Below are 72,089 nucleotides of genomic sequence, written 5' to 3' on the forward strand. Positions count from 1 at the left end.
CACTAGACTAACATAAAAAATATGTATCAGTCTTAAGATCTTAAACATCACTAGCTTGCACTCTCCTATAATTCCAATTGAAAATTCAGACGCCTTTAAAAGATATTACATATAATGGTACACTTTCTCCAAACTCATGTTATTGCTGTTAAACATCTTGTTATTTCTGCACTTCTAAACATCCCAAATGTTTACAAGAAAGAGTATAATTCATACATGTTTTTTCTTCCTCAAATGCATGGCAATCACCCAAAACTCAAAGCAACCTCACATTACTAGACCACACCCAGCACAAACACCAATCGAAGAGAATATATCCCACAATTTTTACAAAAATTTACCAATAAAAAATAAGTGGTGCACATTCTCTTCTTTCTCTTCACATATAACACAATAGCTTATCAAAGATGAAATAATATTACACCTTGCTAGTTTTTCTCTTGTATTCAATTTTTTCAAAACTACAAACTAAACAAATAATTACACTCTCAGAGGTACAAAGACTCTTTCATAATTTTTTAGTGTAGTTATACATATTCAATTCACTTATATGCTTGCTATTCATATACAAAATTTGTAAGAATGACTTAACTGAAATGTTCTCCTAGTATACTTTCATATCATTTTGTGAATAGTCCTTTTGTACACACCCACCCTAACCAACAAAAAAAGGTTCTAAAAGTTCTCCTTTTACCAAGTTTTCAAAGTTCTTTTCCATTTCAAATTTCACATCTATGATAAATCATTTCAAAAGCTACAATCATTTATAGTATCTTTTTTGTTGGTAGATAACATAAACAATCTAAGATATCTTTTCTTAAGAGCTCTCTCCTTTAACCAAACACTATACCAAAACTTCGTTCTCGTCCCATCATCCCTCTTCTAATTACAATCCCTGTTGAAAGGTATCCACTAACTTCAAATCACGCTAACCAACCTTCATAAAATCTCCCTATATTGCTCCACCTTTCATATGTAAATGTTGGGTTGCACACCAAATGACACAACTTGATTATATGAAAAATCACCTTCTGAAGAGGGCACTCCTTCTTTTGAAATCTCCACTGCTATTTAAATAATAGAACATAATTTTTTCATGACAACATCACCCATTCTAAGCCCACCTAACTCCTTAGGTTTTTGAATTCTTTTTCATCTAACCATAGACATTCTCTACTACCATCCCCTTTACCCTAAAAAGATCACGTTTGAAGAGAAATAATATTTTTTGCCATAACCTATAGAATTTTAAACATACTCAAATAATGCAATGACAAACTATTCAACAAAAATAAAATCAATATTAATTTTTCAACTTTAGACAAGAGTTTATCTTTCGACCCTTTGGCCTCTCATCTTCTGGCAGAGATCCCCCTTCACGGTATACAATTTCTACTCCACCACTTCCGGTGGTGGCAACATGAGCGGATTACCATCGACACAGAGCTTCTGGAGCTTGTTGAGGCAGCAATAGAGGGAGACAAGGAGGTGATCCTGTTGTAGCTGATGTCAAATTCAATGAGAGAGAAGAGGAGGCCAACAGAACAAGGAAGAGAGCGAAAGAAGTTCTGGCTGATGTTGAGGGTTTCGAGGCTGACGAGGTTTTCAAGGTCATTGGGGAGGGAGGGGAGGCAGTTGAGGCGGGCGTCGAGGACCTTGAGAGAGATGAGGTGTGAAGTGGAGCGTGGAAGGAAGAGGAGTTTGTTGGAGTTCCCTAGTAGCTTCTTCAACTTTCTCAGTTCCAAGCCAATGTTTTCTGGAAGTTGTATCAGTTTGTTGAAGTTGGCATTCAGTTCTTCCAATGATCTACAATCGTCAATGGTTTTGGGAAGGTATTCGATGAGGTTCCAGCGACATTAAGCTTACAAAGGCAGTTGATGGGGTTCGATAGACTTCTAAGCTGGTTCGTGTGCACGTCCAACACCACTACATTCACCACATCAGCGCCAGTAACTGTCACATAAGATTTCTTTCGTCAAGTGTGATCAGGGAATACGATGGAGAGGTCGTAATAGCTCACTTTTAGAACAGACAGAGACCGACATGAGTGTATTTTTTGACGGAAATCGTCTTATCCTAATTTAAAATGGACAGAGACCAAGTTAAATATTCACTCTAAATATGTAGAATAATTTGGCATGAAGATTAACATCCGATTTTTTACAGAAAAATTCTAACGATAATATGAATATAGCATTATAAAATTATTCATTTATCAAAATTTAGAATGTATTATTTTTCATAGGGTTAAAATTTTAGATTTTTAAATTTAGTTTGAAATTTCTTGAATCTCTTCCTCTCCATCTTATTTTATTTCTTTTTTTACATTTATTTTATTTCTTTTTTTACATTAGACTAATTACTGTATCTTTTATTTGTTTTATTTTTTTTAATATATCATTGTTTCAAAAACTTATTAGTAAAATGTCACATTTTTTAAATCATTTATTTGAGTGCTACAGTTTTATCACAATGACACTTCATACTGGAAGGCGCCCCACTTCCTAGCGCCTTACACGTGAAAAACACCATTGCAGACGTGTCTTTACAAGAAAAAAATGTCTACGCATATATCCCTTTATTCCCTTCTTCCCTAATGCTTTCAAGTAGAAAATACGGCAAACAAAAAAGCATCTCTCTCCACGTACCAACATAGAATCAAATTGTTCCCCTGATTTATGAAATCGAACACGCTCATTTCCTAGGATCAGTTGTTCTCATGGCTTATTATGAACAATCCATAGAGCAACTATTTTTCTTTTTCATATTATGCACAATCTATTTATTTTCTCCCTTCCATGTTTTTTTTATAGCTTATGCACATTTCATTTTTTTTCTTAGAGTACCTGACTTTTTGTACTCCATTAATAATCACGAACAACAACATCAAACAATAATAACAACGAGAGTTAACCAAGATAATTAATAATAAAGGTAAGATTGGAAGATCATTGCTATTCTGCTTTTTAGTTTGGAAGAAATAATAAGAAAAATAACATCGATTTGACTAAAAAAAAAGTTATATATGGTTTTCTATGGAAAAAATGAATTGTGAATATAATAGGCTAATTGAAGAACTAACAACCATATTAAATATATCCTAAAATCAACTTAATTACTAATATACAATATGTATGCAATATATAATATATATTAAAAATAAAGTTAAGTACTAATTTGATATTTAAAAAATTTAATTGCCGACAAAAAATTTTTTTTAAAAGATATTATCGATAAAATAATATTTAAATATTTTTGAAAATAAGACAAAAAATAACTAATAATAATAAATATTATATTTTTTATAAATGACGTAAACCTTTCATATTTAGCAAATAATAATCTATCCATTAAATTCAAATTTTTGTGGTAATATTTAAATGTGTTAAAAAAAATTTAAAATAATAAAATTTAATCTCTAATTTTTTTTATTTTAAAAAAATTGATCATTCATAATAAAAAAATTTAAAAACAAGTCATTTGACATAAAATTACAAATTTTAAGGATGAAAAAATTTTATTTTTTAATAATATTTACAAAATTACATTAAAATATAATATTTGAAGTCTTTTTTTTAAATATATATTTAATATTTAGTTTTTTTGTCATATTTTTTAATTTTTGAGAAGTTTATTTGTCTTTAACATTTTTTGTGGTTATTACTGCTAGCAATATAAATTTTTAGATATTATTTTAATAATTTATTCTTTTAAATAAATTAAACGATATATGTATTTATATATAAATATACTGCTAATTGATGTTTGACGTACACTTAATATTGAAAAAATCATACTAATAAAAAAACCAATCATGTAGATAAACCATAAGAGCAGGGGTGGCAAACGGGCCTAAACCCGCCGGGCCGGCCCGCGTAACCCGCCAAAAAAGGCGGGTTGGGCTGAAAAATCGGGACCGCCAAATAGCAAAAGTACGCCTAACCCGCACCGCTTAAACCGCGGGTTTTGGCGGGGCGGGGCGGGCTTCCCCGCCAGGCTAAGGTTTTTATTAGTGAGGGGGTATTTTTGCAATTTTTTTGCCAATACCTAACTTCCCCCAACCTAACTTACAAGAGTATGAAGATAAAAATTGAGTGTTTTGAATTATGTTTATATTATTTTGGAGACAATATTTATAATTATATTTTGGATTATATTTATTTTGCTTTGGAGAGAATATTTATTATTAGATATTTATAATTACAAAGACTTTAATGTTTGTGAATATAAAAAATATAATTTTTTATACCATTAGAAATTATAAATTTATTAATATGGTTGTGAAATTATATATATATTACTTAGTAGTTAATAGTAAAAAAAAAAAAAAGAGGAGCTTTGGCGGGTTTAACCCGCCAGCCCGCCAGCCCGCAGTTAGGTGGGGCGGGCTAGGATTCTAGGACCGCCTCACTAGGCGGGGCGGGGCGGGCCAGCCCGCCAAAGGGCGGGCTTCTGGCGGGGCGGAGCGGGGCGGGGCGGGCATTCCCGCTTGCCACCCCTACATAAGAGCAATTTGATTCCAACAAAGGAGTGAAATCCGATTAAGGTGGTGGAATGGGAGGCATTTTCTCGTTTGATATTTTCTTACCTAAAAGCGTCTTCGTATTTCAAGTTTTTAATATGAAAAGTGCTACACGTATAAATGTTTTTTCTAGCATTTTTAAGAGGAAGACACCAGCATACCAAAAAAACTCTTTTATTTAGTTTGAAAAGTTGTTTTGCAAATTATATTTAGGGTTAAATATGATTTTGGTTCTTAAAGTACGGATTGAAAATTTTGTCGTTTCCACTTTTTTTTTTACTTACAAAATCGACTATAAAATTTAACTTAATTTTAAAATCGTCATTTTTATCAAATTTTTAATTTTTATTCTAAAAATATCCTTAATTAAAAAAATAAAAAAAGAAAAAAATGAGTTAAATAGGAGAAGGAATCATAAGGGGGGAGGAAAAAGAAAGGGGAAGGAATTACGAGGGAAAAGAGAGGGGAGGGGGGGAGAGTCGCCGTCGTACTGGGTTCGTCGCCACCGTTGAGCCGCGTCGTCGTACTGGACTCATCGTCACCGTCGCTGACCGCGAAGAGAGATAGAGGGATGCGTGAGCCGAAGGGAAGAGAGAGAGAAGGATGCGCGAGCTGAAGGGATTCGCATCCTCTATTGTCGCTGCTGCCGCCATTGTCATCGGTCCTCGTCCCTCACCGTTCGCTGTTGTTTCTCTCTATTCGCCGCTCGTCACTACTCCCCACGTCCTCGCCGCTGTTCCGCTGGTCCTCCCCACTCGCCGTGCTGAATTGTGGCTTGTTCTGTAATTTCTGTTGACGTTGCTTGTAACTGCTATGGTTGAACTAGTAAACCTTCTTCTTCTGTGTGAACTGGATTTCTTGTTTGTCTTACATAATCTAAATTTGTTGTGAAATATTTGAATTTTTCGATTAGTGATTCTGAATTTGTTGTGGAATATCTTAATGTCATGCTCTGTTGATTGGGTGAATCTCTACTTCTGATTTGGCTTGAACCTGGAATATTGATGCTGCTGAATTTGTTGATTATTGTTCAAGGTTGCACAAATTTTGGTACAAGTTGCTTGAATTTATTTAAGTATTTTGGTCCGTTTTTTATAATTTGAATTCATGTTTTGTAAACGAGTTTGAATTTGATCCCAACTCGAATCCAAGGAATTACCATGGAAACAAGTTTATGAAAGTCACTGAGCAGGGATAAAGAAGATGAAGAAGTAGAGCAAAAGAGGAGATGACGAAATTGTGATAGGGTAAGGGTATAATTGTCCGAAGGACGATTTTAAAATCAAGTTGAACCTTAGGGACGATTTTGTATGCAAAAAAAGGTTGGGGACGAAAAAATTTTCAATCCCTACCTTAGGGACCAAAATCGTACTTAACCCTTATATTTAATATTTTAAACAATGGCTAAAGTACCAAAATTGACCATTAAAGATTATTACGCCGACAATTTTGGCCATAGAAGAATTAATAAAACTAACTTGTGACCATAACAAATGGATTCCTATAGACAAATATTCAAATGCTAAAAGTTTATCAAAGATTTTCAATCTGTCCTTCTAAACTAATCTAATCACTCCCAATTCCCTTTTCGAACTCTCTCTTCCCTCGTCCACTCCACCGTGGTTTTTTCTTTTCACTCTCACTTATTACTTCTCAAACACGAATTAAGTTCAACTCTACACTCTCCAATTTCTCAATTTCCAATTTCAATGGCCTCCTTCAAACCCTTTAATTTTCCAAAATCCAATCCTAGTTCCGCCATAGATACCACCACCACCACCAATAGATGACGCCAATAATTTCAGCATCACCAATTCTAGTAACTCATCGCTGTACTCTCAGAAAGCTGATAACAATGACAACAACAATAACAATAATAATAATTCTTTCATCGGTAAACTAGTTTTGCTCTCCTTTGCCATTGTAGCCACCACATTCAAGCTAAAATTCTTGTGTAGCCAGGATAGAAGGATCTAGCCCCGCCCTGATGACAACTAGCTCACCTACATCAGTAGGGACACTAAGATTATTATTGTAGACCGCCATGTCAAATTCTATGTCCCACTTCTAAGTTCTACCCCGTTTTTAACGCTAATGTCTGCTTAAGTATCATTGCTTGTGCTGCTCTTCACTTAGACTCGTACACTTCAGGCTCGTCTTGTTTTTTCTCCCAACACCACCACCACCAATGCACCTCTTCTCCCCATCCTTCAATTATGACCAAATTTAGTGCCAGTGTCTCAACTTTGTTCGAATTTTAGAATCTTTTTTTCCTCGTGTCCTACGCAAATGGCTCATCTATTTTTCGCAACATTAAATTTGTAAGTTTACTCTATATTTTTGTTTTTTTGGTGGTGGATACAGTGGCAGTGATCGTGACTAAGATGTGGAAGAATCGAGTTTCACTGATTCTTATGTCAGTGAAAAATATTATAACGCGCCGAGATTTATGACGCTGAACTTAGCTTGCTAAGAATTGCGTGCGATGAGGGAGGAAATTACAGGAGAGGAGAGGATTTGGATATTGGAGGGGGTTTGGGAGTTTAGATGAGTAATTTAGAAATTTTTTTTATAATTTTTTAGGAGTTAAATAGTTTTATCTACTAAATTTCATCTTTTATGATTACATATTAATTTTAATTATTTTATAATTAAATTTGTCAGTGTTATAATATTTTATAATTAATTTTGATGATTTGTCATTAAACTATTATAAAATTATGAGTTTAGCTAACATGTTTTTTAAACTCACATTATAAGTTTATTATTAGTAGAAAATTTTAAATATTTTTATTTAATGAATACAAAATAAATACATTAAAAATTTAAATTTTTTACATTTATAATAAAAAATTTTAATTTATAAATTTAACATATATTTTTAAGAGACAAAATAGATAAATCCTAAAATTATTTATCAAATAATTTGGATGCATATCTATAAATAGTGTTAGAAACAAGAGACTAAACTAGAAAAAGTATTTGTGTATTATTGAGTATAATTAAGTTGTCTATTCAAATTGTGTAGAATGATATAATATAAAAAAGTATTTATAGGTACTAAGAGAATCGTAATAATAAAGACGTAATCTCCTATAATAAATATTCAAATATACTAAATAATACTAATTGATCCTAATTGATCCTAATTATATTCTAAAAAAATAGAATTAAAGGGAACCTTAAACTATATATCTTACCCTGCCCATGATCGGTTTATCACTCATTATTATCATTAAATTATGGGTTAAATATAATTTTGGTCTCTAAAGTATAGGTTAAAATTTTTTTTTTGTCTCTAACCTTTTTTTTGCATACAAAATTGTTTTCAAAGTTTAACTTGGTTTTAAAATCGTCCTTACTTTAAGAACCAAAATCGTACGGAGGTAACGACAGAAGCGGAAACAAAAGTAAATCGTGGACAACTTTTTTTTTTCTCTTTTTCCTTTTATCTCCTTTTTTCTTTTTCTCTTCAAATGAGCAGAAACATTCTCTTTGTCTTATATTTTTGTATTTTTGTATTTTATATTTTTTTGTTATGAATAATTTAATCTAAAATTTTAATATTTAAATAAAAAATGATTTTAAAATTTAATTTTAAATCTTATAAATAATTTATATAAAAAAATTAAAAACAAAAAAAATTTAATTTATATTTTGAAGACTAAAATCGTAGTTAATTCTAAAATTATTTACATACAATGATACAAATCATCAATAGCCAATAGAATATTAATAACGTACAGATCATCAAAAACGAATAGAATAATAATGGTGGCTATTGCCATAACGTATTACCAAAGTTCACCGCATTATTTAGGGGTGGTGGTCTGGATGACACTTCAAAAATTCAATACGAGTACAATTTTGCTATAAATTAAAATTAAATTGGAGAGAAAGATCGAGGTACGCGTACAGCTTTATGAAAAACTAATGCATCATAAATGACTGTATGACTAATAATCCGTGACTGAAAAATTTTATAGCACGTATTTGTTGTTTCACGTGACATTCTATTACATTGACAATTTATTTTAGCAAAAGCGTTTCAGATACAATTACAAATTAATCCAAAACAATTTAAAATTATTTTATTTTATATTTATTAATTATTATTTATCTTATTTTATATTTTGTAATTACTATTAAAATAATTAAATAATATTAAATATAATAAATATATAATGATAAATATTATATATAATAATTTTTTTTATCAAAAAATGTATAGATGATTTCGTTAGATAGAATTAAGGTCCATATTGAATTACAACCAAAAAGACAAAAGCAGTAAGTTCCAACTAAAAACAATGTAACAAGCATTTAAAGGGGAAAGAAAATGAGCTGATGGATTTTCAATAGCTTTTCGTACTGCTTCTACTACTAAAAGGGATTTTTTTAGAATCAGTAAAGACTGAAGACTAAATTATTTTTTGCTCTCCAATTATTTTCATGTCGTGTTGTTGTTTGGGTATCTTGGCCAATTTCACTAGCTTTTTTTTAACACATTTTAGGTAGTTTTATGCATTTTCTTAGGTAATAAGTAAGTTTTTGGATAAATATGCACTTACATCTTGATTCAAGCAAACATTGTAAATTTTACATGATTTCATGAGAATAATGCATAAATTGAATGCCAATTTAGATGATGCAGAATCTCATAATCTAGAACAAAGCTTTGATGCACCTTGTTTGTTTGATTTTAGGCCAAATGAAGCATAGAAGAGCCACGTTAGTACCACTAACGTGGAAAGGGAGCAAGCTTGCAACGTTAGTGGTAAAGTTAACATCACTAACGTCTTCGAAGGCCATTTTAACACACGTTATTTACCACGTTAGTTGCACTAACGTAGGAACTAATGTGGAAGAAAGAAGAAGCTCCAACGTTAGTGGTAAAGTTAATACCACTAACGTTGCAAAGGCCACAAACAACCACGTTAAGAGCCACGTTAACGCCATTAACGTGAGCGAACATGGAGCAAAAAGAATCGCCAACGTTAGTGACACTAACTTTGTCACTAACGTTGGATCAGGCCAAGTTTACCCACGTTAGTGGCCACGTTATTGCCACTAATGTAGGAGATAACGTAGAGCAAGGAGTATAAGAAACCAACGTTAGTGACACTAACTTTGTCACTAACGTTGGAGATGGCCAGTACGACCACGTTAGTGGCCACGTTAATGCCATTAACGTGAGCACTAACGTGGAAGGGATGGAGTTTTGTAACGTTAGTGACAAAGTTAGTGCCACTAACGTCTTCGTGTCATGGCATGCCTACGTTGATGGCCACGTTAGTGTTGCCACGTTAGTAACACTAACGTGGACCATTAACGTGGGAGAAAAGCAAGGGTGTAGCGTTATTGGCGAAGTTAGCACATATAATGCTATCAAAGGTTAGGAAAGGCTACGTTAGTGGTCACGTTAGTGCCACTAACGTTAGAGTTAACGTAGCTAAAAGGGGTTGGGACGTTAGTGACAAAGTTAGTGTCATTAACGTCTTCGAGTCAGAATTTATACTTAACGTTAACACCACTAACGCCTTGACTAAACGTGAACCATGCCTGACTCAACTTCTTTCTGCAAGCAAAGCGCCCACTGAAGACTGTAACTACTTCAACTAAAGATCAAAGGCCCAGATCAAAGACTTGCAGAGCTAATAGAAGCTCAGAGGAGTAGTATATATAGGAGTAGTTTTGAACTAAGAGGGGGATTGGGATCTGGAGGATCCAAAATTGTAAACACTCTGTATATTCACTTTCTCTGCAATTTAGTTTACTTTACAATGCACTTTTCATTTTTGCTTTTCATTCCGAGAGCTATGAACAACTAAACCCCTTTTCATAAGGTTAGGGAGCTCTGTTGTAATTTGATGGATCAATACTAGTTTTCATTCTTCTTCTTCTTTCTTTTCTCTTGATTTTACTAGAAAGCTTTTGATCTTCATCCAATTGGGTAGTTGTCTTGGAAAAGAGGCTATCCATACTTGGATCTCCTCGGAACCTTGGAAGAGGAATGAGGAGATCATGATAGAAATGCTTTCTCATGCTGGACCGAATTGAGGTTTGGGTGGATATAGTGACATATAATCCTACCAACACTTTGATTCGGAAATGCATGTGGTATAATCAGGGACCACACTTCATCTCTTCCCATAAGCAATTAAATCAAGAAATTGGGTAATTGTTCAGGCTTAGAGAGATTGGATTGCCAAGGAATTGGGATCCAATCACTTATGATTACCAAGGAGATCAATGAATACATTGATTGAGGAAGAGATGAAAATGAACTTGATTCGAAGAATGCAATATCTCCTAAGTCCAATGAAACCCCCATTCCTGATCTTACCCATTCTCTTTAATTTCTGCTATTTACTTTGATGCTCATCTCCGCAATTTCCCATTTAAGATTCTGCAATTTACTTTTCTACAATTTATATTCCGCCATTTATTTTCAACACTTACATTCCTTGTCATTTATCTTTTCCTCCATTTAGTTTTCTGCAATACTCAACTCAACTTTGCTCAGCTCAACTAGAACACACCTTTAATTAAAGTTGCTCGACCAATCAATCCCTGTGGGATTTGATCTCACTCTATTGTGAGTTTTTATTTGACGACAATTCGGTATGCTTGCCGAGGAAAATTTGTTGCGATACAAGTTTTCGTGCATCAAGTGTGATCTGCCAAAATTTTTCATTACTGATAATTTTACTTTTTTGAAGAGATTCTGTTATCAGTTTCATCCACCATCGTTAAAGATCTTCAATTAAAAAAATGGCAAATTATTATCTCTTTATAACATTTTTTGAATTTTAGTGATGAGATTATAGCGGGATATTACATTATTAATTCAAAAATGGATAATATGACAAGGGTATTTCCATCTTAGAATTTTTTTTGAATAAATAAAAAAAATTTAAAAGAAAAGAAAATGACACTATTTATTAGAATAAAAATTTTTTTGGGCCAATATGCAGTTCGCCTAACAGAGAGGCAATCTGCTTTTTACTTTGCCTAACGATGAGACGATCTCCCTCTTTCTATCCAATTTGCCTATTGTTTAGCCGATTTGTGTGCCTTTCAGACCCAGGTTGCCTAATGTTGCTCAATCTGCATGACTCCTAAGCTCAGTTCGTCTATTGATTCGGCGATCTAGTGCACCCTCAATGATAAAATTCCAAGCTTTTTGTCTATAAATACTAGTAAGTGTGTGGTAAATTTACTCGCACCAAATTTTTGAATTTTTTATTTGAATTAAATAAATATATAAATTATGAAAATACATAAAATATGAAATAATTACTTAAATGCATAACCTTACACATCTTGGATGCTGAGAAGTAAGATAAAAAAAATATGCATATCTCGAGGTTTGAGACATCGTTCTATGACCGAACGACGCCGTGACATATCCTGGGTGCACCCAGAATATGTTTTACATGGAAGATCGAATACTGAGCACGCGAGATACATTTAAATTCAGAAGGAGGTCTTAGTACTCGAGATACGCGCAACATGCCAATTTGGGTCTCAGCTTCCGAAATATGCTCAGATGCATATATAAGGTCACAACAACCGAGATTTACGTTGATTTGAATAGTTTTTAAAAATTTTGTGACTTTCTAGACGCTTAAGTTCAAGTTCCTTAAGTACATATGACCCTTAGAGAATATGTTCGTGATGAAAACATCAACAAACTAAATGCTACTTGGCACGTAGCTGGAGTTTTAGATTTTGAGGTTAGTAGTTCTTTCTTGTTTTATTTTCAGTAAATAATTAGTTTAGATGTTTAGGCTTTAGTAACTTAGTTAATGTGGTAGGTATTTTGAATAAGAAGTTCTATATTAATTTAGTCAAATATAGTATGTTTTGATATTTTGTATAATGTAGGAGAGTTGGGGGACTTCATGTTTGACAATTCCTTGATCTCTGTATTTGTCGAGCAGTAGAGGCCTGAGACATACACCTTCCACCTTCCATGGGGTGAGGTTAGCATTATGCTGTAGGATGTTGCCTACCACATTGGTCTGCACACTGATGGAGAGTTTATTGTGAGTTGTACCAGAGACTTCCGATAATACCATGGACATCCCACGTGGGAATGGATTAAGGATTTACTTGGTGCCAGGCTGCCACCACAGCCAGAGGGAGGGAAAAAGGTTTTTGGGCTGAGAATGATCTGACTGAGGGATAAGATTTTACATATTCTAGCTGGAGAAGCTCCGGATACACTCGGTAAGTACGCAAGGTACTACTTAATGATGCTTATCGGAAGGTTTCTTTTCATGAACAAGTCTTCTACATTTGTTCCTTTGAGGTGGCTACCGTTGTTGGAGGATTTCCATCGTTGCAGCCAATTGTCATGGGGTCTGCACTGCTAGCACATACGTACCACCCACTATGCACCGCGGCAGGGTGTGATGTGACCGACATTGTGAGTTGCATGCCACTTGTTCTCTCATAGATCTGTCATAGGTTCCTGTATTTTTGTCTGGTAGGATCTGACGTCTGAAGGATGCAGAAGTCTTAGAAAATGAGGGGGGTTGAATCTATGACCTTTTTTTGCTTTAATGAATTAAGCTTTTAATATCAAAGTTACTGTTAAAATCTGCTTGAACTGTGTAGCGAAAATTTTATGAGACAATTTCATTTTGTCTCATAAATATCAGAAAACAAAATTTAGAGAAAGAGAAGAAAGATGACACATGCATGTATCCTGGTTTAGTTTCCTTGTGCAATGCAACCTACATCCAGTCTCCACCACAACAGTGGTAGAATTTTCACTATAGTTAAAGTATTACATACACCAATTTCTTAGGATTCCCTCAATCCTTTCTCTCTCAAGTTCTTATCTAACTTGACTTGGTTATGCTAATACCTAACTCTTCATTCTAAGTTCTAACCTAACTTAGAAAGGGGCACCTCACAGGTATAAGACGCAAGACATAAGAAACAACCTAAAGAAATCTGAAATCACTCTAGGTTTTTCTCTCAAGTGTTTCACTCAGCCTTTTGTCACTCATTGGCTTTTTCTTGAATTCTTTCTTTTAGCCTTTTACCTCTAAAAAAATTATAGAAAGATATACATTGAAAATGAAATACAGACTGTAAAATATGAAGGAGATTAATGCAATAACAGCCTCTATTGCTTTAAGTTGAAACAGATTCAGTTAACTCTAATTAAGTTCTTCATCTTGGTGAAATACTTCTTTAACTTAGAAAACACTGTCCGAAATCGATGAACTCTTCACAGAGAAACTCTCCAAAACAAACTTAATATTTGGTTCTCTCTCTTGGTCTTTAGAAAGATGAAGATTTTTCTCTTTGTACCTCTTTCAAAGTTGTTGTATTGATCTCTTCTGAGTCAACTCTTCGAGCTGTGTGCTTACTAAGCTTGTCATTTCACTTTCTTCAATTAACTCCCAAATTAGGGATTTTAAAGCTGGTATTTTTGCTTGACCGAAGACCTCAAATTAGCAAAGAGAAATGTTTCAATGGTAAACCCAAATTTGAACCCTGGAGCAAGTTCTGGGTCCACAAGAAACAACTTTAGCCTTTGATTCATAGCAGTGATTATCAAAAAATACTTTCTCCATTTATCCCAAATTGGAGTTGCAGAAATTTGAAGAAGGAATAAAGAAAGTAAATTGCATGCAAATGGAAATAAATCACCTTTATCCTCTGACTTAGCTTAGTTTGCTTTGATTTGGGTGATTAGACACTACCTTTTGAGTTTTACCTTTCTCCTTCTTTCTTCTCTGGTGAAATGAACAAGAAGAATGAAGCGCTCTCTCTCTCTTTTTCGCTGTATTTGATCGAAGCAGGTAAAGTGAACGATGGCTTCAACTTAGATGAGGAACTTGGGCTTGGATAGGCTTCTTTCTGTTCTGCCCAAATGACTTATTCATCGCATTTTATTTGGGTTTTGCTTGTAAATTTTGCACACTATAGCAACTTCTGTTCTTTGTTCTATTTGTTTGGGTTGCTGCTATTTTATTTCTTTAGCCTGCAACACTAATCAAACACAATCAAAACTAATTAGGTGTTTAATCCAATAAAATAATAATCATCAATTTAAAATTAGTTATATACTTAACTCAACAACATTGTTAGGTTCTCACTTGCAGCTAAGTATGTACTTATTGTAATTAATTTTTAATTTAACAAGTAGTAGGCATTGGATACGTCTTAATTATTGTAAGGGATAAGTATGATTTTGACTCCCAATGTAGGGGCTAAAAATTTATTTCATCCCTCGTCTTTTTTTCGCTCCAAAATGGTCCCCAAGGTTTCAGTTTATTTTAAAATCGTCCTTTTTACTAATTTTATTTTTTTATTACCAAATTACCCTTTATTAAAAATTATAAAATAAAATAAATATAAAATAAATAAATAAATAAAAGAAAAAAGAAAGGGATACAGGAAGGGGGTGGGGAGAGAAAGAAAATGGGGGGAGGGGTGCAGAAAAGGGGGGCGCAGAAAAGGGGAAGGGGGGAGGAGGGGGGAGAGAAGGGGGACCGCCGCCGCATCACCGCCCCGCTGCCCTGCCGCCCTGCACCACCGCACCACCACCATTTCTTCTTCTTCTTCTTCTTTTCTTCTTCTTTTTCTTCCCGCCGCCCTCCGCCCTACACCACCACCATTTCTTCTTCTTCTTCTTCTTCTTCGCCACCCCGTCGCTCTGCCGCCCTACACCACTGCACCACCACCATTTCTTCTTCTTCTTCTTCTTCTTCTTCTTCTTCTTCTTCCCCCCTGCCGCCCTACACCACCGCACCACCACCATTTCTTCTTCTTCTTCTTCTTCTTCTTCTTCTTCTTCTTCTTCTTCTTCCCCCCTTCCTCGCCGCCCCGCCATTCTGCCACCCTGCACCACCACACCACCACCATTTCTGTGAACTGGATTTTTTGTGAAATTTCTGGATTTTTGTGAAATTTATTGTGGAATATTGTTGTTGCTGAAATTTGAATTTGGAATATTATTGTTGCTGAATTTGTTGATTATTCATGTTGCTTGATTTTGATTTTTCTGATGTTAATGATGATGATGACCATGATAATAATGGTGGTGGTGGTGATTGGTTCTTGTTTAGCTTGAGCTTTTGGTTGATTTTGGTTGATTTTGGGGAAAATTCTGATGATGATGATAACCATGATGATACTGGTGGTGGTGGTGGTGGTTCTGGTTGGGCTTCTGTTCTGGTGGTGGTGGTGGTGGTGGTGGTTGATTTTTGGGTGAAGGAAGAAGGGTATTTTCATCCAAAGGACGATTTTAAAACAAACTGAAACTTTGGGGACCATTTTGGAGCGAAAAAAAGGCGAGGGACGAAAAAAATTTTAACCCCTTACGTTGGGGACCAAAATCATACTTATCCCTTATTGTAACTAATTAATTTCTGTTTGAAATATTTTTATTCAGCATAGGTTGGCAGGACTAGGGGAACAAAATCGAAATCGCAATAATGGTAGGATCCAGACTCTATGTCGTCGCATCGATACTCTCACATTTGACTAGGTACGATATTTTTTGGTTTTTACATTAAATCATGCATTGATATGCCATTCCTAATTATTGTTCTTTAACACGATGTGCACAGTTTTGATGGATACTATATGAGGATCTCCAGCTACGTCAGATTATGGCCGACTGGCTTATGAGTGACGCAAAGATATATATATGGAGGGCTGTTGTCCTCTCATATACTTTCACTTTGTAGAGTTTCATCATATTGACAGAGTAAAGAGACAGTTCGGGGGACAGTAGCACAGGTCAGCAGATTCGGTGAACATCGACGAGTATTTTTTCAAGACGACGAGAGGAGATGACTCTGGTGGCCTAACGTGCACTGTTAGTGGTACGATTTATTCAGGGGCCGTTACCAGCTACAACACTTAGTTACCATCAATGGCCACCTGACTTTCGTTCGACACAGGAGTACCTCACTTGGTGGCAGTAGTCATGTAGAGTTAGATTTCTAACCATATCGACAACCTTCATCACAATGTTGAAGTCATAAATCCTTCCTAAAACAAAGAGGCCAATCCAACATCTCACGGGATAATGTACCCAAAGTATCCAAGTACCAATTGCAACCCTCATTGTTTGGACTATACGCTGCATTTATACGATATCTCTTATCCTCGGCTGATTTGAACCGTGAATTGAAGTTTAAAACCATGTGCTAGATGCAGTATGCATGATATGCCGAGGGAGGATGCCATCCACTGTGAGGTGCATTTAGACCAGCGCAAATAGCTTACGATCTATTTGATATGATAAGAATTTCAGGCTGCAGAGTAACATGCTGTCTCATATTCGAAAGAAAAAACGACCATGACTCGGTTGTCTCAGATTCGACTAATGCAAAAGCTATGGATAGAATTTTGTTATTACCACCTTGAGCCATAGCAATTAACAGCACACCCCAGTACTTTTCGTACAAGTGTATCTCGTCCACAAATACAAAAAGCTTGCAATGCTTAAACGCCTCAATGCATGGAGGGAATGCCTAAAAGACCTTATGGAATTGGTTCTACTCTCCGTCAACTATGTCTCTGTTGTAATAAGAAACAGTAATGCAGTCGTGAATCATGCCTGGGAGGCATTCCTGCAAAGCTTGTAAGAGGCCGGGTATCTTGTTGTACGACTCTTCCCAGTCACCATAAATCTGAGCAATCGCTTTCTGCTTCGTCATCCACACCTTTCGGTACGATGGCTTGAAATGGTAACTTTGATGCGCTGCACTTTGCAATACCAAGATAGACATTGATGGATCAGTCTTTATTATAGGTAACACGACTTTGAAAATCAAACTACTATCCAATTGAGCATGGTCCGGAGACATGATTGGTGCCAAACAAGTGTATACTCTACCGAGCCTACGCACCTCTCTACAAATTACTCGTGGATGTCAATATTCAGTACAACACATAATTAACGTAATAGACTTTAATTCATCCAAAATAAATCGTAAAATATACCAATAGTTCAAGTTTTGACATAGTGTCACACAAAGACTCTATCGACAACCGTTGGTGAATTGCTTACAATGACAGTGGTATTTAAGCCTATCTAACTCCAAAACTCTATACTCCTCATTCCTTTGAATATTATAATTTTTCATCGCCATCAGAACTACATCACGGTTCCTGAACTTATGGTCAACTCAGAATTCTACCCTACCATCCGTTGTAATCATCCCCTTCATCGGCATTGAAAGTCCAACTGCATTGCGTCCAAATTCAAAGTGTGATAATGACTAGGAACTTCTAATAATCGAAGAATGGGCAAAGGGGGAGGCAAGAGAAACCGAGAACCACTACTAGTGAGAGTCTCCAACACATACTCATCAGAGGAAGAAGTATCACTAGATGACTTGAATTCGGAAACATAAGTTGAATCGCCCTAACAGTCTTCCTCGTCGGCACTATCACGAGGTTGGGCGCAGTGGATCGTGTTGCATCCAGCGGAAAAACTTCAGCACTCGAAGGAGACGTCCTACCACAAACAACCGTGTCACACACCACAGCATACCACTCCATCACATGTTGTGGCATTAGCCGTGCATGTACGTCAAATATTACCCTCACATGCCGATCTCCGTCAATCCAAAATAACCTGTTGGTAAATCCACTGCTTGGAAGTGCGTGCATAAAATCTATATGCAACCCGCCCAACCTCTTTGGTACCTATTCCCCTGTATTGTTCAGTATGACCTGTCTTTAGCGGATGTAGGGTATCAACCCGGTTAGTGCGCAACATCACAGTTGAATCAGACTCGAAAATCATTCCTTCATCACCGTGTTTTACTATCCCATTAGGATAAACCACAAAAAAACCGATTATTCTTCATGAGAATAAAACGAAAAGAAGAGCAAAAAAATAGAGTAATTCTCCAAAATATCTTGGGTGCCTCCTAAACCATAATACACATATCTTGAGTGTTGAGAGCCAAATTACACGTTTGACTATATCTCAGATGTTGAGGTCCAAATTAGGCATGTTACACGTATCTCGGGTGTTGAGACTCCTTTCTGAATTTAAACGTATCTCAGTTGTTCAGTATCCAATCTCCCATTGAAAACATATCCTAGATGCACCCAAGATATGTCATGATGTCGTCTGGTCACAGAAGGATGTCTCAAACGTCGAAATATACACATTTTTTTTATCTTACCTCTCAACATCCAAAATATGTAAGATAACACATTTAAGTAATTACTTCATATTTTATGTATTTTCGTAATTATATATTTATTTAATTTAAATAAAAATCTCCAAATCTTACTTTCTTTACCTTTTTTTTTCACTCCTTTTTCTCATTCTTTTTATTTCTAAAATGTATAAAACGTGGTTGTTATTAATTTATTATGATAGAGAAATAATATTAGATCAAAATAAATTGTTATATTAATTCTATTTAAAATTTAAACGGTTTTTGTCTACATACCCCCCTTGAAGTGAGATGTTTAATAACATTAAAAAATTTTATTTTGCATGTCATGGATTAACAATACACAATATGAATAAAAAAATTTATTATAAATATTCAGTAAAAATAGATGACACTTTTTATTACAAAAATATTATTTTGTGTTTTTATCGTATTTTTAAAAAATAAGAATCTACTTCTAATTTTGTTTATTAGGGACAATTTTGCCGAATTAAAAGGCGAACTACATTTGAGGCAAAAAAAATCTTAGTAAATAATACTCTTTCATTTTTTTTTTAAAACAATTATTTTTTATTTATTTAAGAAAAAAAAATACTAACATTAACATCTTGCATTCTTACCTTTACAAGAGTTTCAAAACTTTCTCAAATTAGACCGACACACCAAAGTTTGTGATTCTGAGGACATATGGTTTCTTGCCAATTTGCCATTGAAAAGAAAAGAATGTTTAGTTTCATTTCTCACCAAAATCCAACTTCACTTTCGCCCTCTAAATTCAGCAGTTAGGTATAAGGGGAAACAAATGTAACAATGCCATTGAAAGCAAACCTCCAAGTCGCATTCAACAGATATCTCTCGTCTCCTTCCTCTTTGATCTTTGCCGAACACATACCATATTATGTGTCCACATGTATTATAAAATATTACAGAACTTGGTCAACAAGAATTTTTTAAAAGATCAAAATTAAGATTCTTTATGGTGATGGAATTATCAATTATCAGCATCCTTCTTATTGTATAAAATATGAATGAATAACTTATTTCTTTCTTTCAATTTTTTGTGTGAATTAAATTGATCGTTTAAATTTTTAGGGAATCGAAGTAATCCTAGCCTATTTCATTTTGATACCATTTTTTCATCTTTTGCCACTATCAACATGGATCACACTACTTGAAGTTGGAGAACATTTCCCGAACTAAGGTGATGCAAATTAATTAATTCAAAAAATTTTTTTTAATAAAAATTTGAGAAACCAATTTAATTTGTAAAATCTGAAAAATTAATTGCAGCATTTATTAATAATAAATTTAAAATTTGTTATCAATAACAATTACATTCATTAACCAAATTTAATATTTTATTGAATTACATTATTATAAGTGAGAATGAGTCAGAATCCAATAATTTAAATAACACGAGACTCACACTTTAGTATTTAATTTAAACCACATTAATTGACAAATATTTTAAAATAATATGCAGAAAGTCATATAGGTAACAAAATGTTATATAAATTAAACATCCAAATTTAACAGTTATTCATGATAATTATATAAAAATAAAAAATATGTTTCAGTGTAATTATAAAAAAAATCAATTATTTACTTAACATTTTTCAATGTACAAAAATAACTGAAGATACTTTCTATGATATTAGTTATTAGGAGATGACAATGTGTTGGAGAATGAAGGCATGAGTCATGAGACAATTCCCACTCTTCACTCTCAAACTTCTCCAGATCTGCATTCCTGAACTTCTGAAAATTTTTTCTCTCCATCTTCAATTTCCACCAAATATGTAATTCCATCGATTTTTATGAGATTACTCTAAAAAAACGAAAAATATAATATATTAAGATAAAATAAAATTAATATTTTTCAATCATGTTATTATATATAATAACATATTACAAATTAAATATAAATGTTAAATAATTATCAAATTTAAAACAAAGAATGCATTTACCTTTAAAAATAAAATAAGTATTATAGATGTTGTACAATTTTCATTTGAAATACATTTTAAATTTATAGTATTAGAATATTTATCATAAAAATTGTTGTTATTAAAATATGAGATAATATTTAAATTAGTCTCTAAAATTATATTAACGTTTTAATTTGAAATTCAAAAGTTTGATTTACTTAATTTTATCCTCCAACTTAATATTTGTGACTTATATAAGTTTTTTATCTTGTTTTTGTCACATAACTATTAATGGGTGCTGAGATGGACTATTTAGATAACGATTTAATTTTTTTTTAATCTCAATTTACACTCTACAATGCATTTAATACTCTAATCATAATTTTACTTGAGAGATTTAAAGACTTTTTGGAGAATTCATTGAAGTAAAAAGTTTCAATTATTATATTAGATAACCATTAGAGAGTTTTATGAAGTAGCCATGAGTACATTTCAACATATCGATAATAATTTTGTGATAGAAATAGAATTAGAGACTAATACGAATCATAAATGTTAAATTAAGAGATTAAATTAAATGAATTAAAAAATATAAAAACTAAATTAAGCCACAAATATAATTTTAAAAATTAATTTAAATTTAAATATTAATTTCCTAAAATATGGCTTCATTTAGAACGACTAATAAAAAAAAATTCAATCCCGCCTTGTCCGTGTAGTAATTTATTGGTGGTAAATTTTTAAATGAAGTTCAGTACCGCGACGAATTAGTTTTTAACCTGTTGGATTAGGGGATACTGTGGAAAACAAAAAAATATATAAAAATTCACATCAAATTAATTAATATATAGAGTTTTATTCCTATTTTAAATTTTTTTTAAGATGTCTTTGTTTTTGAAATTAAGAATGAGATTGAAAGAATAGAATTAAATATTGTGTTTAGGAATTAAAAACTGATGCTAAAATTTTAGTTTTAAAATATAATTTAATTTTTTCCGTACTAAAAAAATGAAAACACATAAAACTAAAACTTTTTAGAATAAAGGTTAAAATTTTATATTTTTTTTTTGTAAAAATATTCAGACATAAATATAGAGATTTAATTTATTTTTTAAATATTTTAAATTTTAAATTTATTTCTTTAATTTTAATATTTATTGTAAATTAAATATAATATTAAAATATAATTTAATTTTATATATTTTATGTTAAATATAATATAAAAATTTAATTCAATTTTTATTTTTATTTTTATTTTTTTTATTTTAATTTCTCAGTCTTTATTTTTTAATTTCGATCTCCTTTCTAAATGAGGTGTTTAGTAAATATGAGCTTAAAAGCAGATTTTTATCTCCATCCCCATCTCTACTTTGACGGCTAAATTTTGGTCCCAATGTCGTTCCGTCTTTAGATATTTCTACACATACCTCCTGTTATTCCAAGTAATAGTACATTGTCGGATACCATGTATGTTTCAAATAATATAATAAAGATTTTATAAAGAGAATAACTAAAAAAAGGAATAAGTCCAATTCTCCACACTAATTATTTCAAAATAATTTTTCTAAATTTGTATGGGACGAAGAAAGAAAGAAAGTGAGAGAGATGAAAATAACAAAAATTTATATACAATTATATTTATATAAAATTAATAATTAAAAATTATTAAATTAATAATTTTTAATTATTAATTTTATATAAATATAATTATATATAAATCTATATTGATAAAAATTCATAATAAAAATAATCATAATAAATATATATTAAAATTAATCACTCAAGAATAATATTACACATTTAAATTTTTTGTTAACTAAATCTAATCAAATTAGTTTAACATAATAAAAATTAGTTATACTTAACATTATTCTAAATTTTATTATTTAATTTGGTTAGACTTGATTCATAAAAAAATTTTGATGTGTAGCATTATTCTATAAAAAATATTTATATTTGTATAAAGTTTAATTACTCTGTTAGTCCATATAGTTTCATAAAATTTTCAATTAGATCCATATACTTTTTTTTAATTGGGTTCTTGCATCAAATTTTTTTTCAATTAAGTTCATCTTGACCGTAATTAGCTTAATTGTATAAGAACTTAGCTATAAAAAATTAATGCAGAGATCCAAATAAAAAAAAGTGTAAATTAAAAAAAAATTAGTACAAAAATTCAATTAAAAAAAATATAAAAACCTAATAAATTTTTTTTGAAACTATAAGGACTAACAAAATAATTAAACCTTTATATAATTAATATTTTTGTGTAAAAAAAATTAATATTATACATCTAAATCATTTTATGAATCAAATTTAATCAAATTAAATAATAAAATTTAAAATAATATTAATTATAACTCATTTTTATTATATTAAATTAACTTATTTAGATTACTATCATTATTGAAAAAAAAAAATCAAAACTCATGAAAGTTGTAGACGAGAGTAGACCACCGCCAAGACCAATGTACCAAACAGGGGCAGCACATAACTAAAAACCAAAAACCAGCACCCTGTATCTCCTCTTTCTGTTTTACCACCACCACTCTCCCACTCTTCTTCACACACCATCACAAACCCACCACCCTTCTTAGTTCTACATATAAAACCCCCCTCCTTAAACCACACTCTCCTCACCAAGAATTCAAACCACAAAAAAAAGAAAGAAATACTTCAAAGTTCAAAACAACCAATCATTCTCTCATTTTCATTCTCCTTCAAACTCTCACTCCACCTCCCCAAACCGCCACCGTCTTCCACCGCCTCCATGGACACAAAGATTGGATCCGTCGACTCACACAAGCCCCCAAGCAACGACATCATCTCTTGCGCCAACAACAACTCCACCTCCGTCCCCTCCACCGCCATCTGCTCATCGGAGGCCACACTCGGCCGCCACCTAGCCCGCCGCCTCGTCCAGATCGGCGTCACCGACGTCTTCTCCGTCCCCGGTGACTTCAACCTCACTCTCCTCGACCACCTCATAGCGGAGCCAGGCCTCAACCTTATTGGTTGCTGCAACGAGCTCAACGCAGGGTACGCGGCTGATGGCTACGCGCGGTCGCGTGGAGTTGGCGCGTGCGTTGTGACGTTCACTGTTGGAGGGCTTAGTGTGCTGAACGCCATAGCTGGAGCTTACAGTGAGAACTTACCATTGATATGCATAGTTGGTGGTCCCAACTCTAATGACTATGGAACTAACAGAATTCTTCATCATACAATTGGTTTACCCGATTTTTCACAAGAGTTGAGGTGCTTTCAAACTGTCACTTGCTTCCAGGTACCATTTCTATACTCAGTTGGTTTTTTGAAGCTTGAAGTTGATCGGTTCAGTTGGAATGTATTGCATGGTTTAGTTTTTTTTGTGTTTTTTCTATGTAACTTTTATTTTTTTAAAGATTCCCTTAGTTATTTTATTATTATTCAAATATTTTTTTGTTATGGGGATGATTCATGAAGTTTGAAATCTGGGATGTTTTGCTGTTGTGATTATTCATCGGAGTTGGACATGGGCTTGTTGCTGGTTTTCTATTTTTTATGGAGGTTTTTTGGGTGATTAGACGATGTGAGGTTGAGACTAAACAGTTTTGACTAAACTTTTTATAATTCATATCTTGCTTTATCATATTCAAGTGTTCACAAAGACATGTTGATGCTGATGATGTGAGGAGCCATCCTTTTTTTTTAAATTTAATTTAAATGATTGCTTTCTTTATTTGCTGGTTTTGGTGTTGGATGTGAAGTTGACGGGTTCTGGTGATTGGACAGAATGGTTGGTATGGTGATAGATTTGGTGAATAATTTTGGAATATTCCTATGACGGGTTTTGGCATTATGCGAGTGTTTCACGAAGTTTAGAGTTTATGCATATTTGGTTATTGTGGTGATTTTTCGTATTATGTGAGTCTCTATACCACCACATAGATGTTCTATTTTAGCTTTCAGTGTATTTATCTGATTGTGCTGCAAACTTTTGTTGGGTTGCGTTCTAAATGGATTTTGGTCATTCTTTTTTTATAGGCTGTGGTGAATAACTTGGATGATGCTCATGAACTGATTGATACAGCAATCTCAACCTCATTGAAAGAAAGTAAGCCTGTCTACATAAGCATTGGCTGTAACCTATCCGGTATTCCTCACCCCACCTTCAGTCGGGAGCCTGTTCCATTTTCGTTGTCCCCCAAGTAATTTCTAATTTCCTTTGTTCTCGTTAATCTTGAATTGGTTTATGAAGAATCTAATGGTGATTAATCTTATCTGATCCCTGTTTTGTTTGGCGTGTTTTGCAGATTGAGTAATCAGTTAGGATTGGAGGCAGCAGTGGAAGCAACTGCTGAATTCCTTAACAAGGCAGTGAAACCGGTATTGGTGGGTGGTCCCAAGCTGAGAGTGGCGAATGCATGTGAAGCATTCGTTGAGCTCGCCAATGCCTGTGGCTATGCTCTTGCCGTGATGCCATCAGCCAAAGGGCTAGTCCCCGAGCACCATCCACATTTCATTGGAACCTATTGGGGTGCTGTGAGTACTGCATTCTGTGCCGAGATTGTGGAGTCTGCTGATGCATACTTGTTTGCTGGTCCCATTTTCAATGACTACAGCTCCGTGGGGTATTCCCTTCTTCTCAAGAAAGAGAAGGCAATCATTTTGCAACCTGACCGAGTTGTGATTGCGAATGGCCCTGCATTTGGGTGTGTGCTCATGAAGGATTTCCTCAAGGCACTCGCAAAGCGCCTTAAGCACAACAATACCGCATATGAAAACTACCACAGGATCTATGTACCTGAAGGGCAACCGTTGAAGGCTGCACCAAAAGAACCTTTGAGGGTTAATGTATTGTTCCAACACATTCAGAAGTTGATTTCCAGTGAAACGGCCATCATTGCCGAGACAGGTGATTCATGGTTCAACTGCCAGAAGCTGAAACTTCCCAAGGGATGTGGGTAAGTAGCTAAGTGAATGTGATTCCAAGTGTTTTTGGTCTCGTTGTCGATTGGGTTGATAACAAATTTTTGTTAACAGGTATGAGTTCCAAATGCAATATGGGTCCATCGGATGGTCAGTTGGTGCAACTCTTGGTTATGCACAAGCTGTCCCCGAGAAGCGAGTGATTGCTTGCATTGGGGATGGAAGCTTTCAGGTCTGTCTTGATGTTTTTCTTTTATAACATTCCTCAGTCTTCTGATGAAACCAACGCTCGAACTGATTTTGATTTTCTTCAAAATCCTTTGCAGGTAACTGCACAGGATGTATCAACAATGCTGCGATGCGGGCAAAAGACCATAATCTTCCTGATCAACAATGGTGGATACACAATTGAGGTTGAAATTCATGATGGGCCATACAATGTGATCAAGAACTGGAACTACACTGGGTTGATTGATGCAATCCACAATGGTGAAGGAAACTGCTGGACTGCCAAGGTGAATTTTGTTGCAAATGTGGCACATTCTCTTTAGAGAAATTTTTAATGATAGTGTATATTATAATACACCAAATTTATCTACCGATTCATGATTTTATTGTAGGTGTTCTGTGAAGAGGAGCTCATAGAAGCAATTGCTACAGCAACTGGACCAAAGAAAGATTGTTTATGCTTCATTGAAGTGATTGTTCACAAAGATGACACAAGCAAAGAGTTGCTTGAATGGGGTTCCAGGGTCTCTGCAGCCAACAGCCGCCCACCAAATCCTCAGTGAAAACTTCAGATTCAATCCATTATCACATTTGCTGGAATGACCCTCTTTTTTACCAATTTGGTTGGATTTTGTCAACTCTTACCTGTACGGAACTTGCTTTTGTTAGTTGCATAAATTTCTTGCAGTGGTTTTGTTGTTGCTTGGTAGCTTCAGTAGTCTTGTGTTTCCGTCTAATGTGAATCAATTGCATGTTTCTGGGCTAGAACGGTTTGCTAAATATCTACAAGGAGGACAAGTTTTGTGAAACTAATTATGCAACCTGTTTCACCAAGTCACATCAAATTTCATATTCACCATTTGTAATTCAGACAGAATATGGAACATAGAAAGAAAAGAAACTAGTATCTTCGTACACTTCGTAATATTGCATAGTTGGTCTCAATTGAAACAATGCAATTGATATCTTTGTGCTTTTTTTTCTTTTTATTTATTTATGTAAGTGAAGGTCTAGTCTACAATTATATTGTAATTCTATATTTAATATACTGTAACTATTTTAACATAAAAATATATTGATATGAGCGTGGTTGAACATTTTGATTTGATTAAATTGTTTTGACATAATATTTTAATATCTGAACAATCGTCATGTATTAATAAAGCATATTTTACATGTATTATAGTATTAGGTGTTCTAGTAATTTTAACAATTATATAAATTTTATGATTGAGATTAATGATTAAAAGTATTAGAATATCTTACATCACGGTACTAATCCATAATTTTGGTAAACTTCTCAACTTCATAACCAATGTCAAGGACAAAATAAATCAACCACGAGCAAGGTAGTAGTTGGTAATTAGGGGTGGCAATGGTAATCATGATATTATAAGTCGCATGATTGCAGCATGTGGAATTCTTTACTTAATTATTGAGTGATGCCGTGATGGAATGCTTAGTCATTAGTTATGGGGCATACGGAATTTTATAAACATATTTGTTTATATTAGGTGTTATATATGCTATTAATAAATATTTTATATTATTAATTGTTGAAAAAAATATTAATGGAATAATAGAAAAACACAAATAATTAATTTATAATCTTTAAAAATTTAATTTAATTAATAAATTTTTTTAAAAATAAATTATTTTTTAAATTCATCTTTATTAACTCAAATTTTGTCCGTCCACCTACTTGACCGCTGACGCATTATTCCAGCTTCCTATATTTTCGGGTAACCGCAATAAACACACATTCGTTCTATTGTTTATTTATTTGATACTTTTTCTAAAACAACAAATTAATGATAAAAATATGGATATTATATTATTTATGTTTAGATCCAACCTAGTAGTCCTATATAAGATGACGGAGAACTAGTTATGTAGTGTTTTGCTTGGATTTTGTTCGATTTAAATAAACAAATTATCAATTAAACTTGTATCAAAATTTTAATTTAGAGAATAGATATTATTTTATTTGTAAGTTGCTCTTAAGATTTATACATTATACAATAATACTAAAACTGTAAAAAATAATTAATGTAAAAAGCAAAATATACGAAAGAACAAGTACAGAAAATAAAAAACTGAGACAATAGGAGTCTTCCGATACAAAAATTACTAAGCAGTAACAAAAATGGTTTTTGTGGAGGTTTTATTTGTAATATATGGATTATAACTTATCCGGTCACTCATCACTCTCTATAATTACCTATTAAGACAAATTTCTACATATTAGTTTATACTAGAAAGTATTTGGAAAAACTATCATTTGTAACTATGAACTTTGCGAACGCTGACAAAAGTACCTATAGAAGTAGAAAAGTGACTTTGTACTCATGAAAGGTTGGATCCGTCTGTCAATAGTACTCAAACGTCATTAAAACTTTAGCTCCATTAACTTAAAGGCCAACATGGCACGTTAAGTGCTTACCTAGCTTTTGATTTTTAATTTTTATTTTTTTAAGAACCTTTCAAGTGGATATAGAAGAAAGAGAGAAACGTTAGAGGCACTTCGCGCCATTCCATCTTCTTCCTCACCACCCTTCTGCATGCTCTAGCAGAAAGAAAGAGACATGAACCACGTACTGAATCCTACGCGACCAACCAATCCGCCCAACCACTTCTGTTCGCCCGAAACGACCACTGGCGACCAGCATCACCTAATCCTTCTTCCCTTTTCTTCTCCATTTCCCCATTTCTTCCCTCTTTTGCACGAAGCTACCCTATCTCTGCGTGAACAGCCCCTGCTACGCATCTTCCAGTCCGGCGAGCAACCAACAGCGGCGAACTGTTGTGCCACTGCGACCACCACTCCTCCGCCTCGCCCACTTTCTTCGTCCTTCCCTCTCATCAACGCAGGTTCCATTTCCTTTCCCTGTTTTCCTATCTTTCTTTTCTTTATTTTTATTGCCTTTTTCATTCTGTTTTAGTGATCTGGTCAGGTTAAGTTAAATGATTTCTGTGTTTTGGATTGAATGTGTTTGCTGTGGCTGAATTTTTTGGGTTGTATGATGCCTACATCGAACTAAACATGCTGTCTAAATTTGCTGCACACCACATGCTCGATATATCGCCTGAATGGAGTCTTTGATTTAAACCTTATGTTTGATCAGCATAGGGCTTAAGTTTTGTTTTCATTAGGCATTTTAATTCACAAATATGCAGTTTTCTGAACTTCTTGATGATGATTGTGATTAAACTTTGGTTATGCGTTAGTTGAATGTCCTTGTTGAACACCAAATTGGTGTATTTGTTTGGTTAATTTGTGCAGATTTTAGCTCTTAATCATATTTTTGGTAAAATTTGTAGCAGTCCATACCATGTTTTGTTTAGTGAATTGCTGAGTTACTTACGCATGTGTCTTGAACATAAATGAGCATATACAATAGTAGGTGTATTGATATGGACTGTTCATTTTTTTATGTTTTATTCATGTTTTAATGTTGAAAAAAATTGGGTATTGGGTAATGTTATAAACTGATTATGTTTATTGATGGTTCATTCAATTTTTGATGATTCATTCATTTGAGTGTTGGGTAATATTAGAAGATATGAAATTTTTTTTGTTATTGACAGAAATAGCTACAACAACGCATATCACATTAGTAATACACCAAAGAGGTAGACTTGAAAGGGGGTTAGATGGTAGGGGTGTGCATGGGCCGGGTGAAACCGGGTTTGATGTGACCCAGACCCGACCCGAAATATATACCGGGCCTATTTGTTAGACCCGAACCCGACCCTAGACCCGATGAAACCTATACACTTTCGGGCCACGATTAAACCGGGTAAAAACCGGGTGAAAACCGGGTCATTAACATTATATTACCTTGATACCTTCTTGTAAGTTAGCATGTAAAAATATCCAAATTTTCAAGATTCCAACTATTATTTGACATGGTAAAATTCACTTAGAAAAATATAATAAAAACCAACTTTTCTCTAAAATTAAAGCATAACCATAATCAATACTAATATTGCCTAATAACACCAAATATTTAAATCAATACAAATAACAAGATTATGCATTAGTCTAAAGTCTTATGCATTTTAAATATAAAACATTAACTTATAGTCTTATATATAATGACTAGTAATACAAAATATTAAGGTTTACAATACTTAAATTTCACATAATAATAGCCATCATCAATCACTAATAACACAAAATATTAATTATGTATGATGACCGGGCCACCGGGCCGATTTCGGGTGACCCGAGCTATGGCCCGGACCCGACCCGAAATAATGACCGGGTCTATTTTTGAGACCCATACCCGACCCTAAACCCGATGAAATCACACCAAATTAGGCCCAAAAGTGTTCGGGGCCGGGCCGGGTCTTCGGGCCGGGCCGGGCCATGCACACCCCTATTAGATGGCAAGTTGTGTTATGCAGAAGGTGAAATTACTGAGTGGAGAGAGTTAACGTGGATACTCTGAATGGTTTCTTCATTAGTGACCTACTGAAAGACGTTGGGTATCCAATCATCTCCGATTTCTACTGGTGACAACCCGGAATGGAAATTGAGGGTGGTTTGAGGCTTCTGCAACTTAACATGGATGTTGTTAAGATGTATGAAGCTACTGTGGAGAATGGACATAAGATTGAATTATACACAGAGCACCCCATTAGCCAAGCAGATGTTATAGAAGCACCTGGTGAGGTTAATATTACTCCATCAAGGAGGAGGATGAAAGTTTGTGTTAGGAGGACTCCAACTCCAAAGAAGGCAAAAGGTCCTAGAAGAATTCTTCAATTGGAAGGGGTACAAACTGAAGCCCAAATTACAGAGGAGACCCATGGTACAGAAAAGGCCCAAGCAGATGCCAGCCCATTTCCATCAGTTCCAGCTACACCAAACACAGTTCCTGTATCTGAAGAATCTGCTACACCAAATACAGTTCCAGCAACATCTATTCCTCTTGATCATGAAAACTTGGGAGACATATCTGTCTAGTTTAACATTGACAACAATGCCCAGCCAAAGTCACCAACATACACAGAGCCACCCTCTACCTCTGATGATTGGTGCACGAAATTGTGATCACTACAACTTCGCACAACTAACCAGCAAGTGCACTGGGTCGTCCAAGTAATACCTTACGTGAGTAAGGGTCGATCCCACGGAGATTGTTGGTATGAAGCAAGCTATGGTCACCTTGTAAATCTCAGTCAGGCAGACTCAATTGGGTATAGTGATAAACGAATAAAGCATAAAGATAAAGATAGAGATACTTATGTATATCATTGGTGAGAGCTTCAGACAAGCGTATGAAGATGCCTTCCCTTCCGTCTCTCTGCTTTCCTACTGTCTTCATCCAATCCTTCTTACTCCTTTCCATGGCAAGCTCATGTAGGGTTTCACCGTTGTCAATGGCTACCTCCCATTCTCTCAGTGAAAATACGTCCCTGATGCTCTGTCACAGCATAGGCTAATCAGCTGTCGGTTCTCGGTCAGGCCAGAATAAAATCCATCGATCCTTTTGCGTCTGTCACTAACGCCCCGCCTGCTAGGAGTTTGAAGCACGTCACAGTCATTCAATCATTGAATCCTACTCAGAATACCACAGACAAGGTTAGACCTTCCGGATTCTCTTGAATGCCGCCATCAGTTCTTGCCTATACCACGAAGATTCCGGTTAAAGAATCCAAGAGATATTCACTAGAGCCTCGTATGCTTGTAGAACAAGAGTGGTTGTCAGTCACTTTGTTCATGAGTGAGAATGATGATGAGTGTCACGGATCATCACATTCATCAAGTTGAAGAACAAGTGATATCTTGGACAAAGAACAAGCGGAATTGAATAGAAGAACAATAGTAATTGCATTAATACTCGAGGTACAGCAGAGCTCCACACCTTAATCTATGGTGTGTAGAAACTCCACCGTTGAAAATACATAAGAACAAGGTCTAGGCATGGCCGTGAGGCCAGCCCCCAAATGATCTAAGAACTAGATGTCCGAAGATGAAAAATACAATGGTAAAAGGTCCTATATATAGAAAACTAGTAGCCTAAGGATTACAAAGATGAGTAAATGACATAAAAATCCACTTCCGGGCCCACTTGGTGTGTGCTTGGGCTGAGCATTGAAGCATTTTCGTGTAGAGACCTTTTCTGGAGTTAAACGCCAGCTTTCATGCCAGTTTGGGCGTTTAACTCCAAGTTTTATGCCAGTTCCGGCGTTTAACGCTGGAATTTCTGAGGCCGAATTGCTACGCCGGTTTGGGCCATCAAATCTTGGGCAAAGTATGGACTATCATATATTGCTGGAAAGCCCAGGATGTCTACTTTCTAATGCCGTTGAGAGCGCGCCAATTGGGCTTCTGTAGCTCCAGAAAATCCACTTCGAGTGCAGGGAGGTCAGAATCCAACAGCATCTGCAGTCCTTTTCAGTCTCTGAATCAGATTTTTGCTCAGATCCCTCAATTTCAGCCAGAAAATACCTGAAATCACAGAAAAACACACAAACTCATAGTAAAGTCCAGAAAAGTGAATTTTAGCTAAAAACTAATAAAAATATACTAAGAACTCAACTAAAACTACTAAAAACATACTAAAAACAATGCCAAAAAGCGTACAAATTATCTGCTCATCAATGATCCACAAGACGAATTGCTCACCCAATATGTTCTTTTACCACAGAATCAATCCTCCTCCCAATCCATGCCTGAACCACATCCAACCCCCCAACCAACACCTCTTCTACCAATCCATCTGCCACAGTAAATGCTCCAAAAATACAGAATAACAACACAGAGGAGGGTACTAGAGGTAGTAGGAGAAAACAGATAAGGAGATCTACTAAGAGACTCCTTCCAATTGGACAAACATTTATTCCTAATACAGATCCGAATCAACCTCCATCAGTATTTATTCTGGTGGATGGGGGAGAATATTCAGATGATGAACCTGGTGTTCATTGCTATGAATCAGAGGGCCTCCACAGCATTAGAAGCGATGAAGATGACCAGGGAAGGTCATTTCCACAAGGCATTGTCGATGCACCTATTAAGGAGGTGAGGCTAGAGCTTGAAATGGAGTTTGAGACTCTGCAACAGTTCAAGAAAGTTGTAAGAAAGTTCAATATTAACCTTGGAAGAAGTATTTTTTTCCAAGGATTGATTCAACAAGATGCAAAGCTATTTGCTATGATGAAAACAGCCCGTGGCTTACTAGTCTTCCATGTAGGCATGTGGTGGACGAAATTGTGATCATCAACAATGGCTTCAAAGACTTGGTGCTCTTAAACATGAATTACACTTTGTCACAACTCCGCACAACTAACCAGCAAGTGTACTGGGTCGTCCAAGTAATACCTTACGTGAGTAAGGGTCGATCCCACAGAGATTGTTGGTATGAAGCAAGCTATGATCACCTTGTAAATCTCAGTCAGGTGGATTCAAATTGATAGTGGTTTTCGGAAAATATAAAGAGATACTTAATTAAATAATAAAGGATAGAAATACTTATGTAAATTCATTAGTGGGAATTTCAGATAAGTGTGTGGAGGTGCTTGTCCCTGTTGGATCTTTGCTTTCCTACTGTCTTCCTTCAATCCTTCTTATTCCTTTCCATGGCAAGCTGTATGTAGGGCATCACCATTGTCAATGGCTACATCCCATCCTCTCAGTGAAAATGGTCCAAATGCTCTGTCACAGCACGGCTAATCATCTGTCGGTTCTCGATCATGTTGAAATAGAATCCCTTGATTCTTTTGCGTTTGTCATCACGCCCAGCAATCGCGAGTTTGAAGCTCGTCACAGTCATTCAATCCCGGAATCCTACTCGGAATACCAGAGACAAGGTTAGACTTTCCGGATTCCCATGAATGCCGCCATCAATTCTAGCTTATACCACGAAGATTCTGATTAAGGAATCCAAGAGATATGCACCCGGTCTAAGGTAGAACAGAAGTGGTTGTCAGTCACACGTTCATAGGTGAGAATGATGATGAGTGTCACGGATCATCACATTCATCATGTTGAAGTGCAACGAATATCTTATAATAAGAATAAGTCGAATTGAATAGAAAATAGTAGTACTTGCATTAAAACTCGAGGTACAGCAGAGCTCCACACCCTTAATTTTTGGTGTGTAGAAATTCCACCGTTGAAAATACATAAGTGATGAAGGTCCAGGCATGGCCAAATGGCCAGCCCCCAAAACGTGATCACAGGATCAAAAATACAATCCAGGATGAAAATACAATAGTAAAAGGTCCTATTTATACTAGACTAGCTACTAGGGTTTACAGAAGTAAGTAATTAATGCATAAATCCACTTCCGGGGTCCACTTGGTGTGTGCTTGGGCTGAACTTGATCTATCCACGAGCTGAGGCTTCTCTTGGAGTTGAACGCCAAGTTGTAACGTGTTTTGGGCGTTCAACTCTGGTTCGTGACGTGTTTCTGGCGTTTGACTCCAGAATGCAGCATGGAACTGGCGTTGAGCACCCGTTTACGTCGTCTAATTACGAATAAAGTATAGACTATTATATATTTCTGAAAAGCTCTGGATGTCTACTTTTTAACGCCCTTGAGAGCGCACCATTTGGAGTTTTGTAGCTCCAGAAAATTCATTTCGAGTGCAGAGAGGTCAGATTCCAACAGCATCAGCAGTCCTTTGTCAGCCTTCTTATCAGAGTTTTGCTCAGGTCCCTCAATTTCAGCCAGAAAATACCTGAAATCATAGAAAAACACACAAACTCATAGTAAAGTCCAGAATTGTGAATTTAGCATAAAAACTAATGAAAACATCCCTAAAAGTAGCTAGATCATACTAAAAACTACCTAAAAACAATGCCAAAAAGCGTATAAATTATCCGCTCATCACAACACCAAACTTAAATTGTTGCTTGTCTCCAAGAAACTGGAAATCAATTAGGATAAAAAGAGGAGAATATAATATAAATCCCAAAATATCAATGAATATTAATTCTAATTAGATGAGTGGGACTTGTAGCTTTTTGCCTCTGAACAGTTTTGGCATCTCACTTTTTCCTTTGAAGTTCAGAATGATTGGCTTCTCTAGGAATTTAGAATTTTGGATAGTGTTATTGATTCTCCTAGTTAAGTATGTTGATTCTTGAACACAACTACTTTTATGAGTCTTGGCCATGGCCCTAAGTACTTTGTTTTCCAGTATTACCACCGGATACATAAATGCCACAGACACATGACTGGGTGAACCTTTTCAGATTGTGACTCAGCTTTGCTAGAGTCCCCAGTTAGAGGTGTCCAGAGCTCTTAAGCACACTCTTTTTACTTTGGATCACGACTTTAACCACTTAGTCTCAAGCTTTTCACTTGGACCTGCATGCCACAAGCACATGGTTAGGGACAGCTTGATTTAGCCGCTTAGGCCTGTATTTTATTTCCTTGGGCCCTCCTATCCATTGATGCTCAAAGCCTTGGATCCTTTTTACCCTTGCCTTTTGGTTTTAAGGGCTATTGGCTTTTTCTGTTTGCTTTTTCTTTTTCTTTCTATTTTTTTTCTATTTTTTTGCCACCTTTTTTTTTCACAAGCCTTTTGGCTTTTCACTGCTTTTTTTTGCTTCAAAAGAATCAATTTTATGATTTTTCAAATCATCAATAAGATTTCTCTTATTCATCATTCTTTCAAGAGCCAATAATTTTAACATTCATAAACAACAAGATAAAAAATATGCACTATTCAAGCATTCATTCAGAGAACAAAAAGTATTGTCACCACATCAATATAATTAAACTAAATTCAAGGACAATTTTCGAAATTTATGTACTTCTTGTTCTTTTGAATTAAAAACATTTTTCATTTAAGAGAGATGAAGGATTTATGGAATTTATTCATAGCTTTAAGTCATAGTTACTATATACTAATGATCATGAAGTAGAGACACAAAACATAAACACACATATAGCATAAAAATCGAAAAACAGAGAGATAAGAACAAGGAAGTTAAGGAATGAGTCCACCTTAGTGAGGGTGGCACCTTTTGAAGGACCAATGGTGCTTTTTGAGCTCCTTTATGTCTCTTCCTTGCTTCTGTTGCATGATCCCTAGTGATTTTGGTGTTTCTATCCTTAGTTGCTTCTAATAATAATGTGGAGGAACATGTATCTCCTGAGGTATCTCAGGGATTTCTTGATGAGGGAATTTCTCATACTCTCTTGATGTTCAGTCAAATGCTCTTCTACTGAGCTATGGACCCTTGAGATGAATCTCTCCATCTCCCATGATTCAGAGGTGGAAGCTTTTGTCTTCCCTTTTTCTTCTTCTTTTTTTTTGAGGTTTTTCTGGCCTTAGGTGCCATCAATGGTTATGGAAAATCAAAAAGCTATACTTTTACCACACCAAACTTAGAATGTTGCTCGCCCTCGAGCAAAAGAAGAAAGAATAGAAGAAGAAGAAGAAGAAGATATGGAGGAGAGGGGGAGAGGTGTGTATTTGGCTATGTAGGGTGGGTTTGGGTGGGAAAGAGATGATGGATGTGAGTGGTGAAGAGGTAATGGGGAAGAGAGATTGAGGTGATTGGTGGAGAAGAGAGAAGGTGAGTTGAGGTAGGTGGGGATCCTGTGGGGTCCACAAATCCTGAGGTGTCAAGGATTTAACATCCCTGCACCAATGAGGCATGTAAAACGCCATCTGAGTGCAATCCTGGCGTTTAACGCCAGATTGATGCTTGTTTCTGGCGTTAAACGCCAGCTCTAAGCTTGTTCTGGCGTTCAACGCCCATCTGCAGCATGTTTCTGGCGTTGAACGCTAGCTTTCCTCAGTGTGCAATCCTGGCGTTTAAACGCCAGATTGCTGCATGTTTCTGGCGTTGAACGCCAGATCCATGCTCTGTTCTGGCGTTGAACGCCAGCCAGATGCTCCTTACTGGCGTTTAAATGCCAGTAAGTCCTTCCTCCAGGGTGTGATTTTTCTTCTGCTGTTTTTGATTCTGTTTTTAATTTTAGTATTTTTTGTGACTCCACATGATCATGAACCTAATAAAACATAAAAGAACAATAAAAATAAAAATAAAATTAGATAAATAAAAATTGGGTTGCCTCCCAATAAGCGCTTCTTTAATGTCAATAGCTTGACAGTGAGCTCTCATGGAGCTTCACAGATGTTCAGAGCAGCATTGTTAGGACCTCCCAACACCAAACTTAGAGTTTGAATGTGGGGTTCAACACCAAACTTAGAGTTTGGTTGTGGCCTCCCAACACCAAACTTAGAGTTTGACTGTGAGGGCTCTGTTTGACTCTGCATTGAGAGAAGTTGTTCATGCTTCCTCTCATTACCAAATAACTTGGCATTTATCTTCATGATAGCTCCTAGATATTGAGCAACTTGCTATCCAATTACATCTTCATCCTCTTCAGAGGAAGAATAGTCTTTAGAGCTCATGAATGGCAGAAGGAAGTTTAATGGAATCTCTATGGTCTCTATATGAGCCTCAGATTCCTTTAGGTCCTCAATAGGGGACCGCTTCTTGCTCAGAGGACATCCCATGAGATCTTCCTCACTAGGATTTTCATCCTTTCCTCCCTCTCTGCATTCGGCCATATTGACTATATCAATGGCCTTGCACTCTCTCTTTGGATTCTCTTCTGTATTGCTTGGGAGAGTACTAGGAGGAGTTTCAGTTACTTTCTTACTCAGCTGGCCCACTTGTGCCTCCAAATTTCTGATGGAGGACCTTGTTTCATTCATGAAACTTAAAGTGACCTTAGATAGATCAGAGATTATATTTGCTAAATTAGAGGAGCTCTGCTCAGAATTCTCTATCTGTTGCTGAGAAGAAGATGGAAAAGGCTTGCTATTGCTAAACCTGTTTCTTCCACCATTATTAAAGCCTTGGTGAGGCTTTTGTTGATCCTTCCATGAGAAATTTGGATGATTTCTCCATGATGAATTATAGGTGTTTCCATAAGGTTCACCCATGTAATTTACCTCTGCCATTGCAGGGTTCTCAGGATCATAAGCTTCTTCTTCAGAAGATGCCTCTTTAGTACTATTGGATGCATTTTTCCATCCATTCAGACTTTGAGAGATCATGTTGACTTGCTGAGTCAACACTTTGTTCTGAGCCAATATGGCCTTCAGAGCATTAATTTCAAGAACTCCCTTCCTCTGAGGCGTCCCATTATTCATGGAATTCCTCTCAGAAGTGTACATGAATTGGTTATTTGCAACCATGTCAATAAGTTCTTGAGCTTCTGTAGGCGTTTTCTTTAAGTGAATGGATCCACCTGCAGAATGGTCCAATGACATTTTGGAAAACTCAGATAGACCATAATAGAATATATCTAATATGGTCCATTCTGAAAACATGTCAGAAGGACACTTTTTGGTCATCTGCTTGTATCTTTCCCAAGCTTCATAGAGGGATTCACCATCTTTTTGCTTGAAGGTCTGAACATCCACTCTAAGCTTGCTCAACTTTTGAGGAGGAAAGAATTTATCCAAGAAGGCCGTGACCAGCTTATCCCAGGAGTCCAGGCTATCTTTAGGTTGTGAGTCCAACCATGTTCTAGCTCTGTCTTTTACAGCAAAAGGGAAAAGCATGAGTCTGTAGACTTCAGGATCTACTCCATTTGTCTTAACAGTCTCACAAATCTGCAAGAACTCAGTTAAAAACTGATAAGGATCTTCATATGGAAGTCCATGAAACTTGCAGTTCTGTTGCATCAAAGCAACTAGTTGAGGTTTCAGCTCAAAATTGTTTGCTCCAATGGCAGGAATTGAGATGCTTCTTCCATCAAACTTGGATGTTGGTTTAGTGAAATCAGCAAGCATCCTCCTTGCATTATTGTTGTTGGGTTCGGCTGCCATCTCCTTCTCTTGTTCGAAAATTTCAGAAAGGTTGCCTCTGGATTGTTGTAATTTAGCTTCTCTTAGTTTTCTCTTCAGAGTCCTTTCAGTTTCTGGATCAGCTTCAACAAAGATGTCTTTTTCCTTATTCCTGCTCATATGAAAGAGAAGAGAAAAAGAAAAAGGAAGAGGAATCCTCTATATCTGGACAAAGAGGATCCTTATTATTAGTAGAAGAAGAAAGGAATAAGAGTAGAGAATCCAATCACAAGGGTGAGGATAGAGGCAGTGATTGGAGATGAAGAGAGGTGAAGAGAAGTGTTAGTAAATAAATAAATAAATAGAAGAAGAGAAGAGAGAGAGAATTCAAAAATAATTTTGAAAAGTAGTTAATGATTTTCGAAAATAAAGATAAGATATAATTAAATTAAAATTAAAATAATTAAAAAGAATTTTTGAAAAAGAGATGAGATATTTTCGAAAATTAAAGAGGGAAAAGTAGTGGTTTTGAAAAAGATAAGAAACAAAAAAAAGTCAAATAGTTAGTTGAAAAAGATATTAAAATCAAATTTGAAAAGATAAGATAAGAAGTTAGAAAAGATATTTTAAAATCAAATTTTTGAAAAGATAAAATTTTGAAAAAGATATGATATAAAAGATAAGATAAGATAGATTTAATTTTAAAATTAAAATTAATTACTTAACTAACAAGAAACTAAAAGATAAGATTCTAGAATTTAAAGATTGAACCTTTCTTAACAAGAAAGTAACAAACTTCAAATTTTTGAATCAATCATATTACTTGTTAGTATAATTTTCGAAAATCAAGATAAAATTAAGAAAAAGATTTTTTTGAAGAATATTTAAAAAGATTTTCGAAAATTAAATAAAAAAATAAAAAAAGATTTAATTTTTGAAAAAGATTTTGAAAAGATAAGATTTTTAAAATTGAAAATTTGACTTGACTCATGAGAAACAACTAATTTTAAAATTTTTTTACTAAGTCAACTCAAATATTCGAAAATTAGGAGAGAAATAAGGAAAAGATATTTTTTATTTTTGAAATTTTAATTATGAGAGAGAAAAACACAATTATGACCCAAAACATGAAAATTTTGGATCAAAACACATGATGCATGCAAGAACACTATGAATGTCAAGATGAACACCAAGAACACCTTGAAGATCATGATGAACATCAAGAACATATTTTTGAAAAATTTTTTATGCAAAGAAAACATGCAAGACACCAAACTTAGAAATCTTTAATGCATGGACACTATGAATGCAAAAATGCACATGAAAAACAACAAAAAACACAAAACAAGAAAACATCATGATCAAACAAGAAGATTTACCAAGAACAACTTGAAGATCATGAAGAACACTATGAATGCATAAATTTTTCGAAAAATGCAAGAAAAAATTTTAAAGCATGCAATTGACACCAAACTTAAAAATTGACACTAGACTCAAACAAGAATCATAAAATATTTTTTAATTTTATGATTTTATTATTTTTTTGTATTTTTATTTTTATTATTATTATTATATTATTATTATTATTATTATTATTATTATTATTATTATTATTATTATTTTTCGAAAATATTCTTTAGAAAAACGAAAATAAAGAAAATTTTTGAAAGATTTTTGAAAACTTTTTGAAAGAAAAATAAAAAGAAAATTACCTAATCTGAGCAACAAGATGAACCGTCAGTTGTCCATACTCGAACAACCCCCGGCAACGGCGCCAAAAACTTGGTGGACGAAATTGTGATCATCAACAATGGCTCCGAAGACTTGGTGCTCTTAAACATGAATTACACTTTGTCACAACTCCGCACAACTAACCAGCAAGTGTACTGGGTCGTCCAAGTAATACCTTACGTGAGTAAGGGTCGATCCCACAGAGATTGTTGGTATGAAGCAAGCTATGGTCACCTTGTAAATCTCAGTCAGGCGGATTCAAATTGATAGTGGTTTTCGGAAAATATAAAGAGATACTTAATTAAATAATAAAGGATAGAAATACTTATGTAAATTCATTAGTGGAAATTTCAGATAAGTGCGTGGAGGTGCTTGTCCTTGTTGGATCTCTGCTTTCCTACTGTCTTCCTTCAATCCTTCTTTTTCCTTTCCATGGCAAGCTGTATGTAGGGCGTCACCGTTGTCAATGGCTACATCCCATCCTCTCAGTGAAAATGGTCCAAATGCTCTGTCACAGCACGACTAATCATCTGTCGGTTATCGATCATGTTGGAATAGAATCCCTGATTCTTTGCGTTTGTCATCACCCCACAGCAATCGCGAGTTTGAAACTCGTCACAGTCATCAATCCCGGATCCTACTCGGAATACCACAGACAAGGTTAGACTTTCGGATCCCATGAATGCCGCCATCAATTCTAGCTTATACCACGAAGATTCTGATTAAGGAATCCAAGAGATATGCGCCAGGTCTAAGGTAGAACAGAAGTGGTTGTCAGTCACGCGTTCATAGGTGAGAATGATGAGAGTGTCACGGATCATCACTAGACTTTCCGGATTCCCATGAATGCCGCCATCAATTCTAGCTTATACCACGAAGATTCTGATTAAGGAATCCAAGAGATATGCGCCCGGTCTAAGGTAGAACAGAAGTGGTTGTCAGTCACGCGTTCATAGGTGAGAATGATGATGAGTGTCACGGATCATCACATTCATCATGTTGAAGTGCAACGAATATCTTAGAATAAGAATAAGTCGAATTGAATAGAAAATAGTAGTACTTGCATTAAAACTCGAGGTACAGTAGAACTCCACACCCTTAATCTATGGTGTGTAGAAACTCCACTGTTGAAAATACATAAGTGATGAAGGTCCAGGCATGGCCGAATGGCCAGCCCTCAAAACGTGATCACAGGATCAAAAATACAATCCATGATGAAAATATAATAGTAAAAGGTCCTATTTATACTAGACTAGCTACTAGGGTTTACAAAAGTAAGTAATTGATGCATAAATCCACTTCCAGGGCCCACTTGGTATGTGCTTGGGCTGAGCTTGATCTATCCACGAGCTGAGGCTTCTCTTGGAGTTGAACTCCAAGTTGTAACGTGCTTTGGGCGTTCAACTCTGGTTCGTGACGTGTTTCTGGCGTTTGACTCTAGAATGCAGCATGGAACTGGCGTTGAGCAACAGTTTACATCGTCTAATTACGAATAAAGTATAAACTATTATATATTTCTGGAAAGCTCTAGATGTCTACTTTCCAACGCCATTGAGAGCGCACCATTTGGAGTTCTGTAGCTCCAGAAAATTCATTTCGAGTGCAGGGAGGTCAGATTCCAACAGCATCAGCAGTCCTTTGTCAGCCTTCTTTTCAGAGTTTTGCTCAGGTCCCTCAATTTCAACCAGAAAATACTTGAAATCACAGAAAAATACACAAACTCATAGTAAAGTCCAGAAATGTGAATTTAGCATAAAAACTAATGAAAACATCCCTAAAAGTAGCTAGATCATACTAAAAACTACCTAAAAACAATGCCAAAAAGCGTATAAATTATCCGCTCATCAGCATGCTTGTGCTGCCATTGCATACCAAAATCGCAGGACCGAGGACTTTGCTCACAACTGGCTTACTATAGGAGCAGACAACCTAGCATATCAGTGGACAGTTCAACCTATCCCAAGCCAAGAATACTGGGAGAAGGGAAATCACTATCCATTGTTGCCTCCTGTGTATAGGAAACCTATTGGGAGACCTACTAAAAAGAGAGACAGTCATAGAGATGGTCCTAGAGAGAATCCCGGTCCCCATAGAGAAAAGAGGAGATATGGCCCCATTAAATGTAAATATTGTATGAAGGTATAACTTAACATTCAATATCTCCTTCGTTTACTTGTGCATATTGATTGTCTTATAAAAAAAAATTAAAATTGCAATTATTGCTGCTGTTGTCTCAAACTGGTCATAACAGCAGAGGATGTGACAAGAAGAAAGAAGCTATGGCTAGCGAAAGAGCTGCAGCAGGTAGTGGTAGTCAACATCAGGGTGCAGTAGCAACAATTGAAGGTATGGCTGTTGATGATCTTGATGAGGATGCTGTCAGAGAGCAAGAGATGTATTGGGAAGAGACTTTGGAGGCAGCAGATGCTGAAGCATCAGCTTCAGATTCACCCAATGTAAGTTATTTATATGCACTCTCTTCTTCTACTTATTGGCATGAAGATAAATTTATCTTGCATTAAACATTTGACTTAATGCAATTACCCATTTATAGGTGAATGTTGATGATTTAAACTGTGTGAATCCTTCTGAAGAACCTATGGCAGTAAGACCTCTACCTTCTAACTCCTCAACTGCATATGTGCCACCTAGACCTATCATGAATCCAACCATGTCCAAGAGACCAATTAGGAGGAGAAACGTTAAGAGGCCACCACCGTCACAACCTTCTCCCCTTAGACCTGTCCCACCACAACCTACTCCCATAACGCCTACCACACCACAATCTTCTGTTGTTAGGCCTACATCACCAACTAACCAACCTCCTCCAAAGGTTACCAGACAAACAATGCATGGTGCAAGTTGAGGGATGACTACAAGATTTATGCACTTCATGCCAACTCCACCATCCACAATTCAAACAGCAGGCAGATGGCCAGCACCTGGGTTCCACCCACCACCAGGAGCATCTTCAAGTAGCAACAACAACGGAGTTTCTAGTGGCAGCAGCAACTCCACACCCAACAAATAGGAGTTTCTGGTGTGACTTTGTTTTTTGATCAAGGACTTACTGTAATGAGAGCTCTATCAACTCTGATACTATGGTTTTTTTATAACTTATGCCTAGAGCTTATATTTCACAACCTAATGCTTTCATGTTCATGGTTTGTATTGGTACTATTAGGTACATTTAATTTGCTACTGCTATATCAGACTCATACACTTGTTTTGAGGCTTTTGTTGCTAAATGCTAGTGTTAAAATTATGTTAAGGTTTATTATACCTTATGGAATGAATATTTAGTTCCATTTCCAGGTTACAATTTCGCTATTTAGTATACAATACCAGGTTTCCAGCTAGATTTGTTAAATCACGACATTTATATGTCCTTTTTTGTCAAAATTGTGTTAGCTCCAATATCTCAGATATCAAATACATTAACAATCATGGACACTAATGTCATAACACAACTTGACTTTTTCACAACAACTGAATATATTAACAGAGTTTTGAAGTTCATCATCATCGAAACCAAACAGCTTTGAAGTTCATCATCATTGAAACCAAATAGCTGCACAAAAAGACCCAGGACAACATACACCATACGCACAGTTACATATTGATTAACTGGAGTAGATTCAGGCCTACACAAATTAATAAACTCAAAAAAATTGTTATAATCCATGATCTAATAGTTCAAATTTCACCTTGGAGCTTCCCTATCTTTAACAAGATCTTCACACTATTCTCTTGAATCTCTCTTCTTTGCCTAGTGACATTGACCTCATAGTTACCACATGAGCTATCTTGATTTTTTCTAACAAGGGCTCTTGCTAATCCCTCCCATCCTCCGTTAATCTTATCCACCCATACAAAATACTTGCAATCTATCGTCTGTAGCATGAAAAGGAGGAATAAAGAATCGTTCACAAATAAGTTAATCTGAACAGAACCACAAAAACAAAAAGACTTACCTTCCATAGAGGACACCTTACGAACCATCTCCCAGGATTTGTTAAGGTTCCAAATTGTAGCAACACCACACCCTATCCACAAAAGCATCTCTCAGACAAAGTCTTCTCTTCACCCCTCTTGGAAGACGAAGTCCCTTCTTTGCTGATGCTTCCATTCGAACCTCTGCTTCTCCTAGACATTCTAGGGTTTTTAAATTGAAATTGGGAAAGCAGTTAACGATAAATTAGGAAATTGAGTGATGTTATAACGGTAACAACATGCTTGGACACATCAGACTGCTGATTCAAAGCCAGGTAAGCACTTAATGTGCCATGTTGGCCATTAAGTAAACAGAGCTAATGTTTTAATGACGTTCGGGTACTATCGACAGACGGATCCAGTCTTTTATGGGTACAAAGTCACTTTTCTTCTTCTATGGGTACTCTTGTCAGCGTTCACAAAATTCATGGATACAAATAGTAGCTTTTCCAAAGTATTTTGTAGTCACTAGCCAGTAGCCACCGATCAATTTAACAAGACAGTAATTACTCTAATACCATGCAAATAATTTCAGCCCCATTGTCCAAAATATTGAAATAATGAATGTTTAGCTCCATCATCTAAAATGATATGAGAATCCACCATAACAGTAGCGGTGGAAATTCATCTAAAATTCCTAATATTCACGCCCCATTTCACAAGCTAGAACATGGAAAAATCTTCCGACAGAAAGGGACTACTAACATGGAAAATGTATGACACGGCATGAAATTATGAGTTTATGACATTGTTTTCTCTGTACGAGCATGGTTTACTTTGACAAATATCTTCAGTTACCGAGTCTGAGTCTGTCTCTTTGATCATGCCGTGCTCAAAACATTTCTATGCTTTTGGTCATTCATTTCTCTGTCTCTAAACTTTCTGAGCCTTGAGTTGTGTTGTGTGGTGTCTCTTCAAATAGTGTGCAATGAACATTCCGTTAGTTTCATGGCTTTCCTTCATATTCTGCTACTGCTGCTGGACTCACCTTGCTGTTGCTGTCACATTGGTCCATGGCCAATGTCTTGAGGATCAACAATCATTGCTGCTTCAACTAAAGAGCAGCTTCATATTCGAGCATGAACATTCAAGCAAACTGGTGTCCTGGAATGAAACCATTGATTGCTGTCGATGGACAGGTGTAACCTGTGATAACAAGGGGCATGTTTCTGGTCTCGACCTTAGCGAGGAATCAATCTGTGGGGGTTTTGACAATTCCAGTAGCCTTTTTAGTCTTCAGAATCTCCAAGTTTTGAATTTGGCTACCAACAACTTCCATTCTAAGATACCATCTGGATTCAGCAAGTTGAAGAACTTAACTTATCTGAATCTGTCACATGCTTTCTTTGTGGGGGAGATTCCAATGGAGATTTCTCAGTTGACAAGGTTGGTTACTCTTGATATCTCCTCATCCATTGAACTAAATATTCCAAATCTGCAGAAGGTAGTCCAAAACCTCACTAGGATCAGGTACTTGCATCTTGATTATGTTGAAATAAGTGCTTCGGGACAGGAATGGTGCAATGCTTTGTTGCAACTCCCTGGCCTACAAGAAATAAGCATGTCATATTGCAATCTCTTAGGCCCCCTTGATTCCGCGCTTCACAAACTTAAGAATCTCTCCACGATTCGCCTTGATGGGAACGACTTCTCATCTGTGGTGCCGGAAACCTTTGCCAATTTCAAAAGTCTATCCACTCTAAGCCTTAGTGGCTGTGAATTGAGAGGGAAGTTTCCAGAGAAGATCTTTCAGATACCAGCATTATCTTTTATAGATATATCTGACAATACAAACCTGTATGGTTCTTTGCTGGAATTCGCATCAAATGATCATCTCCAGACCCTGAAGTTGAGTATGACAAAGTTGTCAGGAGCAGTACCGGGTTCTATAAGTAAGTTGAGGAAGTTGTCCATCTTAGATCTTTCTGACAGCCAATTTAGTGGAACACTCCCCAGTTCAATGTCAAACCTCATGGAACTCACTATTTTGGATTTGGGATATAACAAGTTCACCAATTCAATTCCATCTTTTAACATGTCCAAGAAACTGACCCATATAGATGTGTCTAACAATTTCTTCAATGGAAGCCCGCCTTCTTATCTTTTTGAACTCCCATTGCTACAAACCATTGTACTTTCCAACAATAATTTTCAGAGTCACCCACTTGAGTTTTCAAATTTATCTTCTACCATGTTCTTGAGCCATATAGACTTAAGCAGTAACAATATACAAGGGCCAATTCCATCCTTCAATATGTTCAAGAATCTCACTCATTTAGACCTGTCTCACAATGATTTAACAGGTTCAATTACATCTGATCACTTCAAAGGCTTCATGGAGTTGAACTACATTGATTTAGGGGCCAATCGCCTCAACGGAAGCCTACCTTCTTCTATTTTTGAACTTCCATTGCTAAAATATCTTAAACTTTACAAGAACAATCTTCAAGCATTCCCACATGAATTTCCAAACTTATCTTCCACCATGTTAAAGACTCTGGATTTGAGCAATAATGACTTGCAAGGCCCCATTCCTGAATTCATTTTTCAACTCAAGTCACTAGAAGAACTCCTGTTGTCTTCAAACAAATTAAATGTTACAATATACACAAAAATGTTTCGGAGGCTTGAAAATCTAACTACACTAGATTTTTCACACAATAGCTTGTTGATAGAAGCAAATGTTACTGACTTGGGCATAGAAGCAAATGTTACTACTGACTTGGGCATATCTTCCATCCTCAGAAAGTGGGATGTAAATTTGGCTTCCTGCAATTTGATGCGAAATCAGTCTAGATTATCCAATTTAGACCTCTCAGGAAATCTTATTCAAGGACCTATACCAAGGTGGATTTGGCAATTTTCCTCCCTTACTTTCTTAAACATCTCCAACAATTTGTTCACCATGTTTGAAGAGCCGATACAGAATGTTAGTGCCTCTTTGTACTTCATTGACCTTCACTCTAACCAAATCCAAGGGAACTTTCCAACATTTCTCTCAAAACAACTTTATTTTTTGGACTGCTCGATGAACAACTTCAGCTCTATCATTCCATCAGATATTAGCACTTATATGTCTTCCACATTTTTCTTGTCTTTCTCCAACAATAGTTTATCTGGGAACCTTCCTCAATCCTTGTGCAAGATGTCATATCTTCAAGCTCTTGATTTTTCCTATAATCAGTTGAAAGGGGAGATTCCAGATTGTTTAATGCGGATGGAGTATCTTAAGGTACTAAATCTGGAGCATAACAAGCTTGATGGCCACATTCCTGATGCATTTCCTCAACATTCTGCACTAAAGATTCTACATCTAAATGGAAATCTACTTAGAGGCCGAATTCCCCACTCTCTTGTGAATTGCACAACACTTGAAGTCTTGCATCTTGGAAATAATCAGATTTATGATGTGTACCCATGCTTCTTGAGGAGGTTATCCACAATTCGTGTCGTAGTTTTGCGCGAAAACAGACTGCAGGGTCACATTGAATGTCCCAAGATAAATGGTTCTTGGCAATCCCTCCAAATTATTGATCTGTCTTTCAATAATTTTAGTGGTTTACTTCCTGGAGAATACTTCAAAAGTTGGGTCACAATGATGCTTGGTGTTGGTGAAAAGCAAAACCAATATGAAGTCGTAGGCTTCTTTATGAGAAACTACCAGGATTCCATGATAATTACCAACAAAGGCTTACAATTGGAGATGGTTAAAATCTTAAGTGATTTCACTTCTATAGACTTCTCATTCAACAACTTTCAAGGGCCAATACCAGAAGAGCTTATGAATTTCACAAGACTTCATGTTCTTAACTTCTCACATAATTCTTTCAATGGCCAAATCCCATCCTCCATAGGGAATTTAAAGCAACTCGAGTCGTTGGACCTATCCGGTAACGAATTTGGTGGACGAATTCCCACTCAACTTGCAAGTTTAAATTTCCTTTCATACCTAAATCTTTCATACAATCAGTTATTTGGAAGAATCCCAACAGGTACACAGCTTCAGTCCTTCTCAGAAGGTTCCTTTCTAGGAAATGCAGGCTTATGTGGACCACCATTAACAAATAATTGCTCTGGCCCAATTCTGCCACCACCACCATCAAAAGTAAACTCAGATTCTGGCAGTTTTGTTGATTGGAGTATCTTGAGTGTGGAGTTGGGTTCTGTCTTTGGACTTGGCATTATTATTATGCCAATGTTGTTCTGCAAGAGATGGAGGTTTTGGTACTGGAATCATGTGGATAACATTCTTTACAGGGTCTTCCCTCAGCTTGATTTTATATATCAGCAGCATGGAGGGAAAAATTATAGAACTCTAAGGTGGATGTCTCAATAATGTGTCTAAGTTGAATAACCAGGAAGACAAAGTGTAAGTTTCGCTCTCTCTATTTGTTTCTCATATTTTGTATTTCTTGATCTTTGTTTGTTTTTGAATTCTGATAATCAGTTGTGTAAAAATAATGATTCTGTTGAGCAGGTCATCAAGGCAAGTGAGAGAAAGCAGCAACAACTAAGTTCAATTTTTATCTTTTTTTTATTTTATCATGAGACCTAAGTTGTAATAAAGTAGCAAAAGTGATGCATGCATGTGTGCATCCATTGATACATACATAGTTACACATGCAATAATGCATGGTTATGAAATGTTTCAGAAAACTACATATTTGTTATATAGATGTGTTTGAGGTATGCTTTTATTGCTGGTTTTTAATTTGAGATATGGTCGAAGAGTTGAATATGATAAATGAAGAATAATCCATTTGTAAAACAGAACAAGGATGTGTTTATGACAATTGGATAATGCAGCTCTTACTGTTAGCTCATATTTATGAAGGTAGTATACCATGTTCTTGCTCTTTAGACAGTTTAACTTTTCTTTGCAACATGCATGTGTTTTTAAGATTTTATTAATTCTTAGATTTTTGCTCAATAAACTTTTCACACATCAAAACAGAAGATTGAAGTTAAATGTAATCTGAATCCTCAAATTTACTATTTCTTTCAAATAAAATTATATTTTCCATCCTAATTTTTACCAGTGAATCCTAGTTTGTCTTTTCTAAAACCACTGCATAACTCGACAAGATGCAACTTAGTAGGAGAAAAGGTTTAAAAAAATGGGTTTAGGACTAGCAATTATGGATGTTGCGACATGCCAGTCTTTCATTGGGTCGGAGGCAGTGATACCCGTTTCTATCCGTTTCGTTATATATATATCGCTAAATCTGAGCCAAAAATATATTTCGATTTATTAAACAAATTAAAATGTTTATATTAAATTTCTTAAATTTAAAGACATAACTATAAAGATATATAACAAAAATTTAATTTTTATTTTATGTGTGTAATTACATATTACGTAAACCAAGCTCCAAAAAGGAAAGAGTTTATGCTTCTAAAATTCTAGAGCATGCAGCAAATAATTTATTGCTTATTTGAAAAGTATTATATCTTAGAGTAATGCTAGAGATAGAATATTTAAATTTATCTTATTTAATTTAATATTTATAATTTTATGTATATAATATTTAAAATTATATATTTGTTATATTTAATATTATATTTATTTTAGAGATAATTTATTTATTTTATTATATAAAAATTAAAATTTTATACTTAATGATAAAATTGACGTGACATATTTTTGATGTCTTATTTAAAAACTTTTAATTAATATAGAATTGAATTGAATTCTAATGTTTTGAATGAACGAGAAAAAGTATAAAATTAAATTGAATTTTAGTGTTTTAAATGACTGAGAAAAAGTATAAAATTGAATTGAATTCTAGTGTTTGAAATATTTTATCAAATGAATTGAAGTTTTATAGTGGATAATTTTATTTTTTATTAATATAATATTATATTTAAATAATAAACATATTTTTATTAAATTATATAAAATAATAAAAAAATTAAATTTTTTACTTAATTTTTTTAATTAAAATTTGCTCACCTCTTTTAAAAAAATTGGGTTAATATAAAAATATTAAATTTAAAAAAAAATATTTTTATTAATTAAAAATTAAATAGTTCTCTATGGATGATTCTAGCTAATGACAAACCAATAACAAAAAATAAACATAAATTATCAAGAATGAACTTGTTGAATGGTCTAGTAACATAACAAGTAAAAATAAAGTTAGTTATTAGCAACAAATTATAATAACTAATTAATATCATTAAAATGAAACAAAATTATACCAAACACCAGTGTCATAATTGATACAACTTCAATTTAAAATGTTCAGACATTGCAAATAGGTAAATGCTTGGTGTCACTAAGTTAAACACATAAAATTTATAGTGTGGATATTTTTAAAAATTTATATAGTAGACCTTCTAAAAAAAATAAGCATATATTATATTAAGTGAGTTGAAAAAAAAAAACGAAATAAAGGTGATAAGAGAAAAGAAAGGGTGTGTTAAAAGGTAGGGAGCATTGAAAGAAAGTGAGTGAGAAAAAGTTAAAAAGTAATTAAATTATAAGCTTACTCAGTTTGAAGGTAATTTCTATTTGAAGGTCTAGACTTTCACTCTAAGTTTACTCAATTTTTGGGATGAAAAGAACTTGGCCAAAAATTTAGTGACCACCTTATCCTATATGTCCAAGCTCTCTTTAAGTTGAGAATCCAGCCATAGCTTTGTTTTGTCCCTTACAACAAAAGAAAAGAGCATGAGCTTGTAAACCTCGAGGTTCACTCCATTTGTCTTAACAGTATCATATATTTGCAGGAAATCAAATATGAACTTGTTGGGGTCCTCCTGCGAGAGTCCATGAAACTGATAATTTTGTTGCACTAGAGTGACCAATTGAGGCTTAACCTCGAAGTTATTGGAACCAATGATAGGTATTGATATGTTGCGCCCATAGAAGTCAGTAGTAGGTATAGTGTATGAGTCAAGCACCTTCCTTGCTTCTTCTCCAGCGTTTAGATTGTTAGCTGCCATAGTGGTTCCTTCTCAAAAAGTTCTGTGAGATTCTCTCCGGTTTATAAGCTTGGGTTTGTTGTAAATGCTACCTTAAGATCCTCTCAAATTCAGGATCAAAATCAAGTAGGGATTCCTTATCCCTGTTCTTGCTCATAGATAACAAGAAACAAAGAAAAAGAGGTGGCATGGCAGTCTCTATGTTAAAGAGTGTAGAAAACTCCCAATGAGATATACTAAAAGAAATAAAATAAGATAAAGTAAACAATTAGCTAAAAAAAGAAAATTCTATAAATAAGAATGCAAGATCTAAAGGAGATATTAAAGGACACCAAACTTGGCATTTGAAATTAAATAAAAAATAAATTAGCTAAAACAAAATTTAAAAATAAAAAAAATAAATAAAATAAAGATCGAAAATCAAGAAAAATAAACAAGATATGATTCGAAAATTAAAAAGAAATTAATTAAACAAAAAAAAATCACTAAGGACACCAAACTTAAAATTTGAAATCAAATAAAAATAAGATAGCTAAAATAAAAGAAAAAAATTGAAATTAAGGAAAAGATAAATAAGATAACAATCGAAAATTAAGAAACCTAAATAAGAAAGATTTCGAAAATCAAGAGAGATATAATTAAACAAAAAATAATAAAAAATACCTAATCTAAGCAACAAGACAACCGGTAGTTGTCAATCACGAACAATTTCCGGCAACGGCGACAAAAATTTGGTGCGCAAATTTAGAACTCGCACAACTTAACCGGCAAGTGCACTGGGTCATCCAAATAATACCTCAGGTGAATGAGGGTCGATCCTACGAGGATTGTCGGATTGAGCAAGCAATAGTTATCTTGTTGGACTTAGTCAGGCAAACAATAAAAGGGTGTTGTTGTTGTAAACGCATAAACAAAAGAAAGCAAATAAACAGATTTGGTGTAAAACAATGATGAAAAAATAGTTAAAGTCTCGGAGATGTTTATCTTTCCGGATTAAAACGTCTTACCAATTATTTTAACAATCAATGATTCATTCTATGGCAAACTATAAGTGATCAAAACCTAATCTCTTAGCGATTTAATTTCCTCTAATCCTCATTAAAAGCCACTCTCGTAGTCATTCAATTCAGATCAGATGGTGAAATTCAGAAAACTAGTTTAGTGCCATAAAAACCTCAATTACCCAAAACTAACTGGATTTTATGTCACATATCCTAATTAGTCCAGGTAATTCGCAGTTTAGGAGGATGATGAGCGGATAATTTATACGCTTTTTGGCATTGTTTTTAGGTAGTTTTTAGTAAGTTCAAGCTACTTTTAGGGATGCTTTCATTAGTTTTTATGTTAAATTCACATTTCTGGACTTTACTATGAGTTTGTGTATTTTTATGTGATTTCAGGTAATTTCTGGCTGAAATTGAGGGACTTGAGTAAAACTCTGAAAAAAGGCTGACAAAAGGACTGCTGATGCTGTTGGAATCTAACTTCCCTGCACTCGAAATGGATTTTCTGGAGCTACAGAACTCCAAATGGCGCGCTCTCAACGGCGTTGGAAAGTAGACATCCAGAGCTTTCCAGCAATATATAATAGTTCATACTTTATTCGGAAATTGATGACGTAACTTGGCGTTGAGCGCCAAGTACATGCTGCTGTCTGGAGTTAAACGCCAGAAACACGTCATGATCCGGAGTTGAACGCCCAAAACACGTTATAACTTGGCGTTCAACTCCAAGAAAAGTCTCAGCTCGTGGATAGATCAAGCTCAACCCAAACACACACCAAGTGGGCCCCGGACGTGGATTTATGCATTAATTACTTACTCATGTAAACCCTAGTAGCTAGTTTAGTATAAATAAGACTTTTTACTAATGTATTAGTCGTCTTTTGAACACGTTTCATCTTTGGTCTCAGTTTTGTTTTATTCTTCATCTTAGGAGGCCATTGAGCACGTTTTAGGGGGCTGGCCATTCGGCCATGCCTGAACCTTTCACTTATGTATTTTCAACGGTGGAGTTTCTGCACACCATAGATTAAGGGTGTGGAGCTCAAGTTTCAATACAATTACTATTACTTTCTATTCAATTCTCTTTTATTCTTATTCCAAGATATACGTTGCACAACACTTTGATGAATGTGATGATCCGTGACACTCATCATCATTCTCACTTATGAACGCGCGTGATTGACAACCACTTCCGTTCTACTCTAGGCTGGGCGCATATCTCTTAGATTCCCCAACAGAATCTTCGTGGTATAAGCTAGATAGATGATGGCATTCATGGGGATCTGGAAAGTCTAACCTTGTCTGTGGTATTTCGAGTAGGATCCCGGGAATCCGGAAAGTCTAACCTTGTCTGTGGTATTCCGAGTAGGATTCCGGTATTGAATGACTGTGACGAGCTTCAAACTCCTGAAGGCTGGGCGTGATGACAAACGCAAAAGAATCAAGGGATTCTACTCCAACCTGATTGAGAACCGACAGATGATTAGCCGTGCTGTGACAGAGCATTTGGACCATTTTCACTGAGAGGATGGGATGTAGCTATCAACAAGGGTGATGCCTCCAGACGATTAGCCGTGCAGTGACAGCGCATAGGACCATTTTCCCGAGAGGATTAAAAGTAGCCATTGATGATGGTGATGCCCTACATACAGCTTGCCATGGAAAGGAGTAAGAAGGACTGGATGAATGAAATAAAAAAGTAGAGATACGAGGGGAGCACAGCATCTCCATACGCCTATCTGAAATTCCCACCATGGAATTATATGAGTAACTATTTACTATTTTATTTTCTATTTATTATTAATTTTCGAAACCCATAACCATTTAATCTGCCTAACTGAGATTTACAAGGTGATCATAGCTTGCTTCATACCAACAATCTCTGTGGGATCGACCCTTACTCACGTAAGGTATTACTTGGACGACCCAGTACACTTGCTGGTTAGTTGAACGGAGTTGTGTCCACACATAAGTGCCATAATAATGATTCCATACAACAACAAAGAATACTACATTGATGTGATCACAATTTCGTCCACCAGAGGAGTGTTTTCAAGCTGTAGCTCAAGCGAGATAGCTCTCTCGAGAATCACAAGAGCTTATGTAGAATAAGGGTCATACTCTCGTTCTACCCAAATTTATAAGATTAAGAACAAAAATAATACCTTAGAATTGAATCAAACATTAATTAAAATAGAAGAATAATAATCCTAATATATAGAAATAAACAGAACTCCTAACCTTAACCAGGAGGTTTAGTTGCTCATAACTTTACAAAGAAAACAGGTTTCTAAAAAGATGTGAAAAAGAAGAAGATCTCTCAATAAACCTAGGTGATCTCCTCCTTTAAATACTAACCAAATAATAAATACTAAACCTAAAAGATATTATTTTAAATATAAAAATTACAAAGATAAAATAAGATAACTAATAAGTACTAAAATCTACTTGGAGGCCCAATAGGTGTGTGTTTCGGTCTGCATGTTGGCGTTCAGCGCCAGTCTGAGCGTTGAACGCTCATAGAGGAGAGCGCCCCTTGCTGGCGTTGAACGCTAGTTTGGGTGTTCAGCGCTCAGGGGGAAAAGCTGACAACATTTTCTATTCTTACTCCAAACTTCTCCAAACTGTTTCGAATTTCACCTAAAAGAATAAAAAACACAAGAAAAACTCAAAGTAGCATCCAAAGATGAATTTTGCACTAAAATATAATAAAACGTAATAAAATCTAACTAAAAACAATTATAAAAGGGTATAAGATGCTCACACATCAAAGAGGAAGCTTCAAATTTTTGAAATGTTGATTTAAAAATAGATTTGCTTTCCTCTTAGAATCCAAGTAATGATTTTTCAAAGCTAGATCTTTGATAAGCAAGTAATTTGTCAAGATTTTGCGAACCTTGAACAAATTTTGCTAAGTCTTCATTAAGATTGTTAATTTTCTCATTTAACCTTTCATTTTTAGCAATTAAATTAGTAAAGGCTGAAACCGAATACTTGAGTTTGAATTTATTTAATTTAGCTCTCAAAGCATTATTTTCTCCTTTTAAAGAATTTTCATCACAAGCTTCGGTTGCCTTAACTTTCTATAATAAATGTTCATTTTCAGCTCTCAATGCTTCATTATCTTTCTTGTATTTAACATATTTATCAAAGAGTTTCTTAGAATTCACAGTAAAATCTTTGATAATGTAGTGCAATTCATCATCAATAGATAAGTCAGAAAAATCTACCTCATCTATATATCAGTGTGGTCAGCCATTAAGTATAGTTGAGCCTCTTGATATGAATCTTCTTCATCTTCAGAATCAGTGTCATTTTCCAAGTCTTCCCATGTTGCCATCATCACTTTCTTTTTGTCCTTCTTTGATTTTTTGCCTTTCTTCAATTGAGGACAGTCGGACTTGAAGTGACCCGATTCCTTGTAGTGGTGATAGATAAACTTGGGTTGATCCTTCTTGAATTCTTTGGATGAAGAACCTCCTTTGCCTTTATTTTTGAATTTCAGTAATCTTCTTATTTTTCTTGCAAAGAGTACCATTTCTTCATCTGAGAAACTGTCATTAGATTTCTCTTCTTTGGCTATCATTTTTTATTTCAATGCTACACTTTTGTTTTTGTCATCTCTGTCTTGAGACATGTGAGTAGTTTCATAGGCTAGCAACTTGCCTTTTAGCTCATCATAAGTGATTTTTTACCAAATTATTTCTTTCAGCGATGGCAGTAAGGCTCCTCAAAATTCCTTACCAAGGTTTCTTCAGAATAGCTCTTCCCTATGGCATCCAGGTTATTAATTATTATTGAGAATCTTTCGAATATTTGATCGATACTTTCATCCTCCTTCATGTTAAACATCTTATACTCCTTCATCAGCATATTAATCCTGGTCTCTCTTACTTACTTGGTTTCTTCATGGGTGAGTTTGAGCTTGTCCCAAATTTCTTTAGCCATTTTGCACCTTGAAATTTTTCTGTATTCTTCAAAACTAATAGCACAGTGCATTAGGTTGATTGCCCAACCTTCTTCTTTTTTTTCTTTGTCCACTCATTGTCTTCCTTTGGCACCACATCTCCATCAGCATTTTCCTTTGTTACAATGTCTAGTCCATTGATAATAATCTTTCAGATGTTCTAGTCGATTGACTGAACGAAGATTCGCATTCTCTCCTTCCAGTATGAATAATTGCTGCCGTTGAAGTGGGAAAGTCTATTGTTAGACTGCCCTTCGGTGAGTGTGTACGCCATGATATTATGACCCATATTGTTGGCCATGAACCTTTACTCCAAGTTGTGAAGCTTGACTTTTTAAAACCTTGCTCTGATACCAATTGATGGATTTGCTAGAACTTGAGAAGGGGTGGTCGAATCAAGTTAATTCAGAATTAAAATTTTGAGCTCTGTTTTTGCGAATGTCAATTATGCAAGAGATTTTTTTCGTTTTGTCTCATACACCAGATAAAATCAGAGAATGGAAGAAGAGAAAGAGGCCAGCATGTATCCTGGTTTGTTTTCTATGTGCCATGAAATCTATGTCTAGTTTTCACCACAACCATGGTAGAATTTTCACTATAATCAAATTGATTACAATCATCAATATTAATTAATTACAACCTAATTAATCTAGTATCTTTTACTAAGCTTTCTACTCCAAGGCTCAGCTTCCCAAGTGTTGTCCCAACTTAAAAGAGAAACCTAACAAGGTTCAAATTATCACCAAGTACTATTCCAACTTGGCAAGGAGAACTAATCCTAGTTCACTAAAACCAAATTATGTAGAAATAATTCATTTGGCTTTTTTGTGCATCTCTCTTGACTCTTCTCTCATGACTTTTTCTACTCACATAATTAGCCTTTTTCTCAATTATAGAAAGATAACTTTAGATAACTATAACAAAAAATAGAAAGGAAGCACAAATAGAAGAAAAAGAATTCAACTCAAGTATGTTTAGATAATGCTCTTGGATTTTCTTTCTTTTTCTTGTCTTGCAAATGTTGGAGTGAGGCCTCTTTTATAGAATCAACTTGCTTTTTCAATTTGTTTTTCATTGTCTCTTCCGATTCCTTGTACCATCAACCTGTTGTAGCTGTTTTCAATGGCATGCAATCTTTTTTTCATTCTGCTCCACTAACACTGCTTGTTGATGAGCCACTCTACCACCTCTGTTGTCCTTGGATCTACTGTCTTTCTTGGCATGTATTTTTTTTCATTCTGCTCCATTATTTCTGCTATCCGAGAGGTTGCTCCACTACTTCTGCACTCTTGCAATTTTATTTTTTGCTCTCCTATATTCTGAACTTTACTTTACTGATGTCTTTGGAGTAGTGGAATTATCCTTGTGTCTTGTTACTTTGCTAGAGCCACAGCTGTCCCATAATATTGACGAATGTTACTTTACCTTTTCTACATGTGTTCAAACCATGAACATTTAGATCTTTTTCTGTATGCTCATATGTTTTGATTTGTATCTCATTAGCATATAATGGGCTGATGCTTTAGAGTTGCTGAAGCAACATTAACTTGGGCTAAGGAGTAAGCAAATGGGCTTGCATCACTAGTACGCATTCATTAAACAGACTTGGACTTTCAACCTAAATCATGTTTGTCATCATATATGTATAACCCAAAATCAAACTTAACTCAATAAAACTAAACCTGGGCAAAGCCCTGATCCCTCTATTGGGTTCTAGTTAGAGTCAAAATTTTTGTGCTACTTAGACTTAGTTTGGTAAAATTTTTATTTTTTAAAAATAACTTATAAAAGTTAATTTTTAAAAGATAGATTTTTAAAAATTGTAGCATTTGTGTTTGGTAAATCAAATTTAAAATAGCTTGTAATAAACACAAGCAACAATAATTGCATTTGGTAAACTAGCTTTTAAATTTTAAAAATACTATAATAGACATAAATGCAAACATTAAATTTGAAAATTAGTTAACATATAAGATTATATTAGACTTTTAAATTTTGAAAAACATCAACTTTGAAAAACTCTATCTTAAGTGCTTTCAAAAGTATCTCGATCTTTTAAAAACTGCAAGTACAAACACATGGTCTTTTTGATTTACCGAACACAAAATAAGGAGCTTGAGATTTTAAAAAGTACAAGCATATCTTCGAAAAACTTTACCAAACCAAGCCTTAATCCACATTGACAGTTATATCTATAGCACCTTGGAATGTAACCAATCCTTTTGCTCTAACTATATCTTATACATGCAATATTTTTCACTCATTTGAATTGTTAGCTATTTTCTCAGCAATGCAGAAAAATCGGTACAACTACAAGTTCATGCAGTTGATAATGCAGAAAGAACGTCCACTTGGTGCGTAATGTTAGACATTGTTGCAATTTCAGTGACTGGTCCTAACTGTATTAAGTATTTGATAGAAGTCCTTAATGAAAGGTTCTGGCATTCCATTTTTCAATGAAATTTGTGATAATCACACAATGCCCCAGAACCACCTGAAAAATTGCTTTTTCTCATTATTGTTTGCAACCCCTGGGATGAATTCTATGTGCAATTGTAAACATACATACATATATACATACTAAGAAGAACATGATTTTGAATAAATAGAAATTGAAACAATTGGTGAGTGGTAGCATGTACACCTCGGATCATGTAGAACCTTCTTGTTGCTGATGTCAAACTTGGAGCATGAAACACAATACCTCTCTTGAAACAGATAACTGAATATATCTTGATCTTCACTATAATCACTCTCCTCGTCCATATCTGAGTCCTCTTCTTCAGCATCTTCTTCTGTCTCATCATCATTATCAATGGGTGTATATGACTGACCAAACATTGGAAGAACAGTTAGGAGAATGGTATCAATTATGTGGTTGTTCCATTTCTTTCCCCTCTTCCAAAACATACATGGGGCAACAACCAGTCCTGCTCCAACACCAAAACCCACTCCACCTAATAAGAATGACAAATCTAATGTGTCTCCTGAATCTGTGTGTGCTTCATCTGTTGAATTGGCATTAGGAATATCAGAGGCCTCATTACAGTTTCGGGTTAAAGGAGGACCGCATAATCTTGCATTGCCAGCGAAGCTAGTTGCTTCAAATGATTGAAGCTGTGTGCCTATAGGGATTTTTCCAACCAGCTGATTATAGGAGAGGTTCAGGTATGAAAGGAAACTTAAATCTGCAAGCTGTGTGGGAATGCTGCCTTCAAAATGATTCATAGACAGGTCCAACGACTCGAGTTGTCTTAAATTCCCTATTGATGGTGGTATATGGCCTGTGAAAGCATTATGTGACAAGTTCAGAGCAACAAGTCCTGTAAGGTTCATGAGTTCTTCTGGTATTGGCCCTTGAAGCTTGTTGGATGAGAAGTCAATAATAGTGAACACATTTAGGATTTTAACGAGCTCTACTTGTATACCTTTGATGGCAACTGTCACTGAATCATGATAGTAAATACCACCACTACTATATTTAAGTACCTGAGATTGAATTTGACTGAAATTTAATATACCCGGATCCTCATCAAGCATCATTGATTTCCAAGTTTTGAAGGTTTTTCCTGGAAGTAAGCCACTAAAGTTGTTCAAAGCCAGATCAACAATTTGGAGCATCTGCCAGTTACTGCTGATATTAGGACATCCAATGATACCATGCATTTTATTTTCCCGCAAAACCATCACACGAAGTGTGGATAACTTCTTTAAGAAACATGGAAATCCATCATTAAAATGATTATTTCCAATGTTTAAGACCTCTAATTCTTTGCAATTCGAAAGAGTTTTAGGAATTGGACCAACCAGTTGATTTCCATTGAGATTTAAAGTCCTTAATTTACAAGATACCGGAAAGGTGAAATCGATGTTTCCACTGAGTTGGTTATGTTGCAGATTTAACACCACAACGGTCTCAGATTGCATTAAGCACCTTGGAATTGTCCCTTTAAGTTGATTGTAGGAAAAATCTAGAACTAGAAGATTTGAATTATTGCACAATGATTCAGGAAGACTCCCAACTAATCTATTTCTTGAAAGAGACATGAAAATTATGGATGAAAGGTAGCTTCCAATCTTTGGTGGAATAGAGGAGCTGAAGTCATTCATTGAGTAGTCCAAATAAGTGGCATGTACTGGAAATACTGGAAGGTTGCCCCTGAGTTGGTTCGAGTGAAGGTCAATCACACTCAAAGTAGAACTAGCATTCTGCACAGGTCCTTCAATCATGGTGAGAAAATTGTTGGAGATGTTGAATTGAGTGAGGGACCCAAGTTGCCAAATCCATCTAGGTATAGATCCTTGAATATTGTTGCTTGAGAGGTCCAAAGAAACTAATTTGGATTGGTTTCTTATAAAACTTGGGAATTTTGTCAAATTGCAGGAAGCCAACTTTACATTCCTCATTTTGGGGAGGAAAGATAGATGTGAGTCCCTAACATTTGCATCTATTAACAAGTTATTCTGTGAAAGATCTAGTGTGGTTAGGTATTCAAGTTTTTGAAACATATCTATCTGTATTGTTCCATTGAACTTGTTGGAGGACAACTGCAGAACACCAAGTGATTTGAATTGAAAAATAGTTACAGGAATGGACCCTTGTAAATTGTTATTGCTTAAATCCAGAGTCTCCAACACGTTGGAAGTAGAACTTGAAAGTACATGCAGAGGACACTGAAAATTGTTGTCGGAAAGTTGAATAAGTCGAATGAATGGAAGTGTAAAAAGAGAAGGAGGAAGGCATCCATTGAGGAGATTGAAAGACATGTCTAAATGTGTGAGATTCTTGGACATATAGAAAGATGGAACTGGACCACTAAAGTTATTGAATGATAAGTCCAGATAGGTGAGTTCCTTGAGTTTTGACAATGAAATAGGAAGTGTTCCATTAAATTGGCTGAAAGAAAGATCTAAGTGGGATAACTGACTCAGATTACTTATAGATACAGGTAGTGCTCCTGATAAACTTGTGTTACTTACAACCAACTTTCGAAGATGTCCATTCAGCGAAAATTCTGGCAAAGGGCCATGAAGATCCATGTTGAATGAGATGTCTATATCAGACATTGTTGCTACCTCAAAGATCTTCACTGGAAACTTTCCTCTCAAGCTGCAATCACTAAGGCTCAGGGAGGTTAGGTTTCTGAAATTGGCAAAGGATTCTGGAACAGATGAAAAGAAATCATTCCCATCGAGTCGAATCACCGAGAGATTCTTAAGTCTAGTAAGCGAAGAATCAAGGGGTCCTGAGAGATTGCAGCATGACATGCTCACTTCTTGCAAATTTGGTAGTTGCAACAAAGCATTGCACCATTCATGTCCCTGAGCTGTTATAGTGACACCATCCAGATACAGTTGCCGAATCCTGGTGAGCTTCTGGACAATCTTTTGCATGTTTGGATTCTTTAATCTTAGTTGTCGCTGTGCGAAATAAGAACAGAAGGAAGAAATATCCAGAGTAACTAACCTTGTCAACTGTGAAATCTCTACTGGAATATCTCCCACAAAGCCAGCATATGACAAATTCAGATAAGTCAAGTTCTTCAACTTGTTGAATCCTGCTGGTATCACTGAGTTGAAGTTATTGATAGCCAAATTCAAAACTTGGAGATTTTGGAGACTGAAAAGGCTACTTGAATTGTCGAAACCACCCTGGATTGATTCCAGACTCAGGTCAAGACCAGAAACATGTCTATTATCAAAACATGTTACACCATTCCACTGGCAGCAATCAATGCTTTCATTCCAAGACACCAATTTGCTGGAAAATTGATGCTTGAATTTGAGGCTGCTCTTCAATTTAAGCAGCAATTGTTGTTGATCCTCGAGACATTGGCCATGGACCACAGTGATTGCAACACCATGATGAGTCCAATACCAATAGCAGAATATGAAGGAAAGCCATGGAACAAATGAAATTCTCATTGGATTCTGGTATGAGATACAGAACACACAATGCAAGGATGAAGAACTGTATAGATTAATAAATAATGATGGAGACAATGTGGTTCAGGACCTATGAACAAGGCTCTTTATTTTTCTGTACCGTGGTTTGCATTCCAAAGTAACAGCAAACTGTGGCCAGAAGCGTAGAAATGAATGCAAAGGAAGACTAGAGTGACACAGAAGGTGCGGTCACACACACCGACTTGGATGAAGCTGAGTCAAAGTAAACCGTGCTCCAAGATAGAAAAAAAACGTTATCATTATTCCTTCAACACTTTTTCCACGTTAGTCTCTTTCGTTTGTCTGAAGATTTTTCTTTTGTGGCTTAGCTTCTGAAATGTTCCCAATTAGCACATAAACTCGTTTTTTTCTTTTTTTCTTTTGTTTTTGGGAGCTTAGTTTACGCAATATTTAATTACACACATAAATTAAAATTAAATTTTGTTATATTATATCGTTATAGTTAGTTTTAATTTCCGATATTTAATATTAATATAAACATATAAACTTGTTTAATAAATCGAAATATATTTTTTACTCGGTTTTAGCTATACATGATTTTGGTAAAAATAAACTATATCATCCCTGATTGCATTTCTCGTACACATTAATTTCACATATCACATTTACCATTCAAAGTATAAATATATACATCTCTTGGGTGATTTTAAAATGGTTACCAATAAAAATCAACCATGCTTAAGTGTAAATTAATCTGCAGAAGATCTGCCTTCCACCCGTCCCCTTCTCTTTTTTTCTTTTGTCCCTTTCTGCTCGATTTATTTCTTTCTTCCAATTCCGCGTGCATGGAAAATCATATTGCTTTTTCACAATAACGCGATTAACATCTCATCGTGTTCGTCCCATCACCATGTGAAAATTCAACATGTCTTTAACAATGCTAGTCGAAGGAAGCAACGTGGAGGTAGCTCTAACAAGTTCCAAGTCTCCAACATGTAAAAAGAGAAACATTTAGTGACAAGGACATTTAAATATTACTCCTAATTAATTCCTAATAATGGATCACAGTATACATTTTAAACTATATATATCTCGTAAAACTGTATTGCAAATGGCCAAATAATGCAATTAAAGCACGGTAGCATTAGATCACCTTATGGGTGGTGAGGTCTTTACATACGGCTGATTGAGAGCAAGGTAGAGAGTGTGTGAATTACTTGTAGAGAGGGAAAAGAGAAAAATAGCAGAGATGATTGAATGAACCAACTGTATCAATTACCGAGTCGTGTGTTTAACGTATAAATAAGTCTAGGGAGCCAACTACAACATAAGTCAACTCAAGTTAATTTTTTATATTTTTAATTTTAAAATTCAAAAAATTAAGAGAGTGGAGAGATATTTTTTCTTTTTTATAACAAATCTCCTATTTTTCAACTGGTGAAAATTTACGTGCAGTCAATTTTATGTGAAGTTGATAACTGAGAGTCGTTAGATGAAAATTTAGTCAAATCAGTCAAATCATCTAATCGCTCTCAATTATCAACTTTACGTGAAGTCGACTGCACTTGAATTTTCACCCTTTCAATTAGTTGGCTCTAGTTGGCTACCCTCCTACTTAGTTTTCTAGCGAAACCGCTATTATTATATTAGAATTCTGCTACGGAACCAAGAGAGGTCTAGCAAAAAATAAGCCAACAAGCGATTTTGAATTTCACTCTATATTAATTAATAATCATTAATTAATGATTATTTAAATTTTATATTTTAAACGATACAAAATTAATGATTATTAATTATCTCTTTTTACTCTAATTCACCTTTTACCATTTATTAAGCAAACCCTAATTTCTCTTTTTAAAAAAATTTCGAAATTCTAAAAAAAAACACACCAAAACATAAGATAAAGAATCACTCAAATCCTAAGAAAAAAACATACAAAACATATGAAAAAGAATCATCCAAAACTAATAAAAAGAATCATTTAAATCCTAAAAAAAAATACAAAACACAGGAAAAAGAATCATCCAAAACTACATAGGAAAAAGAATCATCCAAAACTAATAAAAAGAATTGTCCGAAATTTAGGAAAAGAAATATAAAAAACTAGTTAAAAGAATCATCAAAACTAAATAGAAGGAGGAAAAGACAGTAGAGTGGCCGACGACGATGTCTTGGACGGCGTTGCATAGATGGTGGGGGACTCGTGGTGGCGCGTTGCAAAGAGGAAGTTACGGAAGTTGAATGATTTAATTGATAGTATAGAGACAATTGATGATAAAAATAGTGAATTATTGCATTGTTTTCCGGAAGAATTAGAACCACGATGAATCGCAGCACCGCTAACGACGTTAAGAAACAAGTGTTTACCAATAAGGATGTGCCGTGAGTATGCCTTGGATAGAAGAGATTGATGCTTTTTCGCTGTTTGGATTAAAAACAAGGATTTGCCTAACGTCATAGAGAGAGAGAAAAAATGAAGACTCGAAAATGAATTTGGTAGGCTTTTCACCGTGATACCGACGAGAATATCTCAATATATCCATTTAAAATTGAATTTTCCATTAAAACCAATTAAATACAAATATTTTATAACATAAATGAATAAAATTAATTAAAATAATTATAAATTAATTAAATTATTTATTTTTTAGCTGGCCACCTCTTGACCTATATACTTTTTCATTATATTATACTAAATTTAGATTTGCATAATACATAAAAATTATTATACTAAATTTAGACTCGCATAATAGGTAAAATTTAATATAATTTTTTTTTTTTATAGTAACTAACCGGTGTTTGCCGATCATTAACTCATCTGATGTTTACAAACTTGGATAACATAGTAATTTAAACTACACTGACGAACAACGACCCATCGGTAGGGTTGAACCAATCCGTTACATGTATATACACGAAATGACACAAATCGACAGTGATATAAAAACTACAAAAATTCTTTATAATTTACAAAACTGAAGAAAAAATAGAAAAACATTAACTTACGTTTTTGCCCCTTTTACACAACAAGAGTACAGTAAGCCCCTTTTTCTGTTTTGGACTTTTGGCCGAAACTTAACCAAAAAATAAAAAATAAAAAAAACTACTATTTCTACCAACAAAAGTTTAAAACATTACCTATGAATAAACAAAACTTACTTCATACCCATAAAAGACGGTAAAGTTCATAATATTTACAAATCTGCACATGAATAAAATTTATGTTTAAATTTGGATACTTTTCTCGCAAAGAAATTATTTTTTAGAGTTACCTGAAACTATAATTTGAGTCTAAATGTGAGATCTAAGTTCCTTTTGAGGTGGAGTTCGACGTAGATAGGGGTAATATCTGTAAAGAATTTCGATGCTTAAATTAGAAAGGATTTTAGGTAGGTTTTTAATAGATTGGAGTTCGAAAAATACCTGTGTGTAGGGGTGCACATGACTCGGATCGGTCCGAAGACCCGGTCTAGCCCCGAATACTTTGGCTAATTTGGTTTGATTTTACTGAGTCTACGGCCGGATAAGGGTCTCAAAAATAGACCTGGTTATTATTTAGGATTGGATCCGGGTCAAGGCGAACTTAGCTTCACCCGTCCATGTACAATGTAGGGGATTAAAAATGTATATATATTTAAAATTAATTCTAATATTATGTTTATTAATTATAAGCTTATTATTTTATTTTTAAACACATTTGTTGAATTAAGAAATAGATCAAAGAAGCATGAAATTAGAATTTATGGACAAATTTAAATTCAAGTATGGATATCAACGTCTCGGTAGCAAGTATGTTTTTTTTTCTTTTTCATAAATAAGTGCATCATAATTTTTGACATAAAGTTTATCAAGACTCGTTTTTAGTGTAGCCCGAAAGTAGTGTGATTTCATCGGGTCTAGGACTGAGTAAGAATCTCAAAAATAGACCCGGTCATTATTTATGGCTAGGTCCAGGTTAAGGCGAACCTGTCTTCACTCGGTCCCATGTGCACCCTACTTGTGAGTGTCAGGATACTTATAAGTATAGAGGTGGAGTTAATAACCACCTTTTAAATAGCTCCACCTTTGATGGTGGGTTATACTCCCTTTTGGTAGAGAAGTTGTTCCGAGGGTTACCTGAAACTGTAGGTCGATCTCGGACGAGATCTTCTGTACCGGTTGGTGCTGTTGTGTCCGACTTGATGATGGTGGCTGGAGCCGCCGTGTCCGATTTGTTGGACTTGGTGGTGGTGCTGATCCTTCGTCACCGGAGGGTGGTGGTACCTGCAAAGGACTCCGATGCTTAAGTTAGCAAGGGTATTAAGCAGGTTTTTAGTAGAATCAGCGTATGAGTTATACTTGGGTGCTCCAATATATTTATAATAGTGTGGAAAGATCTTTCTGGAGATAAGATAGTTATCTTATCTTATCTTTGAGTGAAGTCATCTTATCTTTAAGGGGATCTACCTTTATCCTTCTAGGCCTTGGCTGCCTTTAGATTTCGGCTGTGTCCCTTCGTTTGGGCCTGTTTGGGCCTCTTATGGCGATTTGGCCGAGCTCTTTGAGAAGAGGTCGGTAATGGGCCAACCTTTCAAGAGGTCGGTCATGGGCCAACCTTCTAAGAGGTTGGTCATGGGCCAACCTTCTAACAAGTCAGCCAACCCAGTCCTTTATAGCTCGAACCGATGCATGAACAGTGCCCCTGCTTGAGTTCGGATCTTTCCATGAGATCGTGCTTTCAGAGCTTCGATCTCTTTGGGGAAGTCGTGCTCAAGCATCCTGACTTTGAGTAGTTTCTCCTTGCATGAGTCTGGTATTGCCCCTTTTACTTTGTTGAGGGGGCTTTTCAGCCTTTTTCTGACTTGTTTGTCTTCACTGTTCGAGCTTTTTAGTCATAACCCAACAACCTTTTAGGTGATGTTCTGATGGGAACACTTTTTATAGTTTGTTTGGATGACTTTTTAGCGCCGTTTGTGCTCTTTCCTTTTAAGTAGTGTCTTTTTTCAAGACTTCGTACCTTTTCAGCAAAGCATTCCTGGCCTTTATCTGGCCGTTGCGAGATGTCTTTGTCCCTTTTGTGGATCTTTTGTAGAGTGTTGGTACTTTTGTTGTCCAACCTCTTTTTGTTTGTCGAGATGATCCTTGGGGCTAATTTGTCCGACAACTTTTTAGTGTTCTTGTAGAACCCTTTTTAGTTAGTCTGAACAATTTTGATAGCCTTGTCGTGGAGTCGTGGCTTTTTGGGCAGAACTGTGTCTTTTCTAGCGCACGCCTTTCGTTGGATTGTCTTGAGTTGTTTTTAGTAATCCCTTGGGTTTACTTTTTATAACTCTGTCGCTTTAATTGGCTTGGGCTGACTCCTTCATCTTGGTCCCTTCTAAGTTATTTCTAGTAATCCATTTTATTTGGACCTTGTTAGGTCTCTTTTTATGGATTACTTTTTATAACTTTTTGTAGCTTTTTTGGCCGATTTCGTCATGTCAGTCCATTCTAAGTTATTTCTAGTAATCTTCTTTTTAGGGCTGGCCAGGCCTCTTTCTAGGGATCACTTTTTATAACTTTTGTAGTCGATTGGTCCGACTTCTTTATGTCGGTCCGTCTTTAAGTTATTTCTAGCAACCCATTTTTATTAAGACCTCATCAGGTCTTTTCCTATGGATCACTTTTTGATAACTTCTTGCATTATTCTATTTTCATCGCTTTTCATCTTGCCGATTTTGTAGAAGTCCGGACGATGAATTCGATTTTCATCGTTGTCGGGCGGTGAATTTGGTTTTTACCTTGCCGACCTGTAGCTTTGTCGTGGTTGGGTGGTGAATTTGGTTTTCACCATGTCGACCTTTGTCGTGATCGGGCGATGAGTTTTGTTCTCATCTTGCCTACCTTGTAGAAATTGGACGATGAATTTTTGCGTTTAGAATAATGCGTCTTGGTAGAAAAAAAAACTTTTGTAGGGAATCTGCAAATTTTTAAACAATAAAATGAAGATATGAATAAGAATGTGTACATGTTAATGCTTACCCTTCTAGGTTGGGCAATCTTTTAGATCTCGGCTGGCGCCTTTCTTAGATTACAAGCATGCCATGACCCTAGTAGCTCTCGCCCCTCGAGGTCGGACACTTTGTGGTGACCTTTCCCCAGTACTTTTGAACAACTTGGTATGGTCCTTTCTAGTTGGCTTCTAGCTTCCCTTCTCCTGACCGACCTTAGGTCCATTCGACGCTTTAGTGCTTCCTCCCTGATCCGAGCTCTTTCTTGGATTTTTGGAAGTAGGTCGAGTTCTTCCTTTTGGTTTTGGGAGTTGACCTCTTCATTGTAGATGATCATTCTGGGGGATCTTTCTTCGATCTCTACTATGATCATTGCCTCCATTTTGTAAGTCAATCGGAAGGGTGATTCCTCCGTGGTAAAGTGTGGTGTTGTCCGATATGTCCATAGAACTTGTGGGAGCTCTTCAGCCCAAACTCCCTTTGCGTCCTGTAGTCTTTGTTTTAACCCAGCTAGTATGACTTTGTTGGCAGCTTCTACTTGTCCATTGGCTTGTGGGTGTTCTACGGATGTGAATTGGTGCTTTATTTTCAAGTCAGCCACCAACTTCCTGAAACCTGTTTCCGTGAATTGAGTGCCATTGTCTGTGGTGATGGAGTAAGGAACCCCACACCTTGTAACAATGTTTTTGTACAAGAATTTCTGACTTCTTTGAGCAGTGGCATTAACTAAGAGTTCTGCCTCAATCTATTTTGTGAAGTAATCCACCCCTACAATGAGGAACTTGACTTGTCCAGATCCTCGGGGAAGGGGTCCGAGGAGGTCGAGTCCCCACTTTGTGAACGGCCAAGGTGATGTTACATTGTAAAGCTTTGACTTTGTATTTGGGTTTTTGCTCTGTTGTTGCCTCCAAAGGGTGCCCCTGGACTTTCGTGTGAGTCCTGGGGTTTCCCTTTTACTGCTGTATCTGACACTTGATGTTCTGCTGTTATTGTCCGAGTTGTTTCCTTATTTGCCTGAGTTATTTGGTAGTAACCCCATTTTTCTTTTTCTTATTGTAGGACTATTTGACCTATGTCTTCCTGCAAAAATATTGCTGAGATGTCTACTAAGATCCTAGACGGCATGTCTGACTGGTTGGATTCTATAGTTTTAATGTGTGTTACTGTGGCTGACCCTGAGTACTGTGTGCGACTTAGGAGGTTCCATAGAATTTGTAGGGAAGAATTATGAGTTGGTGTCGCCGGACCCTGAGGAGAGGGTTTGTTTTCCTTCCTTGACTCCGGCGGAACGACCTTGACCTGATATGGTTAGGACCGTTTCTTCCTTCGAGGTTGATGGATTTTGCAGTATTTTTTGGATGAGGCTTCTATTATTGCCCCCTGGTTTGGTGTTGGCTAGTTTTGAAAGTACATCAGCTCGGGCATGTTGTTTTCGAGATATATGTCGGACATCATATCTCCCAAATTCTCTGAGCTGTTGGTGCTGACTTATTTTGAAAATACATCAGCTCGAGCATTCTGTTCCTGAGATATATGTCGGACATCATATCCCCCGAATTTGTCTGAGCTATTTTCTGGTTTTGTCTAGGGTCGTCCGAATTGTCTGAGCTGTTCTCTGGTTTTGTCTAGGGTCCCTCGAATTACCCGAGCTGTTCTCTGGTTTTGTCCAGGGTCCCCCAAATTACCCGAGGTATTTTTTCATGATGGGATACTTAGGTTGGTATCTCCCTTCTATTTGTGAGGTGACTACTTGTGAATCACTGGACACGGTAAGCTCCTACTTTCTTAGCCAGCCTTAAACCAGCCAGTAGTGCCTCGTATTCAGCTTGGTTGCTTAGCTCGATTTGGGTTCCCTGATCACTTTCTATAATTACACCTGCACCACTCTCGGTTTTGTTGGAAGAGTCGTCCATGTAGAGATTCCATTTTGTGGGAGTTCCCAAGGTGTCAGTGTACTCTGTAATGAAGTCGGCCAGATTCTTGTGATTTGATGGTTGTTCGAGCTTCATATTGAAGATCGCATTCGGATAACTCGACTGCCTACTGTAGGATTCTTCCAGCTAAGTCTGTTTTCTGTAGGATGCCTTTTATCGACTAGTTAGTCCGAACTCTGATAGTGCGATCTTGAAAGTATGGGTGGAGTCGTCGAGAGGTGAGTATGAGGGCGTAGGCGAACTTTTCTATCTTTTGATAGTTTAGTTCGGCCCTTTGTAGAGCTTTGCTAATGAAGTAGACGGGTTGTTGCCCACTTTTGTCTTCTCTGACTAGTGCTGAGGCTATTGCCCGACTTTCCACTGCGAAGTATAATATGAGTTCTTCACTTTCCCGTGGTCTGGTAAGAATGGGTGGTTGCCCTAAGAATTTTTGAAATCTCGAAAGGCTTGTTCGCCCTCCGTTGTCCTTTTTAAACCTCTATCCCTTCCTTAATATACCTCTTTGAGGTGTCTTTTGTGAGATGATTTAGAGATCCCTACTCCTGCGAATCCTCCATGAACATGTCTCTCAGGGGTGTGAGGTGGACGTTCAACTCGTCCGACCTCTTCGGCGTGAGGTGGACCTTCAACTCGTCCGACCTCTTCGGCGTGAGGTGGACCTTCAACTCGTCCGACCTCTTCGGCGTGAGGTGGACCTTCAACTCGTCCGACCTCTTCGGCGTGAGGTGGACCTTCAAATCGTCCGACCTCTTCGGCATGAGGTAGACGTTCAACTCGTCCGGCCTCTTTGGTGTGAGGTCGACCTTCAACTCGTCCGACCTCTTTGGTGTGAGGTGGTCCTTCAACTCGTCTGACCTCTTTAGTGTGAGGTGGGCCTTCAACTCGTCCGACCTCTTTTTCTTGGTTCTTTCGCTTTATTGGCTAAGTACCGAACTAATCGCCCTTCTCTTGCCAATTTCTCTATGACATTCTTTATGTCGAAACACTCGTTAGTAGGATGTCCGTAGATTCGGTGGTACTCACAGTATTCTGTCCGACTTCTCCCTCTTTTGTTTTTGAGGTGGTAGGGTCTTCTCAATGTTGCATATTTCTCAGTAGACATCCACAAGAGACACTGGTGGCGCGAAATTGTGAACAATACTTTTTACAACTCTCATAATCCCTGGTCATGAACTCCAAAAACTTGGTGGTTCAATTCCATGGCATTACACAACTTCGCACAACTAACCAGCAAGTGCACTGGGTCGTCCAAGTAATAAACCTTACGTGAGTAAGGGTCGATCCCACGGAGATTGTTAGCATTGAAGCAAGCTATGGTCATCTTGTAAATCTTAGTCAGGCAAACTCAAATGTATATGGTGATGAACGAAAATAACATAAAAGATAAAGATAGTGATACTTATGTATATCATTGGTGTAAGAGCTTCAGACAAGTGTATGAAGATGCCTTCCCTTCCGTCTCTCTGCTTTCCTACTGCCTTCATCCAATCCTTCTTACTCCTTTCCATGGCAAGCTCGTGTAGGGTTTCACTGTTGTCAGCAGCTACCTCCCATCCTCGCAGTGAAAGCTAATGCACGCACTCTGTCACAGTACTGCCAATCACCGGTTTGGTTCCCTCCCCTACCGGAATAGAATCCCTCTTTTGCGTCTGTCACTAACGCCCAGTAGGTTACAGGTTTGAAGCACGTCACAGTCATTCAATCATTGAATCCTACTCAGAATACCACAGACAAGGTTAGACCTTCCGGATTCTCTTGAATGCTGCCATCAGGTCCTGCCTATACCACGAAGATTCCGATTAAAGAATCCAAGAGATATTCACTAAGCCTCAGATGCTTGTAGAACAAGAATGGTTGTCAGTCACCTTGTTCATGAGTGAGAATGGTGATGGGCGTCAATCATCACCTTCATCAAATTAAAGAACAAGTGATATCTTGGACAAAGAACAAGTGGAATTGAATGGAAGAACAATAGTAATTGCATTAATACTCGAGGTACAGCAGAGCTCCACACCTTAATCTATGGTGTGTAGAAACTCCACCGTTGAAAATACATAAGAACAGGGTCTAGGCATGGCCGAATGGCCAGCCTCCCAAAGGTCTAAGATAGCATAAAACAGAGA

At 35.8% G+C, this 72,089-nt stretch overlaps 4 protein-coding genes, 1 non-coding gene and 1 pseudogene across 5 annotated transcripts; 4 read left to right on the plus strand and 2 right to left on the minus strand.

Moving 5' to 3' along the window:
- Positions 1–1,329: 1,329 nt before the first annotated feature.
- Positions 1,330–6,568, minus strand: LOC130975394 (plant intracellular Ras-group-related LRR protein 7-like; annotated as a pseudogene).
- A 16,536-nt stretch (positions 6,569–23,104) lies between these two features.
- Positions 23,105–26,857, plus strand: LOC130973852 (pyruvate decarboxylase 2). The gene is made up of 6 exons (XM_057898536.1): positions 23,105–23,907; positions 24,648–24,811; positions 24,917–25,567; positions 25,647–25,764; positions 25,859–26,047; positions 26,153–26,857. Exons 1-6 carry the CDS (start codon positions 23,395–23,397, stop codon positions 26,321–26,323), a joined length of 1,806 nt encoding a protein of 601 aa, XP_057754519.1. The 5' UTR covers positions 23,105–23,394; the 3' UTR covers positions 26,324–26,857.
- An 11,216-nt stretch (positions 26,858–38,073) lies between these two features.
- On the plus strand, positions 38,074–38,177 carry LOC130978335 (small nucleolar RNA R71). The gene has a single exon (XR_009085984.1). It is a non-coding gene; the product is annotated as a small nucleolar RNA R71 (small nucleolar RNA).
- A 4,367-nt stretch (positions 38,178–42,544) lies between these two features.
- On the plus strand, positions 42,545–43,131 carry LOC130975395 (proline-rich receptor-like protein kinase PERK2). The gene is made up of 2 exons (XM_057900197.1): positions 42,545–42,721; positions 42,820–43,131. Exons 1-2 carry the CDS (start codon positions 42,545–42,547, stop codon positions 43,129–43,131), a joined length of 489 nt encoding a protein of 162 aa, XP_057756180.1.
- A 2,055-nt stretch (positions 43,132–45,186) lies between these two features.
- LOC130975396 (receptor-like protein 33) lies at positions 45,187–48,945 on the plus strand. The gene is made up of 3 exons (XM_057900198.1): positions 45,187–46,320; positions 46,522–48,627; positions 48,736–48,945. The coding sequence occupies exons 1-2, from the start codon at positions 45,187–45,189 to the stop codon at positions 48,592–48,594; spliced, it is 3,207 nt and encodes a 1,068-aa protein (XP_057756181.1). The 3' UTR covers positions 48,595–48,627; positions 48,736–48,945.
- A 9,611-nt stretch (positions 48,946–58,556) lies between these two features.
- LOC130973851 (receptor-like protein 7) lies at positions 58,557–62,320 on the minus strand. Its single transcript, XM_057898535.1, has one exon. The coding sequence runs from the start codon at positions 62,079–62,081 to the stop codon at positions 58,737–58,739; it is 3,345 nt and encodes a 1,114-aa protein (XP_057754518.1). The 5' UTR covers positions 62,082–62,320; the 3' UTR covers positions 58,557–58,736.
- Between the last annotated feature and the right edge of the window lie 9,769 nt (positions 62,321–72,089).

This window comes from Arachis stenosperma, chromosome 4 (assembly GCF_014773155.1).
Source record: "Arachis stenosperma cultivar V10309 chromosome 4, arast.V10309.gnm1.PFL2, whole genome shotgun sequence".
Classification (NCBI taxonomy): domain Eukaryota; kingdom Viridiplantae; phylum Streptophyta; class Magnoliopsida; order Fabales; family Fabaceae; genus Arachis; species Arachis stenosperma.

Bases quoted from the DNA above. Each gene is read 5' to 3' on its own strand.
- LOC130973852 (XM_057898536.1), top strand. From the start codon at position 23,395: ATGGACACAAAGATTGGATCCGTCGACTCACACAAGCCCCCAAGCAAC. The intron at 25,568-25,646 runs GTAAGTAGCTAA...TTTTGTTAACAG, and splicing joins AAACTTCCCAAGGGATGTGG to GTATGAGTTCCAAATGCAAT. The intron at 26,048-26,152 runs GTGAATTTTGTT...ATTTTATTGTAG, and splicing joins GAAACTGCTGGACTGCCAAG to GTGTTCTGTGAAGAGGAGCT.
- LOC130975395 (XM_057900197.1), top strand. From the start codon at position 42,545: ATGGCTAGCGAAAGAGCTGCAGCAGGTAGTGGTAGTCAACATCAGGGT. The intron at 42,722-42,819 runs GTAAGTTATTTA...ACCCATTTATAG, and splicing joins CAGCTTCAGATTCACCCAAT to GTGAATGTTGATGATTTAAA.
- LOC130975396 (XM_057900198.1), top strand. From the start codon at position 45,187: ATGAACATTCCGTTAGTTTCATGGCTTTCCTTCATATTCTGCTACTGC. The intron at 46,321-46,521 runs GTGTCTAACAAT...AATATGTTCAAG, and splicing joins AGAAACTGACCCATATAGAT to AATCTCACTCATTTAGACCT.
- LOC130973851 (XM_057898535.1), bottom strand. From the start codon at position 62,081: ATGAGAATTTCATTTGTTCCATGGCTTTCCTTCATATTCTGCTATTGG.